This window comes from Palaemon carinicauda, chromosome 21, assembly GCF_036898095.1.
Source record: "Palaemon carinicauda isolate YSFRI2023 chromosome 21, ASM3689809v2, whole genome shotgun sequence".
Taxonomy (NCBI): Eukaryota; Metazoa; Arthropoda; class Malacostraca; order Decapoda; family Palaemonidae; genus Palaemon; species Palaemon carinicauda.
The window spans coordinates 103,066,711-103,131,710 of record NC_090745.1 but is presented as its reverse complement, the minus strand read 5'-3'; the positions used below and the strand labels follow the sequence as shown (position 1 = coordinate 103,131,710).

Sequence of the window (65,000 nt, the reverse complement as noted above, 5' to 3'; positions counted from 1 at the left end):
GATTTATCCTTGCATTATTAAATATTGCATTGCATTTATATCATACATACATACAAACATATATATATATATATATATATATATATATATATATATGTTTGTATATATTACACTCATACATGGCTGATGCTAGGAGTAAAAGAAAATATAATAGTATTGGCGTAGCTCTGCGTCGTGTGTAATTCATCAAATATCCAGCACCTAGGTTTTGCAGTTTTATACACGTTACTGATAGGGAAAAGAAACAGCGGATAAAAAACCAATTCTGTAGTTTTGAATGTTTGCGGATATTGCAGAGATGGGAAAAAACGTTTTATGATTGATACGTTCCCGGAGAGAAAACAGGATAATCTAACATTAAATGTTAGATTATCCTGGGGCAGGCCGCGCAGCCATGAAAAGGAAAAGGGAATTTTTGTCTTGGTTAACTGGAGGGTCTGGAGAAAGTTAGTGGTAGCGTTCCTATCTAGCAATCTGTTGGGCAAGAGTCTATAGCCACGCTCAAGTTTGATAGTTGCTAATAGTGTATGCTACTTCACCGTTAATGTGAGTTAGGGGTCATGGGTTTGGGAGAGCCTTAACGTCTACCGTGTGAGACAACAGCAACCATAGCCTAGCCCTCCATGGTACTAGCTTGGGTGGAGAAGGGCCTTGGGTACTAATCATATGCACATATGGTAGGCTTCTTAGGCATTGTCCTGTTCCTTGCTTATGGCATTTATTAGAGACCTCTAAAATAAACAAGGCTTTCGGTTCTCATAAGTTTCTTCTGGGAAGTTTCTTTTAATGTTCTATTTCCTGCATTGGTTTAACCCCATTACTGTTCCTCGAGACTTAACTTATATTTGGATTGGACATAAAAATAGAAGCCTCTCACAAAAGCAAATGAAAGGACAGGCAGTTTCAAACGTCAGATGAAGTGGTATCATAATCATCATCCTAATTATAATAAATGAATAAAAAGATAAACGTATTTCATCTAAACGAAGAACTTGGTGAAGAACCCGAAAGTTTTCGAGGTTATAACAAGATTACACTTTTCCTTTGAAATTTTATAACATATTCCAAGGTTCGAAAGTTTCTGAATGTTGGTCATCTCTACGGCCACATATGACATCACTTACAAGGTATAAAGGCAAATGGTGCAAAAACATATCTGTGGCAGTAAGATTTTTATATTTTTTACGAGAAACGCTACCCCAATATCATAATAATAATAATAACTCAACACCGTGAAGAGAACTAGAGAAGAGAGAAAACAAAACTTTTCAAGATTACTGCGGAATGAAACTCGTAAAGGGAAAATTTGTAATAGGATCCAAATTCCGGGGTGCCTTCCTCGAAACTTTTGGCTCAAAAAATGGCCTATGTCCGTTTACTTCTTCGTCCAGATGCTTCCAGAGTTGGAACAACAGAGTTTGGAAAGTGGACAAAAAAATTACTCTCTTTCCAAAACCATTTGTATTCCTCATAATGGAAGAGTGGCGTCCAGTTTTGCGTTTTAGAACACCTTTCTCTCAATGTAGATTTGAATCACACATAAAAATCAGAAAGTCTCCCAGAAAACATTTCCTTAATTTATGAAAGAACTAAAATGATGATTTGTAATAATAGTGAGTTATAACAATATCCAAAAGTGCAATGCACACTAATACTAGAAATAAAAATAATAATAACAATAATAATAATCATAATAATAATAAAAACTAGAAATAACAAGACCAATCAGAGATTTCTGACCACCGCCAAAGAATGACGTGGACAAATAAGAGAAATACATTCAATTTGCATCTGATCCAGACACCTGATCCTGTTCCGGATTAGGGTCCGAACATTACCAACACTATCATAAATGGTAAATTACCGAAAGTGATATATTTGTTACTAGTTTATTGTTAACTAATATATATATACATATATATATATATATATATATATATATATATATATATATATATATATATATATAAATATATATATATATATATATATAAAGAGAGAGAGAGATTGAGAGAGAGAGAGAGAGAGAGAGAGAGAGAGAGAGAGAGAGAGAGAGAGAGAGAGAGAGAGAGAGATAGATTGCATTCTTTATATTTTTTCCTATGATATTAATTTTGACAGGATACAAATCTTTAATGTGCCCTTAACCGTGTGAGCCATGTTTTTTCGGCATCATGGACATTGATATTTATGAATCGAAAATTTTGAAAAGATGAAATACAGTGAAATCGAGTAACGAAATACTGCTTTTATTTTGGTGGGAAAAGTATTCAACTATAACTCCAGTTTCTTGGCTTCAAAATATTTCAAAACGAAATTCTTTAGTCCATTTCCGGTAGTTCGAGGATTCTTGTCATTTTGTAGATAATTATTTTGAATAAATTCACATGAGGAAATTGGTCGGAAACTAAAACCATCTTTGCATGCCATTTTCGTAATATCTTCCTCGTTGGATTTATTGTGCAAAAATCGTATCAAAGTTAGTAAGTTCTTATCGAAAGAATCACTAACTTCACTTTCGGAATTAATAGTATGTATTATACTTTAATGTGCCTTCAACACAGATGTTGATCCTCCGACACAAAATCAAAACTTTATGACATTTATAACACTGAGCTTCTTTGTTTTTCTTCTAAAAGTACTGCCAAACATTTGACTTTCTTGGAGACATGTTGAGTGCAACTAGGTGAGACAAATGCTAAAGAAATTGCAGTTTAAGTTCGATGCTCCAGTATTACCAACCATTTTAAAATCAAGAAGTTCAAAAATCGTTTTCGTATATGACAGCAAGCTTTTAACAAGTAAGGATGTATCGATAATGGTAATGACCATCGAATTTTGTAAAAAGGAAATTACAGGTAATTCATTACCGGTGTTCGAACTCTAATCCGGATTACGTCCAAATTCTATTCAGCGAATTCATCCATGACCCCAAGAATTGACAAATTCATAAACACCTATTGTAAACTTTTGACATAATCTTAAAATTGAGATAAATGACTAAACGTAATCTGATCCAAAATACGAATTCGGATCATCACCGACTTATGATCTATATCTGTGGTGAAAATTTCACCAAAATCCGTCAATTTATTTTGACGTTATTTTTACAATTGTGAAAAATGCAAATCCGGATCTGGATCACCTCCAAACGTTAATGGAGCCGTCCATGGCCTAAGATCTAAATGTGGTGGAAATTGTCAAAATCTGTCAATTCATTTTGATATTTTCAAAATGGAGAAAAATGTAAATCTGGAGATCGGATTCGGATCCAGATCATCTCCAAAATTCAATGGTGTCGTCAAAATCCATCGAGTTGTTTTGACGTAATTCTGTCCACAGACAGACACACACACAAAAAAACACACACACAGACAGATAAATAAATAAACCGACTCGATTTCATAACCTCCTTGGCGCAGGTAATAACTATCTCTTTCAGAGCAAAAATGCTAATGGTCCCAAAATGAGGATGAACCCCACGAGTAAAAAATTAATAAACATCTACACAAAGCAGAAAAGTAAGATTATATACTGCTACTTTATTAGTGAAAGCTAAGATTTATATACTTCACAAATTACGTCTTTAATTTCTCTTGCATGCAATTAATTCCTCCTTAAATATGATGGAACTTCATTCGAATACATCACTAGAAGCAGCTATAATCTGAAATGTAAAAATGTTATAAAGATATCTGAATTCTCTATTTAAACGAGCCGAATAAAAAGTTTCCTGTTATGTGGAAATGAAATACACGTGCTTTTCCGGAATCAGATTTCCTCCATTCTTACAACAAAACTTAGGAGTATTCATGTTGGGAATTTCTTCAATAAAAAAAAAAAATAAGAATTAGCTAAGACGTATACCATTTAAAAGATTCATTAATGAAGAGGCAATCAAAATCAAAGTCTCGACACAGATCTGCACAATTTTCACCCAATCTCTTCAAGGCTACATAATACCTTGCACTTTTATCGTACTTTTTCTGAGAGAAAGGTATTAAATTTCGTTCCCACCGCGACGGTCAAATGCTTGAGAAAACGTAAAAGGAAAAGCTGAAGAGGAAAGATAAAAAGTAGAGAAAGAAAAAAAAAGTGTTAAATCATGAGGGACAAAGCTAAGAGCCCCTCTGAAAGCGAAGAAAGGTTGCAGCACAAAAATCTTAAAAGGACAGTCTGTGTGTAATAGAGAGAGAGAGAGAGAGAGAGAGAGAGAGAGAGAGAGAGAGAGAGAGAGAGAGAGAGAGAGAGAGAGAGAGAGAGATTTTCACTTTAGTCTAATAATCATAAATGTCTTTCTTTGGACACGTTTCGGTTATTAAGAAGGCAAAGTTTTAATCTCTTCATCACAGCAACGAGGGAGACTATGATTTTCTTCATCATCAAATATCATCAACCATAATTGAAAAAATATCCCACTTACAGGACGCACGTACTGATTAATTCCTCAATTAGACGTCAGTTTTTGGCTAAAAGTCCCCTGAATAATTAGAGATATACGATTGAATCTTCAAAAACTACTTCTCCTGACCGAATGAAAGATTAGGACAAAGATAACCTGAAATCCTTCCAATTTGGGTCCTGTGAATCCAAGTTTCATTACAACCGAGGAGTTATGATAATATACGACTTTTAACTCTCGAAAAAGATACTGTCTGACAAGATTTAAGTTATCTTTGGAGGAATACCTGGATTAAATTCCCTCTCGGCATCACTAATGGGATTTGCAGATGATCAAAAATTTTGCGCAATATTTAGAATTGCACAAAATCTTTGATCCTCTAGGTTGCTGTTAGAAAAATTTTTCTCAATATCTGCCTGACAAAATGTTACATCAAAAACGTTTGGCCGTCTAGGACTCCGTAAGCAATACTTTTCATCATACGACTACATATATTTCAAGGTTACATAAAGAACTTGCGATCTTATTTGGGTGGTACTCCACTAATGTTGATCTACTGAAGGTACCAATATTAGAGTATTTATGATCGTTACCAACATTTCCGTGTTTGTCAGCAGTACACTATTGTTGAAAAGTACCCAAAATATTCTGCATATCTATTTGCAGTATTCCGTCAATGCATCCACACAAACATTCCCTAATCCTTATTCCTCTCGTAAAAATAGTGTGCACGTAATTATTGGCCGCCTTTTAAATTCACAAGAACAATCAGCTATTCCCCAAGGTCTATAGATATAATGCTAAAGCTATTTGCTAGCTGTAAAATGCATCGACTACTTACAATAAAGATCAATTCATTAGACTCTTATTCAACTAACTTGCAAAATTTCAACTAAATCGTGCAGTTTCTATATACTATCCTAATTAACGATAACATCTGAAAATAGTAATGACACCATAAATTGATGAGATAGTCTCGCCCAGGGTTGAAACAACGGCAAGCCTATACGTGGAACTTATAACAAGAAATCTATCTTTGTTACTTACAGAAAAGGTTGTAATACAACAAACCTACCACCTTTCTATCATCATTATAATTCCATTTTCTATAACTAATATTTTATTCAGATCATTTAAAAGATTTTCTTACCCCTGATTAATCTTATAATCTGACACTTTCAGTCACAACTATATTTTCATGTCAAAAGACCCCCAACATAATTCTATTTTTATCTTGCCACATGAGTTATGGTAGAAACATCTTTTTATATTTAAAAGATTTATGGTCGAAGAAATAAAATCAATCAACAAGTTTTCAAAATTAAAATACATACAGCCCCCTATAATCAATAGTGGTAGAGTCGGATAAAATTAGTAACACGCAGAACTTCACTTCTGATGGATACCAATTTAATTTACATGCTTTAATTTATTGCTAATGCTCATGGGTTGTTGACCGATCAAATCAGAATATTAAAGAAATATGAAGCTTTTTCTTTATTCATGTTTTAATCGACAAGTGTTGTTACAATGAACCTTTTGAAAAATTAGTAAGATTTTTCTTCCTTGCAGATAGAAATTTCTACACATAAAAGTTATATCACTTATAACATTTTCCACAAAATATTCATACATGAGAAATGACTAACAGAATTAAATTTTCCTTTTCCGAGCAACGTTAAAAAAGTAAAACATCTCAACACAATTATGTCCCCAATGTGACTTAACTTAATGAACAAAACGGAATAAAACCTTCCTTTGTATTTGTTTCTTCCCCGGCAAACCATAAACAAAATTACCTTTTATCCACAGCAACGAGAGAGAAGAGAAATAAGGCAGAAGGAGGAATTAATGAAAATCTAAAACTCTCACTTTTCAAGGGAAATATTTCTCAACGTTAAATTTTCGCCGATTATAAACATCTATTCCCATAAATACTAATATTCGTACAGATTTATCCTTACTGCTATAAGTATAAATGTACTTTCGAAGTTATTTATCAGACAGTAGTTCAAAATCAAGAAAATTAAAAGAAATATTTATTCACTAGGAAAATACAAAAGAAAACGCTTAAATTTTGATGGAGTACTGTACTTTTTGAATACCTGTGTATACGTAACACGATCACATCAACTCTAGAATAAAATATTTCTTTATCTAAGACTGCTTCAAATAAAGATCAAAATATTACATCAATAGTAAAAACTAAAAACCTAAAAACAAACGAACATGGAAGGGAAAAAGAATATATTGACCTGCAACATTTTCTAAAGAATAAACAAAATATGTTTGCTTTTAATTTCGAAAATGTATCCTTTTGTAGTTATATAAAACGGTTTCTTTCAAAACAGAATCATCCAGTTTATCTCAACTCTAACAAAAAGAAAAGAAATAAGTTATTTTCAATCGCCTTTGCTTTCAGCTTTAGTTGTTTCAAAACATTACTCCTGGCTAGTACAGTGGTAACGTGTTCGCTTAGCATTCGCATGGCGGCAGATCGATCCCCGCTAGGGATCGTGAGTTTAAGCTATTTACTGGGGAGGCCACTGCTGTGGTTAGGCACCACAAGGGTGGGTTGGGCTTGCCCGGCTGACGTTCTGGTGAGCATCTAATCTGATGAAACTGGAACTGATACCCCACACCTTTAACCTTTAACCTTTAACCCTAAAGTACCCACTTCTGACACTATTTACTTGTTTCTCAAGTTCCTTTATTTCTTAGTGACTAGTATTATTGCCAATACTATCTATAACATTTCAAGAAAATTTATTTTACAGGACATAATTCTAAAAGCACGCCAATGCTCGACGACCTGAAATGAGAGAGAAGGTACCGTACCAAGAGCTAAAAGAGGTGGCCATGAATAGGGAATTATAGAGGGCGACTAATCCATGAATGAACCTGCCTTAGGGTAGAACACTATAGTATTAGTAATAATTGTCAGGCGTGTGCTTTGGATCAATTTAATAAACAAATTAAGCCGTTTAATGAATATGTAAACTACTTGACAAATTAATACACGCGATTTCGCCTTTGTACTAAACTAAATAAATATCAACTTAAGATTTATGAACTTGGAAAACCAACTAGGTATATCAGATATTTTTACATTATGTGAGTAAATCATGTTTAATGAATTATACAAACCCCTAAAATTAGTATTCTACTGCAATGAGATTAAAAATACTTAACAAGTTTTCAGAGAACACATTTAGTATGTAAACTAATACATATAGAAGTCTGAGAATGCGTAAAGGAGGAAACTGCACATGAATAAATAAAGGTAATCAAACTAATTCAGGCATACTCGGGATAACAGCTCCATTAACCTATCCCCGTGCCATCCAATAGATAGAAATGCAATTACTACTGTTGTTCTTGCTCTTATTGCCCCAAGATGGAGGATCTGTTATTTCTACGGACGGCAATCTCGCCTTTACATGACATCAGGGCCAAGCAGGATAATGTTTTGCTTGTCCTCTACTTATATATCCAGTCCAACATTAGTAGACAATACCTAAACTAGCGCAAGATTTTAGAACATCAAATTTCATTTTGCTAATTCAGCACATCTCCCAGGTCCCAAAAGCTTACTCTTTATTTAGAAGTAGAACATTTTGACACTACTTTTTTATGAGTACTTATTCATATTAATGAAACTTCCAATAAGCTACCATACATGAAGTCTTTCCAGGGTTAGTGCTCTGTGGGTGATTTCCTCTTTTGCATGATCTTTAATATTCTTTAATAAGATAATCCCCAGAAAGCGCTGATTTTGTATTGCAATGGGTCACGCTGGTTTAAATGTCACCCATGAGTGGCAGAGGCAATACAGGGTACAGGATAAAGACCTAGCGACCGACCATATACACATGATCAACGTCCAACCCATTCTCTCTACCGAAGCTAGGATCAGGGAGGGCCAGGCAATGGCTACTGATGACTCGGCAGGTAGACCTAAGTCTCCCTTGCTTACAGGAACGGTGATGTTGTAAAAATTAGTGTCACACTTTTTCGAGCTGCCAGAAGGCTTCAGCTTCAGACCTCCGAATCGAAAGACTGGGATGCTTTTTAAACTACTGTAGTTCATTTCGTACAGCCCACAAAAGTAAAGGATCCCATGCTCCAAAGTCAATTAATGATTAATTATTGTTCTCGGACTCGAGGTCCAAAGACATATAATTAAGATTGTCATTAATGATTTTGCTTGTGGGTCCTCTGTTCATCTCCTCTCATGGGAGAAACGTGCGTTGGTTGGATGCGTCCTTTTATCCTTTCAGAGGCATTGTAAGAGGAAGGGACTAACTGGCAACCTCTTAAGAATAAAAGGTCTCGAAGGTATTTAAGATGGGGATAACAGGGAAAGGGTGACAGGTTAAAAGCCCTTTCGAGTTGCCGCTCAACGACGGAAAAAAAATAGTTCCTTTTAAATTCTCATAGGATTGTAAAGAATATACAGTATATAAGATAATAAGCTCTTGGTGACTATTTTTATGTACCTTGTGTGTTTCAAGATCTCTCTATCTCTTATTTCTTTTATGTATTTTTATACATAAAATAATTATAATAAATACCTTAAGGAAATTAATAAGTAAAAGATGGCACACAATAAAACATTTAGATTCTACTCAAAATTTGAATGACGAAGGGAGATTAACTAATTGATTTATGGTATGTGGTATAGAAATGTCCGTGGTGAGGTTGAAAATAACCTGCAATAAGACAATAAATAAGTAAACAAATAAACAAATAAATGAATATATATATATATATATATATATATATATATATATATATATATATATATATATATATATATATATAAAATTTAGGAGAAAACTGCCTAATGTTTCCTCATTATTGATTGAAATGAAAAGTAAACTTCAAGATATTTAAACATTATACTAAATGTGTCAATTCCTCTTCAGCAAACAATAAAGTTAAGGTAATCAGTTATGTAATCTCGACTTCGCAAGTCTCTAAGACTGGAACACTTGACTAGAGATTGCCAGTCAAGCGGATCAAACGGTCATAGCAGAATAGCAATTATAAAATACCTAATTCTTTGATAATGCCAGGAACTATTTTTAGCATAATATAGCACCCAATTGTAATTCCAGTCATTTTCTAACTTTGAAAAAAGGGACTTTCTTGCATTGAAACAGTTTGCATGTTATAAAGTTTCCTATCTATTCAAGGAGCTCAATAAAAACCTACAAGCTATATCTTCCCTATATAATAAAGAGCAAGTGTCTGGCCATATGTATATATATATATATATATATATATATATATATATATATATATATATATATATATATGTATGTATTATATATATATATATGAGCAGAATATAATTTCTTTCCTGCCACGCTCACAAAGAATAGGGAGTAGTCAAACACAGGTGAGAAGGGGTACCCGAGTACCCGAGAGGTATCTGATTTATAAAACACCTTTTGTTTTCTCGCTTCGAATGGACAAGGAATTCCAATGATGTTTCAAGTTTACAAGTTCAATACCAAGTTGTCGATCCTATCATTCCCTTGCACACTGCTGTGTACTTGAACACAACAAAAATTTACTTTCCTATGTTGAAAGCTTTAAATTATATCAATTAAAGGAATTTTATTACTGATGTGTCATGATTAATTAATAACAGTTTGAACTTCCGGCGATAAATTAGTGCATGAAATCACTGTATAAAAATGGGAACAACGTCATTTTATTATTAAAACGTTAGAATTTGTCGGAGGGCATTATCAGATTTAAATAGATCTAGCGAACAGATATTCTATGATACTGAATTGTTGTATTAGTAACAGGTAAAACTAAAACAGCAGATTGCGGTTATGAAAATCAACAACCCTTGGTTACATATACTGTTAAAAAGAGCAGTATGAGCTACAATGCTTAACTGTGTTTACAAGGATACTGTTTATGATATATGCCACATTTAAAAGTTGCCATCATGTTGTAACAACCATTTTCATATATATATATATATATATATATATATATATATATATATATATATATATATATATATATATATATATATACATATATATATATATATATATATACCATTTTATCTAAAAATGTTATAAGATAATGAAAAATAACTCACGAATCACATACTGAAAATGTTTTGACTCTAAGCTGGACCGTTATTAATCATGCCTTTCCATGAAACAGGCTTCAGGTCACAGAATCTTACAAAATTGCGTTTTCTCTCTTCATGATTAAGTTACCGGAGCGTGTAAACAAAATAATGTCGTCACTCTTGTGAAATTCAATAAACACGACCGTATAAAACTTGGTTTTGGGATCTATTCGTTTTTTTTCTTTTATCTGGGGATGAGAGATGGCGCTCTATGCGGGCAACTGCACCCACAGGAATACAATGAAGCAAAAGAAAAGATTAATATAAAAGCAAACTCATTTTTGGTGCAAACGTTTATCCCTGGCATGTTTACAATTTACGAAAACGGCAAATCTAACTTGTAATTACGATTTCATAATAGTGAAAAATACTGCAATTTATCTACTTCTAATACCCAATGTTATAATAACGCATCTAAGATGTAATTATCATTTAATGAATGATGAATAACTAAATTTACAGTACTTTAGTTTCTTTAAATTGTACTCCACTGACTGTATAAAGAAATTGTTTGATAACAAACACACTCTCTCTCTCTCTCTCTCTCTCTCTCTCTCTCTCTCTCTCTCTCTCTCTCTCTCTCTCTCTCTCTCTCTCTCTCTCTCTCAATTTTGGAATTTTGATAAATCACAATTTTCAATGTAAATCTGAAAATTTGAGCTATCAAATGAATTTTCACAATATTTAGTAAATTAAGAGGGAGCGCAGTTGAATCTGACGATGATGCCAAGGTACTTTTAAAAATTAAAATTATCAGATTGGATAAATATGGAAACAGAAATATATTTAGAGCATATAGTAGCCAAATAATGAACGGTTGAGTTTCAATTTAATAAAAAAAAAAAAAAAAAAAAGTATTAAACTGGTTTTCAATATTATCATACGTATTCAAATTTACAAAATGAAAATAGGGGTTAAAAAGTAATAATCAATAGTATATATTAACAACGTATAACTTGAAAAAAAAAAATCTTACAGGAAACAGCAATTTTTATAACCACATTTCTTTAGTATATAACTTAGTGTGAGCGTGGAAAATGTTTAAACAAACATAGTAGTAGTAGTAGTAGTGGTGGTGGTGGTGGTGGTGGTGGTGGTAGTAGTAGTAGTAGAAGGAAAAACAACATTAAGCATAAGCAACCCCAACATCGAAAGCAGCAATGTTACAAAAAAACTGGGGAAATAAAGAATAAACTATAAAAAATATAAAAACAAACACTAAGATAATTAACGTTACTAAGCAGATAAGCATCACATAAACCATGAACCGAGTCTCATATTAGCCCTTTGAGCAGAAAAGTATTTCAACTTAGTTTAAACTTTATGTTCCACCGAATCAACAATGTGTTAGGAAAATATATTCTACAACCGGAATAAGAACTCAAGAATAATATTCAGTATTGAGCCTTATCAGAGAATAAGGAATTCTGTTAGAATTAAATGCATACCTAGAACTGCAAAGTGCATGGTATAGTATTTGAAGATGTGAATGTAAAGGATGGTCAGAATTATGAAAATGCATAAATAGTATGAACAAAGAACTAATTAAAAAACAAACAAAAGGGACCTCATAGAACACTAAGCTTTTGTGCAGCAAAGCGAGATGAAAGTCCGTCGTTGAAAACCAGACTGAACAATATTCAAGACAAGGGAGAATAAAAGAATTAGAAGATCTCATTAGGAGAAGCGTCTTAAAAATCTTGACAAAATGAATTTACCATTATTGTGTAATGTAAGGAAATACCGACCGGAAGTTTCTCAACAGAAAATTTCCACTCTGTAATCACAAGAATTTTTAATAACATGCGTGCATTTGCAAGAGACATTTTATATGAAAAGATCTGGATTTAAAGGTTTAAAGGTCGTTCATGAATGGCAGAGGCAGGGGACAGTGACAATGTCCTGTCACGCAGGACAATGCCCTAGAGACTGAGCATATATACATATGCTCAGCGCCCAAGGCCCCTCTCAAACCAAGCTAGGACCAAGGAGGGCCATGCAAAGGCTGCCGATAACTCAGCAGATAGACCTGTACGCTCCCCCAAAACCCTCATCCTTAGTTCACAATGATGGTGAGGTTGCAGCGACCAAAGGAACTAACAAGTTTGACCGGGACTCGAACGCCATCACCAGACAGGGACGTTACAACATCGGCCACCACAACCCTCAACCAACATTCTAACCTACTTACAATCATATCTTGGGTTTTGATAGGGATTAACTTCATTCCCCATAATTTGTAAAACTAAAAAATATTTAGCTATTTCACTAAGGACCTCATGATTAGCACATTGGAAAACAACAAAAACTCAGGATCAATCCTGACCACGACAACAGAAATCGTAAGAAGAGCATCATAAGCTACAGGATCCTTGCGATAGCCAAACTACAAACTATTAAACAGATGAGTTCCTTCATCATATCTAATCTGACATAAAAACAAATTTATATAATAAGAAATTTACGGAATTGAACGGTAATCAGCACAAACTTTTAATATACATATTAACAATTTATGCATACATACATACATATATGTGTGTGTTATATTAACATGTGTATGTACGTATGTGTATATATCTACACGTCTGCATTTACTAAGTATACAAACCCATTTCAATCATTCTCTTTATACAAAGCCAGTATATTTATAGGTGTAAAAACCACAAACGAAAATTAAACAAAAGCACACCAGGAAATGTCCCTCTCACCCCCACCCCCCTTCCATATTATGGAATGGGGGAAGGAAAACCGAAATAAAACCCTCGAAATGCAGCAGTACAAAATCTGGACACGTCTGCTGGGCAATTTAGCCGAGAACAAGCTGCAGCCTCTGCCAACAGGATTGCATTGTTATTCAAGTCGTGAACCTCCCTGTTGCATTATGAGGACTCACTGTTACTTAATGGCTCTGTTGGAGTCGACAGGTTGACGTTAATAGAAAGGGGAACTTTTTCATAACCTCAATAAAGGTATTAAATATTTCGGGGGACTGATTTTACTCATGTGTGATTATGCCATACTAGTAGTGTTTGTTTAACAGACAATTTTAACGTTATTTTTTTTTCATATATATCGTGTAATTATTTTTTTAGATTTAATCTCTCTCTCTCTCTCTCTCTCTCTCTCTCTCTCTCTCTCTCTCTCTCTCTCTCTCTCTCTCTCTCTCTCTCTCTCTCTCTCTACCAGCTACATCATCTGCTATGATCAACTTTTCATTAAATTCCAAAACTAACAGCTTCAATGTTCCCTTTGATGGCGGTAATTCAGTTACCCTCGAATGGGAAAGTTTGGAAAGTTCAAAGGGAAACTTCACGTGTCAAGAAAAAATAGCCATAACAACTTAAATTGAATGCAGAGATTTTTGCGAACAATTCTTATAATTTCCGGAAGGAGGTAATGCACCTCTGCTCACGTTCTCAAGAGTACATTATGCTTTTACTGACGGAGGCATCTGTGGATGCTCGGCCATCACCTCGGGTGTCTCCCGGTAGGTGACAGCACTGTATCATCACAGTTCTCAAACCTTGGACTGGCAGAGGCTTTGAGGCTCTCCGTATTCATTACCTTTGACATGTAAGAAATGTTTTTAAATAGGTTTGTTTGTTTGTTTGTCTATATGTACACTCCAGCACACTCTTCTATCTTCTTTCTCTTCCTCTTGTTTTGTTAAAGTTTTTATAGTTTATGCGGGGAAATTTTTATTTTAATGTTAATGCAGTTCTTAAATTATTTTAAATTTCCTAGTTTCTTTTTCTCAATGGGCTATTTTCCCTGTTGGAGCCCCTCTGCTTATAGCATCCTGCATTTCCAATTAGGGTTGTAGCTTAGTAAGTAAGTAAGTAAGTGGGCTATTTTCCCTGTTGGAGCCCCTCTGCTTATAGCATCCTGCATTTCCAATTAGGGTTTTAGCTTAGTAAGTAAGTAAGTAAGTAAGTAAGTAATAATAATAATAATAATAAAAAATAATATTAACAACAACAATATATGTGGAAGATAAATTTTACACATTTAGATGTGTTTTTCATATTCAAATACGCCATATATTTTAATACCTTAATGTCTGTATTCTCTTATCGACCTCGAGATCAGAGTTCCAAGGCGGAACCACTCAAAGACAATAGCTTCTGACGTGCCGGGAATCGAACCCTGCTCCATGAAGCTGCCATGAACAGTGGCTAAAGGGTAAATCACTGCTCATGTCAGCTTCCTGGACCAGGGTTCGATTCCCGGCCGGTCAGAAGCTATTGTCTTTGAGGAGTGGTTCCTCCTTGAGACTCGGATCTCGAGGTCGATAATAGAATCCAGACATCAAGTTATTAAAATATATGGCTTATTTGAAAATATATGTATGTATGAGTATATATATATACATATATATATGATATATATACATTACTTGCTAAACTACAACCCTAGTTGGAAGAGCAGGATGCTATAGGCCCAAGGGCCTCAAGAGGGAAAATAGCCCAGTGAGGAAAGGAAACAAGGAAAAATAAAATATTCTAAGAACAGTAACAGCATCAATATATATATATATATATATATATATATATATATATATATAAAAGGATAGAAATATGTATACAACTCCCTTCTGTATGCTCTACAACCTTCTGTAAAATTCATGGAAATAATAATAATAATAATAATAATAATAATAATAATAACCAATATCTTCGAAACCATTTAGTTGCATTAACTTCAGATTATAATTATTTTATATGTTAGTTTTGTAAGATGCAAGAATTATATACACGCAATTAAATCCATTTCTTTCAATCTACTCGCACTACCAAAGAAGTAATAAAGAAAAAATCTTGAATTATCATGGAAAACCTTAAATGTTTTGCTTTGGAAACTTGCATTTCAATGGAAATAATATAAAAGATAAAAACATTTCAAATCTAAGATTTCGTCAACACTTTTAGCATGATATCCGAGTCCAAAATTGCTCTATGAATTTCCAATGGGAAATCTGCAACTTCTATTCGCAGAGCCAATTCCATAAGGACAGAGACAAGTGGCCTATGTAGTTTTCATGCTGACGCGGAGGTCGAGACCTTTCTCTTCTATAAGATTTAGTGGGCTTCATTCTTGAAGTAACTTCGCCCGACCTAAGAATTATTTCCTTTAATTTCTCTAAGATTCGGAGTAAAGGCAAAATGTCACAAAATGTAAAAACACTGCTTTTAATATAAATATGCATTGACATTCAATGCAGATACCAGAGATACCAATTAATTTAACTCAATGCATAGATTGTGCTTGCGATCTTTAGTTGTTAACAAAATTTATAAATTCATCTACCTATCCATGCATCAACGCCCACACACACACACCCATACATAACAATATACAGCAAACATCTTATGCAATCATATATATGATCAATCCCACATATAATTCAAATAAAGTGAGTAGGATGTAACTATCAATAGTGTATATATTTAAAAGATGTTTAATCTAAAATATAAATCCTTATCCTTATATAATGGTAGTGCATTTATACAAACTAAAATTAGAAATTTAAAAAGAACTAAAAAAATTTGAAGCTATTTAGCAAATATATTCATGAAAACCAATGAAGACATCTGCATCTTCAATAAAGTTAAAAATTCCAGTAGCATATAATGAGGAGCTTACAATGGTAACAAAACGACTACCCTCAGGAGCAAACATCACGATCATTGCAATAATAGGGTTATACATCAGCATTTCATTGATGCACATGACAAGAAAGAAACCTACATTCAATTACCTTATCAGGGACACATAATATGTTAACAAGCAGGATGACAATGTGCGGCTGATGAATAATGAAGCATTGTGCATAGAAAATCAGTACTCTGTGTTGAATGTTCAACTTTCATCAGTCTTGTCCTACCATCCAGCAAAAAAAAAAAAAGGCATTCCACGACATGCTTCTAGCGCTTAACTTAAAGCCTGTGGAACTGGTGTTGTGGGAATTTTCTCCAATGCGAGACTTTGGGACTTCAAGTGAAATTTTTTCTCAGTAGTACTTCATCAAATTTCTGTGCATTGTTTATTCAAATTTTCATCTTTTGTTTTTAGATATTTTCTCGTTTTCATTTATATGGATGCAATGCCATTATGTAAGGATAATGATTTTTGTTTTTCAGTATCCTTTGATGAAAGCCAATAATTATTGGCAGGAACAGCTGCCAGAAAAGTTAAATAAATTAAGCAGTACAGTAGTAAATTCCATTTTCCCTTCAAAATTCCAGCACCAAAGACTAGAAAAGATAAAGAAATCTACAAGTGTTAGTTTAAAATAATCGATATCACACAAGTGCATTAATACCAATGGATGGAATATGAATATAGATATATAGATAAATATAGTCTCATACACACTAAATATATATATATATATATATATATATATATATATATATATATATATATATATATATATATGTATGTATGTATAAAATCAGGTGTCAGTTTTCGTGATTTCTACACACACACACACACACATACATATATATATATGCATATATATTTATACATTATATATATATATATATATATATATATATATATATATATATATATATATATATATATCTTTATATCTTAAATCATTTGGGGGGGGATTAACTATTGTATGGAAACACTTCTAGTTTTCTCGATCTTTTCATGTCACTAGGGGCAGAATTTTTAAGTTAAAGAGATTTGTTACCTGCTGCTCCCAACAGCCGTTCCAACTACAATAGCAACTAATGGCTTTCGTCAGGGCATATTTAAAGAGAAATCCTTATCCTCATATAATAGCAGACATTCATACAAAAAAAATTAAAAGAAATCTAAAAACATCAAAAGCAAGAATACTATAAGCCAAAGGGCTCCAACAGAGAAAAATATCCGATTGAGGAAAGGAAGCAAGGAAATAAACGATATGAGAAATAATGAACAATTAAAATAAAATATGTTAAACACAGTATCGTATATTGAGGGGTTCATGCTCCCTTTCCGAACATGATTTTTAAACTACATTGGTCTTAAGACTCCTTAGGTACTCTGGAGCATGACAGTTTTCATCAAAAGACTGTTATCAAGTTTGGCTTGCTGTATATTCTCAGCAATACTTTTTTCAATTGGTGCCTTTGGTTTTATTGTACATACTTCTAGTATGGACATCGTTTCAAAGTCCACCTTGTGGTAGAGAACTATATCTTTGTTATAGGGTACTGGGCCTGAGTGCAGAATTCAATCATTTTCTTCCTTATCATTTTCTTTATGAAGTTACTGGTCACTCTCCCTGTGTACTGAGCCACCAGCCAATATCCATAGCTTTCGTGAAGACTCATGGGCATACTGGGTTTGTTGATTCTCAACAATAACATCAAGGAAAGAAAGTATTTTTTTTACTAGCTTTAATTGCGAAGTTTAGTATTGAATTAGATTTTAAGTCACTGACATGCTCCTCTGGATCTTCTGGCGTTCTAACATACTTGTCGGCAAAGAGAACTCCAAATGAAGATCCCATTATTACATACATACATACCCACGTACTTATAGAATTTTATCACTATTTTATAAGTGTCTTTTTAAACTTTAAATACAGTTAATATAGAATAGTTAACTTATTATCAAAGAAAATTATGTACTCATAACATAACGAAGACTTTATTCTTACTTTATTGGGAATGGAACTAAGAAGGGATTTAATCTTCGAGCAGTGCACGATAGAGGTTCAACAACTGAAGCAACTATTGTCGTGGAAGTTTTCTGGAAAGGGGGATCATCCAAAATTCTTACACATACCTCTAGCGGAGATTGTTGTGTTCTATCTTGTAGCCACTCTTGTTAAAGGAAAGAGATTAAAATTGAAAAATATGTATGTTGTATGTACAGTTAGATATGCCGAGAGAAAAAGGATAAAATACAATGTGGCGGAGATTGTTGTGTTCTATCTTGTAGACACTCTTGTTAAAGGAAAGAGATTAAAATTGAAAAATATGTATGTTGTATGTACAGTTAGATATGCCGAGAGAAAAAGGATAAAATACAATGTGGCGGAGATTGTTGTGTTCTATCTTGTAGACACTCTTGTTAAAGGAAAGAGATTAAAATTGAAAAATATGTATGTTTTATGTACAGTTAGATATGCCGAGAGAAAAAGGATAAAATACAACGTGGCGGAGATTGTTGTGTTCTATCTTGTAGACACTCTTGTTAAAGGAAAGAGATTAAAATTGAAAAATATGTATGTTGTATGTACAGTTAGATATGCCGAGAGAAAAAGGATAAAATACAATGTGGCGGAGATTGTTGTGTTCTATCTTGTAGACACTCTTGTTAAAGGAAAGAGATTAAAATTGAAAAATATGTATGTTGTATGTACAGTTAGATATGCCGAGAGAAAAAGGATAAAATACAATGTGGCGGAGATTGTTGTGTTCTATCTTGTAGACACTCTTGTTAAAGGAAAGAGATTAAAATTGAAAAATATGTATGTTGTATGTACAGTTAGATATGCCGAGAGAAAAAGGATAAAATACAACGTGGCGGAGATTGTTGTGTTCTATCTTGTAGACACTCTTGTTAAAGGAAAGAGATTAAAATTGAAAAATATGTAAGTTGTATGTACAGTTAGATATGCCGAGAGAAAAAGGATAAAATACAACGTGGCGGAGATTGTTGTGTTCTATCTTGTAGACACTCTTGTTAAAGGAAACAGATTAAAATTGAAAAATATGTATGTTGTATGTACAGTTAGATATGCCGAGAGAAAAAGGATAAAATACAATGTGGCGGAGATTGTTGTGTTCTATCTTGTAGACACTCTTGTTAAAGGAAAGAGATTAAAATTGAAAAATATGTATGTTGTATGTACAGTTAGATATGCCGAGAGAAAAAGGATAAAATACAATGTGGCGGAGATTGTTGTGTTCTATCTTGTAGACACTCTTGTTAAAGGAAAGAGATTAAAATTGAAAAATATGTATGTTGTATGTACAGTTAGATATGCCGAGAGAAAAAGGATAAAATACAATGTGGCGGAGATTGTTGTGTTCTATCTTGTAGACACTCTTGTTAAAGGAAAGAGATTAAAATTGAAAAATATGTATGTTGTATGTACAGTTAGATATGCCGAGAGAAAAAGGATAAAATACAACGTGGCGGAGATTGTTGTGTTCTATCTTGTAGACACTCTTGTTAAAGGAAAGAGATTAAAATTGAAAAATATGTATGTTGTATGTACAGTTAGATATGCCGAGAGAAAAAGGATAAAATACAACGTGGCGGAGATTGTTGTGTTCTATCTTGTAGACACTCTTGTTAAAGGAAAGAGATTAAAATTGAAAAATATGTAAGTTGTATGTACAGTTAGATATGCCGAGAGAAAAAGGATAAAATACAACGTGGCGGAGATTGTTGTGTTCTATCTTGTAGACACTCTTGTTAAAGGAAAGAGATTAAAATTGAAAAATATGTATGTTGTATGTACAGTTAGATATGCCGAGAGAAAAAGGATAAAATACAATGTGGCGGAGATTGTTGTGTTCTATCTTGTAGACACTCTTGTTAAAGGAAAGAGATTAAAATTGAAAAATATGTATGTTGTATGTACAGTTAGATATGCCGAGAGAAAAAGGATAAAATACAATATGGCGGAGATTGTTGTGTTCTATCTTGTAGACACTCTTGTTAAAGGAAAGAGATTAAAATTGAAAAATATGTAAGTTGTATGTACAGTTAGATATGCCGAGAGAAAAAGGATAAAATACAACGTGGCGGAGATTGTTGTGTTCTATCTTGTAGACACTCTTGTTAAAGGAAAGAGATTAAAATTGAAAAATATGTAAGTTGTATGTACAGTTAGATATGCCGAGAGAAAAAGGATAAAATACAACGTGGCGGAGATTGTTGTGTTCTATCTTGTAGACACTCTTGTTAAAGGAAAGAGATTAAAATTGAAAAATATGTAAGTTGTATGTATAGTTAGATATGCCGAGAGAAAAAGGATAAAATACAACGTGGCGGAGATTGTTGTGTTCTATCTTGTAGACACTCTTGTTAAAGGAAAGAGATTAAAATTGAAAAATATGTATGTTGTATGTATAGTTAGATATGCCGAGAGAAAAAGGATAAAATACAACGTGGCGGAGATTGTTGTGTTCTATCTTGTAGACACTCTTGTTAAAGGAAAGAGATTAAAATTGAAAAATATGTATGTTGTATGTACAGTTAGATATGCCGAGAGAAAAAGGATAAAATACAATGTGGCGGAGATTGTTGTGTTCTATCTTGTAGACACTCTTGTTAAAGGAAACAGATTAAAATTGAAAAATATGTATGTTGTATGTACAGTTAGATATGCCGAGAGAAAAAGGATAAAATACAATGTGGCGGAGATTGTTGTGTTCTATCTTGTAGACACTCTTGTTAAAGGAAAGAGATTAAAATTGAAAAATATGTATGTTGTATGTACAGTTAGATATGCCGAGAGAAAAAGGATAAAATACAATGCGGCGGAGATTGTTGTGTTCTATCTTGTAGACACTCTTGTTAAAGGAAAGAGATTAAAATTGAAAAATATGTATGTTGTATGTACAGATAGATATGCCGAGAGAAAAAGGATAAAATACAATGGGGCGGAGATTGTTGTGTTCTATCTTGTAGACACTCTTGTTAAAGGAAAGAGATTAAAATTGAAAAATATGTATGTTGTATGTACAGTTAGATATGCCGAGAGAAAAAGGATAAAATACAATGTGGCGGAGATTGTTGTGTTCTATCTTGTAGACACTCTTGTTAAAGGAAAGAGATTAAAATTGAAAAATATGTAAGTTGTATGTACAGTTAGATATGCCGAGAGAAAAAGGATAAAATACAACGTGGCGGAGATTGTTGTGTTCTATCTTGTAGACACTTGTTAAAGGAAAGAGATTAAAATTGAAAAATATGTATGTTGTATGTACAGTTAGATATGCCGAGAGAAAAAGGATAAAATACAATGTGGCGGAGATTGTTGTGTTCTATCTTGTAGACACTCTTGTTAAAGGAAAGAGATTAAAATTGAAAAATATGTATGTTGTATGTACAGTTAGATATGCCGAGAGAAAAAGGATAAAATACAATGTGGCGGAGATTGTTGTGTTCTATCTTGTAGACACTCTTGTTAAAGGAAAGAGATTAAAATTGAAAAATATGTATGTGGTATGTACAGTTAGATATGCCGAGAGAAAAAGGATAAAATACAATGTGGCGGAGATTGTTGTGTTCTATCTTGTAGACACTCTTGTTAAAGGAAAGAGATTAAAATTGAAAAATATGTATGTGGTATGTACAGTTAGATATGCCGAGAGAAAAAGGATAAAATACAATGTGGCGGAGATTGTTGTGTTCTATCTTGTAGACACTCTTGTTGAAGGAAAGAGATTAAAATTGAAAAATATGTATGTGGTATGTACAGTTAGATATGCCGAGAGAAAAAGGATAAAATACAATGTGGCGGAGATTGTTGTGTTCTATCTTGTAGACACTCTTGTAAAAGGAAAGAGATTAAAATTGAAAAATATGTATGTGGTATGTACAGTTAGATATGCCGAGAGAAAAAGGATAAAATACAATGTGGCGGAGATTGTTGTGTTCTATCTTGTAGACACTCTTGTTAAAGGAAAGAGATTAAAATTGAAAAATATGTATGTGGTATGTACAGTTAGATATGCCGAGAGAAAAAGGATAAAATACAACGTGGCGGAGATTGTTGTGTTCTATCTTGTAGACACTCTTGTTAAAGGAAAGATTAAAATTGAAAAATATGTAAGTTGTATGTACAGTTTTTTTTTTTAACTTTTATTAAGAAAATATACAGTTTACAAGTTCATTTTTACAAATACATATTTATATAAACATATAATTTATATTTTGATATTGGTTTTTCTGATGTTTATAATTCATCATTAGCATATACTAACATTAGTCATATTAATATTTACATAACAAAGACAAGCTGATAATGCAATAAATCAAGATTACTTTATTTTATATACTTTAAACTTCAATTATCATTAAGGAATTTCTCACACTAATTTACTCATTTTTATCCAAATTAACATATTCTTTTGTAAAATGTGAAAGACATTTATCCTCTAGTGACTTGAACAATATAAATCTTGTCTTGAATATTCTACTTTTAATAAAGGAGATCATACTTAACTCATCTGCTGAGGGCATTACCTTATGAAGGTACCAGATCCCAATTATAAATTCACTTATTAATAACATCGCTGTGTTTCTGTCTCTTTTAGAATAGGCCTGAAAATCCAGTTTTAAAACCTTTAGAAAGCTTTGTGTGTGTATTTTACAAACCTTGTTCAAAAATGTTTTAATCCAATTCACAACTGTTCCTCTAAATCTACAAAAATAAACTAAGTGCATAATTGTTTCAGGCTCTCCACAATTACCACACAAACAACTGTCCGTAATTTTCATCATAAATAACCTATCCTTTGTAGCTAAGACTTCGTGGCTGTATTTAAACAATATTTCTCTATTTACTGGATCAATCCACTTGTTATTCAAATTTTCCCATATTATATTCCAGTTAAACAACGGATAACTTTCTTCAATACTTGGAAGAACTGATTCACCTCTCAGCATGTGAGAGTAAATGTGTTTTAATTTCAGCAAAGGATAGGTCTTTACCTTTATTACAGAGTGAAATATCGTCATTATTTTGTCATAATATGGAGTGCTAAAAATGGTAGATTCATTAAATCTGTTAAAATCAAACAAGATAAGAAAGCCTCAGCTTACAATAATATGCAGCTATTTCACATCCCATTAATCTATTGATAATACTTTTGTAAAAGCTGTTGAAAAGCATACAATTGGCTTTCACAGTTAGATTTACAATACCACATCCACCTTGACTCTTTAGAAGATACATAGTTTTCCTTTTAATAGGTTGATAATTCCCATTCCAGAGATATTTGAAGGTACACTTTTCTATGTACTTTCCAATATCAGCTGGAATGGGAAATACCTGAGACACATACCATGCCTTTGATAATACAGTTACATTAATTATTACACTCTTTTGAAATAAAGTTAGTCTTCGTTTATAAAGTGGCCCTATCATTTTTGAAATATTATCCTTGATATTTTCCCAGTTCACCCTTACAGATAGTTCATAATCGTTATTATGGATTATACCTAGGATTTTAAAACTGCCTTGTTTCACTTCTATCCCCGTTTCTGGCCATTCGAGTTTGTCTTTCCACGAGCCAATTCCCACAATGTAAGTTTTCTTTTTATTAAGTTTCGCTCCACTTGCCTTTTCGTACTCATTAATAACCCGTGAAGTTTCCTCAATACCTTCCAACTTATTGACAATAATAGTGCTATCATCTGCAAAGCCAACCACTACAATTTTTAACCCATTCGGAAGATCTGGAGAAAAAGTTCCCAACCTAACTTTCAGCATTCTATACAATGGTTCTTGAGCTATAACAAATAAAATCATCGATAATGGACAACCCTGTCGAACAGACTTGCCTATTAGAAAAGGGTCAGATATATGGCCATTTGTAGATATACAGCTTTTGGCATCCTTATAAAGCATCCTAATCAAGTTTACAAATTCTAAAGAAAATCCAAGTTTGTATAACGTTCCGAATAGAAAGTCCAGATTTACCATATCGAAAGCTTTATACCAATCAAGATTAATCAGGGCAGCTTTCTTGTTTTCATTTTTTTGGAAGTATATTACATCTCTTAGCAAGGTGTTACAGTTAATAATTGACCTTCCTGGGACAGCACAAAACTGTTCCTCTGATACGAAAAGAGATATCACTGATTTTAACCTGTTTGCTAAAACCTTCGCTATAATCTTATAATCTACATTTAACATAGTTATGGGCCTCCAGTTATTAAGATTACACTTATCTCCATTTTTTGGTAAAAGTTTAATGACACCTTTATTTGAGTCTTTCCACATTTTAAAATTAGTAAATGAGAATTTCAGTACTTTCATAAGTTCGTTTTTTACAATGCTCCACATAGTTTTGTAGAATTCGACGGCTAATCCATCAACACCAGGACATTTCCCATTTTTCATTCCTGATATAGCTTCCCAAACTTCTTTCTCTGTTAATTCAGCCTTCAGGTTTAAGTTCATATCATCATCTATGACACTGTTCATATTTTCAAGAAATTTATATTTCAAATCAAAATCTATAGATTCTTCTTTATACAAATTTTCATAAAATTCTAATACATACCTTTGTATAGACTTTGTGTCTGTTACATATGCACCCTCTTTTACACACAATTTATCGATACTTGTTTTTACATTCTTTTCTTTCCCAAGTAAATATGCAGATATTTTTTCCCCATACATTCTTTCATCAATTCTAGCTCTTACATTGACCCCTTCACATATCTCATTTTCAATTACATTTATTCTGTCTTTAAGTTCCTCTATTTTGTAAAAGTTATTACAGTTTTCAGAATGGATCCAAAAATTCCGCCTTAATTCTGCTTTCAGCAGATTCAGTAAGCCAAATCTCTCCTGATTTATTGTCTTTGAAACTTTAACAAAAAAGAGTCTAAGCTGAACTTTTGCATAAATCCACCAGTCTAAAATAGAATGAAACTGTACATCACCCATCTTTCTTTTCAAATAGCTCCAAAATTGAACAAAGTTTTCTATCACTACTGTATTTTTCAGAATACTTGTATTTAATTTCCAGTATCCCTTGCCAAAGCTAATATCATTGTCCAACTTAATCTTAACCGTAACAGAATTATGATCAGACCAGCTTAATGGAATATTTTCAGATTCACTTACATTATTCTTCAGATCTCTAACGTATATGCGATCAATCCTAGAACCATACTTATGCCTAACATACGTATATTCAATCAAATGGTTTTTCAAGAGCCACACATCTTTAAGTTGTAAATAATTTTTTAATCTTTGAAGAGCTGTTGAAATTATATGATTATCAGGATTAGAGCAATCTCTTTTGCTCGTTACGCTGTTCCAATCCCCACCTATGATCAAGTTTCGTAAATTGTGTCTCATGTAATATAACAAAACATTTAAAAACAGTTCCTCTCTTTCCTTTTTCTTATTTGTCCCTGAAGGGGCATACACATTTATTAATAGAAAATCTGTTCCTTGATATGTACATTTTACACTGATTATTTGGCCCTTTACATCCATCTCCTGATTCAGAACCTTCACTCTCGACTTTTTATTGAAGAGGATAGCAGTACCTCCCTTCAACAAGACAGTTGGATTCAATATTATATCGCAATGCTTTTCAACATACTCAAGTTGCGAAATATCTTTGACATTGTGTTCTTGCACAAATATTACATCCAAATGATAAAAGTACTTAAAATCAATCAATTTACTTTGCTTATAAGACATACATAATCCATTAACATTAACAGTTGCTAAATTTAAGTAAGTGAAGGTTACAAATATAAGAAAGAAAATCTAAATCATTCATCCAATTTGAAACGTTCATTCACTGGCAATCGATTCATCTCGTCTTCAGAACTACTTTTAGGTTCATCAAACACTGATGTATCTTCGCCCATGTTCGACTCGGAAAGCACACTATTATCCTTTGTTAGCCTCAGACGAATGCCTTTGCTTGGTTCGTCACTAATTGTAGCTTGCCACATTTCGGCGTCACTTTTGTTACCAAGGTTGAAAACACTGTCTATTGTAGTTTCCCCACCACAGTCCACATTATTCTCTTCATTATCTTCACATTCCTGAATTTCACTTATCACCTCTTCAATGGAATCCTCCTTATTTTGTACTACACATAATTGAACGTCCATTTCCTTTCTAATGTCTGTCTCGTCTGCGTGGATTTCTGCTTCAACTGTCGAAATAACGAGTCCTTCGTCAGGTGATGAGGGAATTTCCACGAGCCTTCCAGCTCCTTCCTCATCTTGTCTTTCGTTGTCCGTTTCCACTTCGTCCATTCGTCCATCGCCAGTCCTCGTCGCGGTGGTCGTTCTGATGCTTTCATGGCCCAAGCCCGAATTATCGTCGCTTACTTCTGGTCCCTTTCTCTCTTTTCCATTCGCCGATTTGGCTCCACCTCCATGCTCATCTTCCCTTCCATTATTGTTCGCGCTGGATGAACTACTCTTTCCATTCTTAGGTATTTCAGGGAAATCTCCCTCATTAATAATGTAATTACTCTCACTAATATTCAAAATGCAGTCCTTTACTAGATGACCCTCTTTCCCACATTTGTAACATGTTCTACTCTGTCCACTATATAAGAAGGTTAAATTATAGCCACCAATATAAATTGATGAAGGGATGTTTTCTTTAACTTTCATCTTTGCTGTGCGAACGCCATTGAATAAACCCTCAAAGGGCCCAACTGCAAATTTGTTATGCCTTAAGTGCTCTACCTTTCCATACCTATTCAAAATATCTATTATCACTTTATCATCCATCTCGAACGGTGCGTTCCTTATCGATACATACGAAACTTGTGAACTTTAATTTATAACCTTCACAGAGTCTGTTTCACTTAACTTTATAACTTTATCCTCGAAATTCTTCAAAACATCGGCAAATACATTTGCAGAGATTAGCTTTACCACAATCTTACTTCTATTTATATTCTGAACACCTTTCATGTCACTAATTCCTAATTTCATATGATTAAACAACACATTACTAACACTTTCCATGGTCACATAAGGCGCTGTAAAATGCAGGCCAAAGGAGTCTTTCCTCCTGAGAGCATGTTGTGTAGTATAAGCCATCTTAACTAACCTGTTTTTATGTTTTGATTAACTGCCAGTTCTGTGTTTCTTGGAAACGGAGGGAGAGCGGGAGGGAGACACTACGAGCCCCTAACCCCCGAGGCAAGTCGCCTCAGGGCATACTCGTTCACCGGCCAAGAAGCTGGTTCGCCAGGTGTGTAATCAAAAGTAAATTTGCCTAAATTACAACACTGTCTTGGCACATATAACACTAAAAACACACCGCTAGTATCACATCACTTTTATACACTGCTGGAACAGTAGAGAAACGAGAAAGAGCCCATGGTATAATCTCAAAGTTGAAAAAGACAGGAGCACTTGAAAACACGTCTTCCTTCTTTGCCCGACCAAAGTGAAGTCCCTCGATTGTTGTGTAACTTGTGTTCTATCTTGTAGACACTCTTGTTAAAGGAAAGAGATTAAAATTGAAAAATATGTATGTTGTATGTACAGTTAGATATGCCGAGAGAAAAAGGATAAAATACAATGTGGCGGAGATTGTTGTGTTCTATCTTGTAGACACTCTTGTTAAAGGAAAGAGATTAAAATTGAAAAATATGTAAGTTGTATGTACAGTTAGATATGCCGAGAGAAAAAGGATAAAATACAACGTGGCGGATATTGTTGTGTTCTATCTTGTAGACACTCTTGTTAAAGGAAAGAGATTAAAATTGAAAAATATGTAAGTTGTATGTACAGTTAGCTATGCCGAGAGAAAAAGGATAAAATACAACGTGGCGGAGATTGTTGTGTTCTATCTTGTAGACACTCTTGTTAAAGGAAAGAGATTAAAATTGAAAAATATGTATGTTGTATGTACAGTTAGATATGCCGAGAGAAAAAGGATAAAATACAATGTGGCGGAGATTGTTGTGTTCTATCTTGTAGACACTCTTGTTAAAGGAAAGAGATTAAAATTGAAAAATATGTATGTTGTATGTACAGTTAGATATGCCGAGAGAAAAAGGATAAAATACAATGTCACAGAGTAACTACCGTTGGGTGCGATTTATTACCAAAGTAAACTGAAATCGAGATATATGGTTTATTTGCACCTTGAATTTTGAAAATATAAAAATTCCATGCAAGAAATTGAAGAGTTACCATTTACCTAGTATCTTCCCTGCTGTTAATGATGATAAAATGAAATAGAATACGCGAGGAAGACTTTCCCAAAATATAAAAACAAATACAAGCAAAGGAAAGCGTACTCGGGCATATTTGCAAGAAAATAAATTTTCAGAAATGGCTGTACTGAGAAAACAATCCCCCATATGGTTGTTTGAGCTTGTTCGTATATGCCAGTGTCAATGAAATAAGTTAAGAGATATGGTGAAATCGAGAATAAGCTTTTTTTCTGCCTGTTTATTCAATTTTAGCAAACAGACCACATCCAACTAAAACTTTTCCCTAATTTGTCTTTTCCAAAAATACAGAAATAAAATGGTTCAGATAAAACACCGAAAGGGCAAACCATTCCCAAGCAAAACAAGTACAGAAAAATGAAAATAGTCGTTTGCATCAGCAAATAAAACATTTTCCGCATACAAGCGAATATTCTACAAATCACATCTCTCTACCGTAAAAAGAATAAAAAAAAATAAAAAAATAAAACCATTTGGTCAGGCACTGAGCTGTAAAATAACTGGGGAAAATGTTGCCGGATACAGCCATTTCTAGCGTGTATTGACGTGTCAGTCGAGATCAGGGTATCATGTCAATCCTGCCATTTACAATGCCAATCAGAAAGGAAAACTAATTGAAGGATGCTGGCAGGATAATCGAAGTATGCTGTTTAGCAAGAATTTGATGGATCTCTAGCACTCTCTCATACAAGACCACAATACATATACACACACACCCACACGTGTATCACGAGTAATATATATATATATATATATATATATATATATATATATCGTTAAAAAGACTAACAATATCACTCCCAAAAATAAATAAATTTTGACATTTTCAGAGCCTTTTGTGAACATCTGTAATGTCAAAATGAAGAGCAATGTTATCAATAATATACATATACCAGGCGGATTATGTTATTAACTGATGAGTCAATACCCCAAAAAGAAGATATATATATATACTGTATATATATACTATATATATATATATATATATATACACACATATATATACATATATACATATATATATACATATATATATACATATATATATACATATATATATATATATATATATATATATATATATATATATATATATATATATACCATAAGCAAAAACTAAAGCTCTAAGTTTACTCTATTTTCGGCAATTTTTTATTAGAAATAAAATCATATTCCTCAGCAAGAGCAAGCAACGTTGCTATGTCACAGACAGAACGTCTTTTTCCACAGCGAGATAACTTAACTAGCTATATCAACTTACCCCTTTGCCAAGAAAGAACGTGGAGCGGTATCCGATCACGATTCAAATTCGCGAAATTGAAGATTGAAAGCCATGAAACTTGAAACTCACTCTCACAGCCTTAGACGACTTTCGTCTTTATTTTTGGATAAATCTCACGAAAACTCCTTCAAGGACAGTTAAAGAAGACGGAGACGTCCTGACATGGATATCATCTCGAAAAATGTTATCTGTGATATCTGAAATACATATTTTGTTACCGAATTTATCATTAATTATTAAAGCTTCTTTTGAGAACATGCTGTTTACAAAACATTACACTGTCAAATAGAATAAGTTTAATGCACGAACGCACTACAACATAAGAAAAGCGAGTATCTGACAGAGTTGTGGAGCCCTAGGAAGAGGAAGTCTCAATTACATTAAAGACAAAAAGTCACTTCATCTTGCAATGATTAATATACAATTGTGACCACAATTATTATTCTGTGAAACAATCTTCCTTACAGCCGATAGCTTTAGAAAAAAAAATTGAAAAATCAAAGAAAATAATATTCCACCAAGTCTGGGCAATCGACTGTGCCCCCCCCCCCCCCCCCCAAAAAAAAAGTTCCTCTATCCACATCCGGATCTCTTACAAATCTTGTCACTTCTTGCTAGTCACGAGGACCCGCCCCCTTGGGGAAATTTTTCTGAAACGAGACCTATCATTGAGTCATTCTACAAAGAACCAAAATTACAAACCAGAATGACAAACAACGGTTAGGAAATAGGGAAATAGAGCTACCAATACCTACAATGGGTATCGCACGTATAGTACGCAGGCTCGTACGCTACAACGGTATTTGTTTGTGTGTGTGTATATATTATATAATTTATATATATATAAATATATATATATATATATATATATATATATATATATATATATCGATATCACTCTCCCCTTGGGGTCACCAATGTGAGGAGACAACAGTTAGGTGATAACAGAGGCACGAGGTAAATACAACTAACTTTATTTCAACAGATCATGAGTTTATATATAGACAATTCCATGCATGAACGGCAAAAAAATTCAAACAATGAATCATGAATATACAGGCTTAAACAGGTTATTAGTGCAAGGGGAGAGCGATATATATATATATATATATATATATATATATATATATATATATATATATGTATATAAACAGAAATAGCATTGGTGTGTGTGCTACACCGGCGGTACAAATGCAACCTACACGAAAGTCCGTCAGTATTAACAGATGTGGTAAAATGAACCATATGTCTAGAACTGTGCACAGTGGCAATGTTACATCAAAACAGAATACTGATGCAGACACTTCAAATTAATGCTATGGCATGTTATTAATGATCCATTTATCGTTTTATGTTAAAGAATTTTATGGAATAGAACAAAATTTCCATTATTTCTAGATTAAAGATATACGAGTAATTTTTGGTTCCTTGCCAATCTGAAAATCTCATACAAAGCATTTCTGAGAGACGCAATGAAAACCCTTCCACCATAAAAAAAAAGAAAAAAAAAGAAAATCCTCATTCACCAGCTGCCACTGTCTGGATTACAGTTTTCCTTTATCAACAGACCAATAAATAACGAAATTAAAAGTCAAATGGAAATTAGTTCACATACCAACCAAAAACTTCATTTCCTACTCGCGATCATTACTTTTTATTTCATATTAGGTTAAGTTCTTTAGTAAAGGTATGGTACCAATTAAGAGATGTACCAGATATCTCATCAAGATGATTCCTTAATAGTTAATAAGAGGTGGATTTTGTTGTCGTTAAAAAGATCATTTCACGAGTACACACTGATTTAAAAAATTCTTTTCCAAAGTTTCTTTAGAAATAATTAGATACAATTTTATTTACATTGTCTGATAATCCTGGTGAATATCAAGATTTTCCTTTTCTCCTATATCTCCAGTTTCATTTTCTTCCATGTGTAGGTGTAAACATATCAATGTAATGGCAGAGTTAATGATAGGGTATTTCAGTGATATCATTGCATAACGTTGCATGCTTTGCTGATGAGACTGACAGTAGTTGGGAATGTCATTACGCCATTAAAGTTTATGACTTTCGTCTGGTGATTAGGTTTGATATTTCTTAATTGATATTTCTCTCGGATTCTGTGTTCAAACTATTTATTATATGAAATTCTGTGACCAGCAGTATGTGATTTATTAACTAAATTATTTACCAGTGATATATTATATTATATATAATATATATATATATTATACAATATATATAATTATAATATATATATATATATATATATATATATATATAGTGTGGCCGAGTGTATACTCAAGCAAGAGAACTCTACCCCAATTCAGTGGAAGACCATGGTACTGAGGTTATGGCACTACCCAAGACTAGAGAATAATGGTTTGATTTTGGAGTGTCCTTCTCCTAGAAGAGCTACTTACAATAGCTAAAAGAGTCTCTTCTGTCCTAACCAAGAGGATAATAGCCACTGAATAGTTACAGTGCAGTAATTGACCTCCTCGGAGATGAATTCTATGATAATCTCAAGAGTATGAGGACAGACGAGAATGTGGATACAATAGACCAGACTATTCAGTGTATGAGTAGGCAAAGGAAAAATAAGTCGTAACCAGAGAGAGGGATCCAATGTAGTACTGCCTGACCAGTCAAAGGACCCAATAACTCTCTAGCAATAGTATTTCAACGGGTGGTTGGTGCCCCAACCCACTTAAAACATACCGTGCCCCAGCCCACGTAAAACATACCAAAGTCCCAGAACTCCATCCTCCCTTAGCCTTGAAGACCCCTGCCCTGTAATCTGTATATTCACATTTCTAATTAACAAAACCGTAAAACATACAAAAGAGCCCCGAGTATATCATTCTTATTCTGAGAAATAAATCATATTCTCATTATATTTTTGCTCCCACTTCCCAACAGTGCACTGGTATGAAACATGGTACTAAAAATGTGCATTAAAAAAAAAAAATTTTCAATTGCATACAACTCTGGATTTTAGATCCCCCAAGTTATATTTACATTGCGCCTTCTGTTTATGCCTCTTCTATCTTTTCATAATTAATCTTAAACAAATAAACTAAAGTTACCTCTATAAAAATCCTATTGTAATAAATATGTTTCAATGTTTTTATAAAGAATACATTAACTCGAAAAAAATCACCGGTAGGAAGCTGTCACATTTTAACTCCATGTGAACGAAAATTTCTCAATATCTGCACTAGCAAATCAAGCACTAGCATTTTATTTTATGTACATGTCAATCACGCCCTATTTTCCCCGGAATCCAGACAATAAATCGGCATTCATTGCGTAAATCACCGTGACGAATATCGAGCCCAGAATTCTTCTTGCCCATGAAACGAGTTTACAGTCATAAAAAAAATAACACTCATGGAGATTTATAGCCATCTCTTTGGGGCCATTACAGAGGGAGGGTAAAATATATGTACTTCCAATATGTTCAAATTTACACGAGGGGAAACTCAAACATACAAGGTTATAGGCTATTTTTGGACGAGGGTCTTCATTGCTGTAAGTTCTCACACAACCCTTTATCTTAATGGGAAACTAATGGTGGTCGTGCGATGGTTGGGAAATCTTTCTCAGATGTAAATCTCGAAGAGTAAACTGTTTAATTGAAAGATTTGGATGGTTCAAACATGGTGCTAATACTTCTTTTGCAGTGTTAATGAGTCCCTTAATTTAATGTTTATCTGTTATTTATTTGATCTGTTTAACTTTGTTTTTGTTATTCGCTTTTCCTTGTCATTTCTCTTTTTAGTTTTATTCTACGGCCTACTGTCATTGTTGGATTTCCCTGGAATTTGTAGCATTTTGCCTTTCTAAGTAGGGTTGCACTTTGACATGAATAATAATAATAATAATAATAATAATAATAATAATAATAATAATCACTTCATTATTGAAGAGCTCCTTCTCGATGATAACGGTATGAATGCCAAAACTCATCAATTTTACAATCGCTTTGAAAGACAATACAGCAATACTTTTAAAGCTAGTGATATTGAGCTTCAGTTTCTCTATCATCCTAAATACATTTTCCACTTAATGGGCCAATCCCCCTACATCGATGAATGAATGCAATTTCACGGAACGAAACATCGTAATTCTCATTATAAAAAGGACGAGAACAAAGCTTTCAAAAGTTCTATGTTTTAGTCATGTGAATTCCGAAATTTCATGAATATTTTTAGACGAACAGTTACATATTGTATTTGTTGTAGAAAATAAAAATCCAATTTGTAAGTTCGCGTATCCATATGTCTCTTGCAATATAAATCAGAAAAAAGGTGAGATGTTAACACTACCTCTTATAAACTAGATGAAGATAATGGAGATCTAAAACGCATTTATTACAATCCTTGTTCAGAGATAGTGTTACTTATCAAATTTGCCTACAGCTGATTCTCCTATCTTCTTTTGACCTACTTTGCCATAGAAATCACCCAATACAAATAGAAATAGAGTCTTACACCCAAATACCTGTAACAATTGATGGAAATGTGTTGATATATAATTTTCTGGGGGTGAGATGAGCCTGTCTTCGGAAAAAAATGTAAAAAAGCTAAGTCCTCTTCGTCAGCATCTTATGGCTTATTCTTAATCCTGCAATTTAAATGGATCTAACTTTACCAAGACACCAGCCACCCGTTGAAATACTACCATCAGAGAGATATGGGGTCTTTTGACTGGCCAGACAGTACTATATTGGATCCTTCTCTCTAGTTACGGTTCATTTTTCTTTTGCCTACACACCCACCGAATAGTTTGGCCTATTCTTTACATATTCTCCTCTGTCTTAATACACCTGACAACACTGATTACCAAACAATTCTTTTTCACCCAAGGGGTTTCTGCACTCTAATTGCTCAGTAGCCACTTTCCTCTTGTTAAGGGTAGAAGAGACTCTTTAGCTATGGTAAGCAGCTCGTCTAGGAGACGGACACTCCAAAATCAAACAATTGTTCTCTAGTCTTGGGTAGTGCCATAGCCTCTGTACCATGGTCTTCCACTTTCTAAGGGTAAGAGTTCTCTTGCTTGAGGGTACACTCAGGCACACTATTCTATCTTATTTCTATTCATCTTGTTTAGTTGAAGTTTTTATAGTTTATATAGGAAATATTCATTTTTACGTTACTCTTCTTGAAATACTTTATTATTCCTTGTTTCCTTTCCTCACTGGGCTATTTTCCCTTATGGAGCCCCTGGGCTTATAGCATCTTGCTTTTTCAACTAGGGTTGTAGCTTGGGAAGTTATAATAATAATAATATCAATATAAAACCTATACAGTTATTGAGATATCGTGTGAGCATATCAAGAAAGAAAGAATCCGTCGAAAGACATCTAAATCCCAAAAAATGGCATCAAAGAACTAACAAAAATCAAATTGGTGATAACGTCAAAATTCTTAGGCATTGAAGCAACAGGCGCAGATTGCACTAACGTTCTTATGGAAGACTTATGGTAATTCACTTAGAATATCTAGTTTGAAGGTTTAAAGATCACTCATCAATGGCAGAGACAAGGGACAGTGACACTGCCCTATCAAGCAGGAGAATGCCCTAGTGACTGGCCATATATACATATGATCAGCGACCAAGCCCCTCTTCACCCAAGCTAAAACCAAGGAGGGCCAGGCAATGGCTCCTGATTACTCAGCAGATAGACCTATAGGCTCCCCCAAACACCCCGTCTTAGGCTCAAAAGGATGGTGAGGTGGTGGCGACCAAAGTAACTAACGAGTTTGAGCGAGAGACTAACCCCAGTCTGGCGTTCACCAGTCAGGGACGTTGCCACATCGTCCACCACAACCCATATATATTGATAATATATCAAAGGGATTAAAATAAGCTTTTGCTGATTTTATTATTAACAGTTAAGGTAGTTTGGGATTTGTTTCCCATGTGGCGAATTGTTCTAAATTATGAAAAGTAATAGAGGAAGACAATAGTTTTGCATAATTTGGCAGTATATGGAGAGCATGGTCTTGTAAACAAATATCAAATATGTAAATCTAAATTACATTGACATTGAAAAAAGGGCAAGATAAAATCTATGGATAGTAATTGCCATTATCCAATGTACCAACCTAATAATAAATATTTTAATCATACTTAACCAAATAACTTCTCAATTAGATTAAAGGTAATATTGACATAATAGCGACGAATGCTTCGAATCGCTTATTCAGTTTGTGAATAATTCCCAGGTCAGATGGGATTAAAGGAAGATATAACATGAAATTGTCCATGTGGTTTCGTTCCCAATGATATCTAGCTATCTGTTGCCATGTTTCTTATCACCAAATTCAAGATTATTTGTATAAGAAATAGTTTATCTTATCTCAAGACAAATAATCATACAAGCGTAAATGATACAAAATTTGACAGTTAAATCAAGACCTTCATTCTTACCAAGATATCACTTAGTGCTCAACTCGCGTCCCTTTTGGAAGGCTTAAGGATCGTAAGTTATCATTTGATATTCATCTAGGCAAACCTTACACTAAAAATATCACTTAACATTTCTAGGAATTTTTATCCTTAGTTCTTTCTCTGAAATTAATATACTTTATACCTTACTTTTATTGGCCCTCAAACAGATCTGAAAGATATTAAATGTTTAAGGTTTAACACCTTATAACTTCGAGTAGTTGTAAAATCATTGAACGTTAAAGTGAATTTTTTTCCATCATCCTCCTTTGAAATATGAAAAAAATTAGATAATCCCGAAAGATGGTAAATATTTAGGCTTCAAATGCTGTAAAAAAATAATTAGGTCTCTTCAAATGTTGCAGGTTTCAAAGAACCCTCCACTTATCGAGACAAAATGTATCGAAAGCTAATAGCCTTGCTGTGGCTGATCACATTAGCAAGTGAACTTATTGCGGGACAAAATGCCAGCAGTACCCTTACCTCCAGCACAATTCCTTCAACAACAACAGAACCAGTCTATGATTGCCCTGCTGCCGAGGAAATATCGCCCTGTTTATGTCATCTCCTCGGGAAAAATCAAATGGAGATGGACTGTTCCAATGTTGAAAGTGGAGACGAACTCGGGAGAGTTTTCAGCACAGAATTCGAACTATCCGATTTTGTTCGACTGATAATAGCCGGAAACTACAACCTAACTACCCTGAGAGAGGGTGATCTAGGAGTCTCTTCATTCAAAGAAATATATATAATGAATGGAAACCTCGTTGAAATAGAAGACCTGGCTCTGGTAGGTAGTACAGATACACTAGAATACTTAGATCTGTACAACAACCACCTTCAGACAATGCCAGCAATTTCAACTTTCAGCCGTCTGTCTGGAGTTAATCTATGTGGGAACTACATTACGGAATTTCCTGCACTAAATTCTATGACATTGAAGAATCTTGATTTCATTGAAAATCCACTGGTATCTCTTCCATCTGATGCATTCCAGGGTCTTCCAGCGGTAGAATATGTCTTTCTTGACCGTTGCAACCTGGAAGAAATAGCTTCAGGCGAGTGTAGACATGGTTTCCTTCTTTTGGAGAGTTGACTGACTTTCAAGTTAATTCAAGGGAATATGCAAAAGAGATGCTAATATCTCCTTTCCATATGAATGTTGGTTGAAAATTCGTCTCCAAGCGTATCCATTATCTGCTCCCCTTGTTTGGAGTAACTTTCATGTGAAATGAAAAGGGATTTTAAGTAGAATAGTCCACTTATTTATCTTAACTTGAGCACTGCTTGTAACAAAACACTTTAGCTCATCATATATTCCTTATTAAATTCAGGTATATATCTCAAACAAATTTCTAAATAAATTCAAGTTTAATAACAAAAAATAATGACGAAAGTAACGAAAGTTTTAGTTTTCAAATATTGAAAAAGCAGCATTATTTACCAATATAATTTACGACTTTTTCTTCCAGGAACGTTTGCAAATAATCAAAAGCTTTCTTACTTGAGTTTGGATGGGAACAATTTGAAGTCTCTTCCACTTGATGCCATTCAACTTAGTGGAATGACAAGCTACTTATTTCTTCAAAACAATCAACTCGGCCAGTTAGCTTCTGGTTCGATTTCAGGTTAGTGAGACATTTCAAAATAAGTTACATTTCCGTTTACTTTGTCAGAGTAGCTTGAAGCTCGTGACTGACGTTTCAGTATCATATTTTAGGGACCACATATTCTAGGCTACTCTCACATTATTTCACTGACTATAACTAACTTTCACATATTTGACTGACTATAACTAACTTTCACATATTTGACTAACTATAACTCTCACATACTATAACTCATATATTATTTGACTCACAATAACTAACTCACATATTATTTGACTCACAATAACTAACTCACATATTATTTGACTCACTATAACTCCCATATTATTTGACTAACGGTAACCAACCCTCACATATTATTTGACTGACTATAACTCTCACATATTATTTGACTGACTATAACTCTCACATATTATTTGACTGACTATAACTCTCACATATTATTTGACTGACTATAACTCTCACATATTATTTGACTGACTATAACTCTCATACATTATTTGACTGACTATAACTCTAAACATGTCATTTGATTGACTATAATTAACTGACATATTATTTGTCTGACTATAACTAAGTCTCACATATGATTGACTGACTACAACTTTCACATATCATTTGACTGACTATAAGTCTCACATATCATTTGACTGACTATAACTAAGTCTCACATATCATTTGACTGACTATAACTCTCATATATTATTTTACTATCTTTAACTAACTCTCACATATTATTTGACTGACTACATCTAACTCTCACATATAATTTGATTGACTATAACTCTCACTTATGATTTAACTGACAGTAACTAACTCTCACATATTATTTGACAGACTATACCTCTCACATATTATTTGACTGACAGTAACTAACTCTCACATATTATTTGACGGACTATAACTCTCACACATTATCTGACTGACTATAACTCTCACATATTATCTGACTGACTATAACTAACTCACATAATATTTGACTGACTATAACTCTCACATATTGTTTGACTAACTATAACTCTCACATATTATTTGACTGTCTACTAACTATCACATATTATTTGACTGACTATAACTCTAACATATTATTTGACTGACTATAACTCTAACATATTATTTGACTGACTATAACTCTAACATATCATTTCACTGACTACAACTAACTCTTAACATATTATTTGACTGACTATAACTAAGATTAATCTTTCTTGGATTTTACAAAACTAACAAATAAAAAAGTAATGTAAATATCCAAACCACAAATAGCATTTGAAATATAATTACTAACCAAACTCAATTTCCTCGTACAAATGTTACTGCTCTGTACTAAAAAGAAAGAAAGAAAAAAAAAGTATTTATGTCCACTTGTCCCGGATCATCAGCATAATCATTTTCATGCAATTAAACCCAACTCTTACTTTTACATATCCAATAATCACTTTTTTAATGTCAGGTGTCACAGGCAGTATTTACATGAACGGAAACTCACTGACGGAATTAAACGAACATGTATTTCGGCCAATGCTCGAAAACAACGCCGATGTTTACCTAGCAGGTGAGAACTTACCTGTATTATGATTAAAATTTTGTCAACGAATTGTTCAGCTGATGCTCTCAGATTTGTACTGAAATACTTTATATATCAAATCAATTAACTTTGAAATATATACACAATTTACGTGGGTGTCGTTGGAGTTTAAAAAAGAAAAGATTTGTCTTGCATGTGTAATTTCATAGTCTAACCACTTTTCTCACATTTTGATTTTATTCATTTTTTTTTTTTGGCTCACATTTATCTGTCATCTGGTGCAAAGAAAAAAACCTACGATCAAAACAAAATCAAGTGATGATATGTTGGAGATATAAGATGAACCAAAATCAGACTTCTCGATATGATTAGGTTTAATTCAAAATTTAAGGCCATCTAAGACGTCGGTTATCAAATTAGCAATTTTAATTTATCAGTTTCTAATTTAACTTTATTTCAATAAACTTTAACACAGTCAACATTATTGAAAGGATCTGTTAACTTCAATAACATGCATTAAAAGTAATTACCACCCTTTATAATCTATATTTTTAATTATAATCTAGAGTTTCACTCAGTTCTCAGGTACTGTATTTCAATGTGCATATCAGGATGCCTGAAAACTATAAATCAATCAATCAATGTGCATAAATTCAAATAAACAAAGTGTTCGTATCCCTAGAAAGATTAGATGACTGATATTTGTCCAATTGTTTAAAACAGCACTAAGCCAAAAAAAGCAGGGAATAACAAAATAAACTTTCACTGAACTTGGATGATTAACATTTGCCTTATTGTTTAAGAGCACCAATCCCCCAAAAAAAGCAGGGATCGTATCCTTAGAAAGATTAGATGATTGCCATTTGTCCAATTGTGTTTAAAAGAGCACCAATCCAAAAAACAAGGAATAACAAAATAGTCTTTTACTGAACTTAGATGATTAACATTTGTCCAATTGTTTATATATATATATATATATATATATATATATATATATATATATATATATATATATATATATATATATATATATATAAAAGCAGGGATCGTATCCTTAGAAAGATTAGAAGACTGACATTTGTCCAATTGTGTTTAAAGGAGCACCAATTAACCAAATAAACTTTCACTGAACTTAAAGATAATCCCTTTGGGTGTGGGTGCGACATCGCTTGGCTGATCCTCAACCAAACGCTGCTTGACGGCCTGGCTGATTCGCCGAGTTGTGAGGATGGAACATTCTTCGTTGATTTGGATCCAGCTTATTACGAAGCCATGTGTTGACGTACGAATCCAGGAATAACATACGATGAGTAGCTCTCTCTCTCTCTCTCTCTCTCTCTCTCTCTCTCTCTCTCTCTCTCTCTCTCTCTCTCTGTAATAACATAGAATACAAATTCCGGTATTTATTCTAATGCAGTTATTGAATCCATAATTTGATAACTTGTTGAGGCACTGGATGTTAAGCTTTGAAACCAATCTCGTCGACATATTGCAAGAAATAAATATATTTTCTAAAAAGTATAAACCATTTAGGAAAAATAAATATACTGCTGTGTACAAGATGATTTTTTGTCCTTAATCAAAATACCTTAGAAAATATATCAGAGAGAGAGAGAGAGAGAGAGAGAGAGAGAGAGAGAGAGAGAGAGAGAGAGAGAGAGAGAGAGAGAGAGAGAGAGTCACTAGAAGAGGTGAGCCATGTGATGTTTAGATCTCTTAAAAAGGATAAGAAACATTTTTTTTGTAATAATGAAGTGAGAATGTTGAATGCAATGGAAAAAATAGGAAGTTGTAGAAATTAACTGTATTTGTATCCCAGGTAGCATCTAATAACAAGGTAAGTTGAAAAATTGTAGATATGCATAAGTGACAACTGGGTTAAAGAACGGTGTAGTCAGAATGGGGAAATCAATGGAAATATATCGAGTAAGAGAACTGCTGAAAAAATGAATAAAATCATGGATAAAGACATACATGAAAACTTGGGGTAGAGATTTCGGCCAGAAAGAGTGCAAGACAGAAGAGAGCTTGGATAACTTATTTCAAATCAACCCCAATTGCAACAACCCTCTTTGAAATATTAATCCAGTTAAGATTGACTAAATGGCTTAGTGGTGCGTTAGGCCACCGTTTGCTAAGCCTGTGAATCGCTGTAAGCTTACCAGTCTATTTAACTGTACCTGGGTACCGTCTCCTAAATTTGAGAAACCGGAAAACTGCACCAATCTCCACCAGTTGGAAAAAAGGGGTTATTGTCTGAAAAACTGCTTTCAAACATCGACTAAAATTTCCCGAATTTTATCCACATTTTATATCAAATTCTTTACACAAAAACGATGAATGTCTATATCAAGTAATAATAATAATAATAATAATAATAATAATAATAATCTTACTCTTTCAATATATTAACTCAAAAGCCGAATATTTCTTGGCTAATAAATAATTTCAAAAAACTTCAAAACCATCTCATCTGAGTCTGATGATACTGTAGACTAGAAGAACAATCTTAAAAATAGAAGGTATATACAGTGTAAGTTTACACTCAAAAAGCAACCTTAACAGAGGCAGAGATAAATCATGGGTTTGAAGGCGGAACTGAAGATGCCTTTAATTTAGCGGGACGTATTTATCATATCTATCTTGGCTAAAAACAAAACAAGACTGTCACTGTTTATCAGACCATTCGTTTCGCATTTCATCCAACACGCAAAACATCCTTATCACCGTTATCACCGAGCCGGTGATAAACGACCCAACTACAATTCAACAGATGCAGTATTTTACACGTTTATCAAACGGCATTTATCTCCAAATTGCTCACATGTCCGTTTGAATTCGTTAATTTCTATTACTTTATCAGTTGGTTTATCACATATATTTTCCCATACTTTTTTATTACGGCTTATAATTTGTCTTAGACTACTGTGTGCTTCCAAAACAGGTTGGACTGGTAAAATAAATCTAAGATTATTTTCTATAATTGTGTTTCATTCATTTCACGTTCAAATGTAGTTTCGTATATTTACCTCCCTATCAGTAATCTCACATTTAGCATAAATTGCACATACATTTTAGACTTACCTAATCAAATTTGTCGAAACACGTAATAAGGGGAAATATACAATTCGCAGGTGCCTAATTTATTTTTTATCTCTCTAACCATAAAGTATTAAAAATAAAAATGTATATCTTAAGAATCTAACGGAAATATTCCACGTCATATGACAACTATTGCACTTGATTCTCTATAGTCCATTTCTTTTAGCGAGACAGATTCGCACAGACTCGCAACAGTGCCCTTTTAGCTCGGAAAAGTTCCCTGATCGCTGATTGGTTAGAATTATCTTGTCCAACCAATGAGCGATCAGGAAACTTTTCCGAGCTAATAGGGCACCATTGCGAGTCGGTGCAAATATGCCTCGCTAAAAGAAATGGACTATAGTCTTAAGGCTTCATAATAACAAACAATATTTTGGGTATCCAGAGTTCTCTAAGTTCCCTTTTTTTTCTTAGGTAGAGATTCATTGCCTTTTTTAGAAACTAAATCTCTCTCTCTCTCTCTCTCTCTCTCTCTCTCTCTCTCTCTCTCTCTCTCTCTCTCTCTCTCTCTCTCAGTAAAACATTAACCAAAATATCCAATTTCTGATTTGTTTAATCAAAGCAGTATTTTCCAATGTATTTCCCAATGAAAACCATAAAATAAACAATACTTTTACCACTAAAATTATTTTGGTCAATGACATCTATCAAATATTCATTTCATGAGGACACATTGTTTAAGCAATATTGGAACATTTGATTTTTTTGGCATCGCAGCAACAATGATTTTCAACAGTAAAAATAAAATCACTCGATTTTTGAAAACTTGTTCCAACAATGCAGAGAGAGAGAGAGAGAGAGAGAGAGAGAGAGAGAGAGAGAGAGAGAGAGAGAGAGAGAGAACGAACTTTAACTATGGGAATAATAGCATATTGGTTTGGCGGTTTTTCACAACTGTAGCGTTCTTGCTCTTCTTGTTGAGTGCGGCAGAGCTTTTGTTGCTGATATTTCCAAAAGGATAAATATCTTCAAATGAATAAAAAATTTCTGGTGTTGAAATTGCTTCGGCCCTCAACTTCCTTTTTTGATGAGGTAAGGAATGTAGTTTAATGTAAAACAGAGGGATACTATGAAATGGAATAACACCGTAGTTGAGACAACTAAGCTTCCAGAAGATAATACAGAGAAACATTTGCAATGAAATGTAGGAATCAATTTGCTGTCTTGGAGACTTTCAGAGACGAAGAATTAATGAAGAATGATGTGGAATTAAGAAAATATGTCAGTTGGTATCGAAATTTTGGGACATGCAGCTACATGGAGAAAACCACAAATATCAAATGATACTATAAAAAAAGGAGACAAAGACAGAAATTGACTGTTGAAAGTTTCCAAAGTAGTAATGAAAACTACAAGTTAGAGTATGCCAAGTATTCCAGTATCGATAGTGAAGTCAAAATCAAAGCCAGGAATGACTGCAGAGAATATTTAGACAGGAAAGCAGATGAAGCTGACAAAGCCATGAATTCAGGGAGTGGCTATATTGTAAGACCCGCTCATAGAATTATTAATGAAATATATACGGGGCAAAGATGAAGAAGCATATACCAATACAAAAGAGAGAAGGGTCTGTTACAACAACAGAAGTTAAAGAAAGACAAAGACGGATGGAACACTTTAGTGAGGTTATGAATAGAAGATATTAGGGGAATAACTTCATGGATATACCTGAAGCTGATGAAGACCTTGATGTGCCCATGAATGAATTCAGTGTGTTTGAAGTCAAAAGCTATCATTAAAAAACGTAGTGGATGGAAAGCTCCTGTTACTATGGAATAACAGCCGAGATGATACTGGGTGAAAATGAAGTGTCTCCCATAATGCTTACAAGATTATTTTGTACAATGTGGCACGGAGAAGCAAAACCTGTTGGTGAAAATGGCAAAAAAGAGACCTGACTGATTGAAATAATTACAGAGGTATCACACTTACGTCAGTTGTCATGAAAATATATAGTATGCTCATTCTAAAGAGGCTAGAGAGAAAGATTGATAAAAAGCTGAAAGATGAACAAGCAGGATTTAGAAGGTAGAAGTTGTACAGACCAAATTTAATTTTGAGACATGTACAGTAATCCGTAGAATATAGAAATCCACTTTTGATGGCATTTGTGGACTATGAAAAAGCCTTTGATTGTGTGCACCGTCGATTTTGTGGAGAGTCCAGCTTTATTATGGAATTCCTCCTAAATATGTAAATTTGATTAGGTCTGTTCATGAGCATAGTTAGTGGAGTCCTATCAAATGAATTTCCAGTGAACAGCAGAGTACTCCTAGGGAATGTATTGTTACCCATGTTGTTCATCCTCCTCATGGATTCTGTAATGTCTAAAACAGTTGGAGATGGTGGAGAAGAAGTGGACTGGACTGGTAATAGGAAATTACTTGACTTAGAGTATGCTGATGATGCTGTTCTCATTAGTAGAACACCACAAGATTGTCAATGCTTGGTAACCAGAATGCATGAAATATCACACGAGGTTGGGCTGAAGATAAATAGAAGAAGACAGATGGTGGAAACAGATTATGCAATGCATGATAAAATATCATTGGAAGGAGAAAGGATTATTGAGGTAAAATCATTTCAGTATATAGGAACTGATCCCAATACAGGGTCTTTAAATTTAGAGTTTAGTGAAAGATTAAAAAAAATAAAACCAGACAATGGCTAGGTTGAGTAAAATTTGGAAATCAAATCGCCTGAAATTACATATAAAAATCAGGCAATATATCAGTTTAGTGAAAACTGTGATACTTTATGGACATAGAGTCGTGGTATGACAATGAAACCATCTCCAACAGATTCAGTAGATTTGAGAACAAAGCCCTCGGAAGAATATTGGGAGGTAAATGGAAGACAGAATTGGGAACAAAACTATAAGAGAGAAGGAAATGGTTTGGGTATGCTCTTTGTACTCCCCAAGAGAGATTAGTTAACCAAACGTTTGACCAGGCTACACAAGGCACTAGAAGAGTTGGAAGATCCAGGCTTACTTGCTTGAGGGCTATCAAGCGTGAAGTAAATGATGATGAATGGAGAAGTATTGAATTTAAAGCGGCGATATTTGTTTACAAGACCATGCTCTTCATTTACTCACAGATTATGCAGTCCAGCAGGTCTCCTCTTCTTGTACAGTAATTAGGAGGATCTTTAAATGTTGAGAAGGCAAGAAATATGTCAAGATATGTTGAGCAAGGGGTTATAAAAAAAACTAGCACGGTTTCCTCACTAAACGTTTAGACCTAGAACTGACAACATTAACAAGTCAACCTAACTGATGTTTGTGATGCCAGCGTACATAAACAGAAGTTCGTGATGCCAGCATACATTTGATATACTGTATATGCAAAATATATACTAAATAAAAAATGGAGTAATTACTCAAATGTGTCACTATTTGTGAATTGTATTTTTTATGAACACTTTTGAGTAATTAATCTATTTTCAATTTAGTATATATTTTGAATATATATCAAATGTACGTGCGCATCACGAACTTCTGTTAGGTTGACACGTTGACAATGTCAGTTCCAGGTCGTTTAGTGAAGAAACCAAGATAGTTTTTTTATAACCTCTCCCCCGTAGGTCAACATATCTTGCCTTTTTTTTTTTTTTTTGCTTTACCACCATTTAAAGAACCTCTTAATTACTGTAAAAGAAGAGGAGAGCTGCAGGACTGCATAATTTGGTAGTAAATGGAGATCGTGGTCTTGTAAACAAATACCAAAGACATTTTCGTCAATAGGCATAGGAGATGATGATGATGATGACACATCCACACTTCTGATCACCACCATAAATAACTGGTCTTACAATTATTCGCATATAACATGAAAACAGGCCTAATCTATTTTCCTCTCTTATACTACTGATGTTTACTCATTTTTATCCTTGATTTCCTATTATCACGCACTTTTACCTACTGTTTCTAATGTCTATTTCTGATGACACTTTAGACAGATATAATTTAATTTGAAATCTCAACACTCATGCAAACAACTTAAATACTTCCGTTAAGTATTTATTTCAAAGACAGTTTGATAAACACATTCATGCAAACTTTACAAAGTATCTCCTAACAAAAACATTCTTACAGTGAGATCATTTTGAACTGCAATGGAAAATCCGGCATTCATAACTGGTGTTTTTGCAGAAGAGCGCTTATTATTCTTTCTGCTCCGTCTCACGAGAGATTAAGGTCATAAATATTCTGAATGACAAAAGAACCTCTTTTCAAAAATATTGATGTGTGGGATTTTCTTTCACGTTTCATCTGTCACTTAATATAATTCTTGACCATTAGCCTTAAATCTACTACCTTTGCATATGCAATCGTGCACTTTTCAGTTTTAATTACCATAGGTGTTATTGCATATTTATATAGTTCACAAAGTCAAACAGGAGGTCAAAATGTCACTAACCCAGAATACTTTTCGAGCAGCAGAATCCCAGTGAAAAAAATATCATGGGTAGTAAGTTGGTCAAAGCACCAGCCACCCATTGAGATACTACCGCTAGAGAGTTATTGGTCCTTTGACTGGCCAGACAGTACTACATTGGATTTTTCTCTCCGATTATGGCTTGTTTTTCTTTTGCCTATACACAAAAAATATTCTAACCTATTCTTTACATATTCTCCTGTCCTCATACACCTGACAACATTAAGATTATCAAACAATTCTTCTTCGCTCAAGGTGTTAACTACAGCATTGCAATTGTTCAGTGGCTACTTTCCTCTAGGTGAGGGTAGAAGAGATTCTTTAGCTATGGGAAGACGCTCTTCTAGGAGAAGGACATTCCAAAAGCAAACCAATGTCCTCTTGGAGTAGTGTTCTCTTGCTTGAGGATACACTCGGGCACACTATTCTATCTTATTTCCCTTCCTCCTTTTTTTAAAGTTTTTATAACTTATATTTTTGGGCTCAAGCCATGTCGTCCTGATGGAAGTTCCTATTGGGTAGCTTCCTAGGGTATATTACAACTACGGCGATATTCCCAGAGAATTTACCTTAAGGTACCAGAATTCTAACTCCTAGAGCGAATATCCCTCGTGAAAGGGATATCGCGACATATCAGAGGACGTATTCTTGACACGCCACATGGCAATCTGCACCCCGAACAGAGATTACGTATACTATCTTGGAAATATTCAACATAATCTTAAATGTATAAAAAACAGCCTAAAGCTTCAATAAAATTTTGATACACTCGGAAAACCAAAATCATGCAGAAAGTACTAGGACCAAACGACTAGGCTACATGGCCTAGCGTAGGCCAGAGTTGGCGAATACTTCGCCAAAATAATACTAAAGCACGAAAGGAAATCCTATGTAACGCTAAATAGCTAAAATTTATTAAAGCAAAACAACCGGGAATGTCGCTCTGGCTAACTAAACTTATACCTAGCGAGCGACAGCATCCATGACGCCTCCGGTAGGCTACGGCTCTTGTAACAAAGATTAATCCTATTAATCACTTAAAAATTTACCAAGAGCCTACATTTATACATAAAAGAAATGGTACTCAACTTATCAGAGGCCGACGAAGTTGGAGAAGCCATGAAAAGCTGAATAAATCCAAGATTTGCGAGAAACACAGGAAAAAACACCGAGTTGTTAAGCTACGCAAAAAGGAATACAGATGGCGCCAGGCACGCTTACGAAACGGGAGATAGGGAGCCTTGGGAGCGGCTCCCCCTTTTTCTTTCCCGATTTCGTTTCTTGCCAATTGACCCCTGCGATACGTAATCTCTTTTCGGGGTGCAGATTGCCATGTGGCGTGTCAAGAATACGTCCTCTGATATGTCGCGATATCCCTTTCACGAGGGATATTCGCTCCAGGAGTTAGAATTCTGGTACCTTAAGGTAAATTCTCTGGGAATATCGGCGTAGTTGTAATATACCCTAGGAAGCTACCCAATAGGAACTTCCATCAGGACGACATGGCCATCTCACCCAAAAATAGATTTTTCGCTTCGCTCAAAATCCGTTATATGAAAGATTTATTATAATGTTGTTACTGTTCTTAAAATACTTTATCTTAATTGTTAATTACTTCTCCTGTTGTTTCCTTATTTCCTTTCTTCAGTGGGCTATTTTCCCTGTTGGAGCCCCTGCTCATGCTTTTCCTACTGGGGTTGTAGCTTAGCAAGTAATAATAATAATAATAATAATAATAATAATAATAATAAACTCAAGGAAAAGCCGTATTACGAACAGGTAGAGAATCATATGAATAGAAACCAGTGAGGATATCTAATACTCTCAGCGAACTGCGTTGCACAATTGTACTGTATAAAGGCAGTCCCAGTTTCAGATTAGCCAAACTAAATACTATCAAAATAGAGTGGAAATGTTTACACAAAATGAATAAATAATGCTAAATAATTATGCACTAAAATTCTTATGTACAGTACACCGAATAAAGCAATAAATTATTTTTTCAATTGCTCGATTAAGGCTTTTCCGACGCCACGCAAATTCATTAATGAACGTATTTCATTCTTCTATACATCCTTAAGAATTCATCATCATTTTATATTTTATATTCTCACTATTCGTAATCATATTTTTTAAAATTTATTGCCTTTCATGTTTTTCATTTTCTTATATTTCCATTATTAAAAGCAGTAATTTAAAATAGCCTCAACGTTTACACACTGGTGATATATTCTACTTTAACAAATATTTCAATGAATTTTGAAAATGAAGATATAGTATGAATATAATTCCCAATAAGTTAACAATTTTCGGAAAACTTATATCGTAGGATTCGAATAACAATAATAATAATAATAATAATAATAATAATAATAATAATGATAATTAGTCACCATTAGATAAATGTCATTATTAGTTTGTTACGCATACAGTGAAATAACTAAGACCCTCAGTAAATCAATAGAACCTATATAGCTTTTAAAAAAGCATTCATGATAAAAATGTTAAGTGAATTAATTTTATTTTCTATAATAAATATATATATATATATATATATATATATATATATATATATATATATATACATATATATATATGTGTGTGTGTGTGTTTGCGAATATATATATATATATATATATATATATATATATATATATATATATATATATATATATATATAGTATATATGCCGTTTCTGAGTGGGAAAACTTAACGTGGTGAAAGGGTTTGTGTATCGCCATAATCAGCAAAGATGTATATACTAGTCAAGGCCACCTATACCAGGTTGATCTGACTAAAGCCTCCAACCATCACCAATACGCAGTGGCCAGCGTGATGACGAAGATGGCCAAAAGACATGTCTGAGACTTTTGTCGTGCAGTAGACAAGACACAGCAGCATTTATTGCTGTTGATGTGTGTATATATATATATATATATATATATATATATATATATATATATATATATATATATAAATATATATATATATGTGTATATATATATATATATATATATATATATATATATATATATATATATATATATAAATATATATATATATGTGTATATATATATATATAGCAGCATTTATTGCTGTTGATGTGTATATATATATATATATATATATATATATATATATATATATATATATATAATTTGAAGGGGAAGTTGAATGTTTGTAAATATTTCATTGACAGTGATGTGATCTTACTATTTAAATAAAAAACTGAAAATTAATAAAATTCAAAAGTAGTATACAAACATTTGAGAAATGACAGAGACACTAAAATATCGATAATTATAAGCGGCCAGTCAGTAGCAGACACCCTCCCTGTCCCCATGAAATCAGTCTCTTCGGCAATGTTGCCAAAAGCATGTTATATTTGTCATACTAAACCAAAGATTGGTAAAACTGAAAGAGTAAATGGAGAATGTTACTAAGGTTTAGTTGGGCTTCACAAGAGAGATTTGATGAAACTCACTTCCGACTTAGCAAAAGAAACATCAGAGCTCGCATAAGGTGAAATCTACAACTGGATCATCGAGTGATCATATATTGAGTTTACCGAGGGAGAGACGATTCCTTAAAAGTATTATAAATGAAGGTGCAATCCATATTCCAAGATAACATTCAAATGGTCATGAAACTAAACATCTCTTCCTCGGGCACACTATTCTCTTTTATTTCTCTTCCTTTTGTTTTGTTTAAGTTTTTTATAGTTTATATAGGAAATGTTTATTTTAATATTGTTACTGTCCTTAAAATACTTTATATTTCCTTGTTTCCTTTCCTCACTGGGCTATTTTCCCTGTTGGAGCCTTAGGGCTTATATTATAGCATCCTGCTTTTCCAACTAGGGTTGTAGCTTAGCATGTAATAATAATAATAATAATAATAATAATAATAATAATAATAATAATAATAATAATAATAATTGACGATATGATCATCATCTCTGTAAATATTGGAAGCATTAAAAATATACCTAGTTTTATGGTATCATCAAATAATTCATTTTTCAAATGCTAACAAAAGAAAGTTTGGGGTCAAACATAAATACATAAAATCATCAGGCAAAGTGCTTCCCAAAGAAAACAAACCCTAGATTACATTCAAGGTAAAAGATCATCTAAAGCAGTAAGATCGTCGTTCACTTCAGCTTAACCTCATTTACAACTTCCTTTACCACTTTCCACATTTATCTCGATATCTGCTAAGACTAGGTTTACTTACTACAAGTCACTTGAAGGCAAAATAAAATAAAGTCGTACCATCGGTACATGTATTTGATTATAAAGGCCAGCATACCATCCTACAAAACAATAATACGACCATGTACAGAAAAAATATTCCCCAATAAAAGATTATGATTTGGTTAATCCATAGCCATTGCTCATGTTAGGTTAACTTTAAAATGTTCAAGATAACATATGTACACCAAGAATCAACGAAATTTAATACTGTAATATCTTTTAGTAGACCAAAAGGACGCTCTTTTCCTATATGCAACAAAGCATACATGACAAAACATTCTTGAAATATGACATTAAAAAAGGTTTAAAGAACACCTTTCAAAGAGTATCCTTTCACCTAGAGATTTTACAAAACATTATAATTCTACGGTTTTTCATGTGAAAGATTGTGAAGTATATATATACTTTTTTATATATGCAAGGAAGCACAATAGATGAAAATACGTTCAAGTTAAAAGATTTTTCCCCATTAATATTGTAGTTATTTTTCCTTCCGTGCACACGAGTTTTAATATCCTTTTTCAAATCTATCTATTGGTCAGGTAAAATTGCGAACGGGAAAGGTCTTTTATGAGTAACCTAGGTTTATGCAAGTGACTATGGAGTAATCAACACTGTATACATTTCATATATATGTGTATATATATATATATATATATATATATATATATATATATATATAGAGAGAGAGAGAGAGAGAGAGAGAGAGAGAGAGAGAGAGAGAGAGAGAGAGAGAGAGAGAGAGATCTTCATACATATAAATATATGTATATATATAATTATATATATATATATACTGTATATATATATATATATATATATATATATATATATATATATATACACATACATATATGTATTTAATAAATGTGTACTGCATACTATATATACATTGTGTGTGTGTATATATATATATATATATATATATATATATATATATATATATATATATATATATATATATATATATATATATCTATATATATATACATACTGTATATATACAAATACACGCATACCTATGCAGAAATTTTCCATTAATTTCCCCGCTGCCTAAACCACCACAAAAGTGCCTTCAGATGTTCGTCGAACCTTGAAACACACATTGCGTCATTCCGCTCTCTTTTGCACGGTGTCTCCTCAATAACATTGCCCTCATCCTCCGAACACTTCAGAGTTATACACAGGTTTCCTAAAGCTATTGTTCTCCATGTTTTCACCTTCGCTAAACATGTCCCAACTTCTGTTTACAGACACATGTTCCTACCTTTTTCATCCAACTACCTTTTATTATACAATTGATAACAATGTATCCTTGCTAGTAGAGTGATAACATGTTCGCCTAGCATTCGCATGGCAGAATATCGATCCCAGCCCGGGACTGTGAGTTTAAGCGGTTTACAGGGGAGGACACTGCTGTGGTTGGACACCAAAGTGGGGGGGTTGGGCTTGCCCGACTGACGTTCTGGTTAGCATCAATTCTGATGAAGTTAGAACTAAAAGCAGATACCTTTTACCTTTACAATAATTGAGAACCTTACATCTTTCATTCTCACTCAACATCCAAACTCGACTCCATTTACTGGCTGACCCAGAACGAAACCCTTTTCAAGTACCCTAAAATCCTATAAAATGTAGCAGAAGATACAAAAGGACACACACAAAGGAAGAAACCAACAACAAATAAAAAGCTGCAATGCGGCTTTCAGGGAAACGGATCACATGGCAATTTGTCTCTATCCATTCGAGCAAGAGCCGGGACGGATCCACTTGAGTGTTGCATCCGATTGACTTTGAAAGAAGCTTCAGGAAAACCTTGACAAAGGAAAGTCATGAACATGACGGAAAACTCGCCTGGAGACGGACGCCTTGAATTTATTTTTGATGGTAATGTAATGTTTACGTTTCTCCTCTAATCTTTATTCTTACGTTCATACTTCCCAGTTTACAAACTTCACTTAAGATCTTTTTTTTAGTTTGTTTATCCACATATATACTGTATAATCTCATGTGTGTGTGTGTGTGTGTGTGTGTGTGTGTGTGTTTCTTTCGTCTGTAATCCCAAATACATGAGTCTCCTCCCTTTCATTACATTTTCTGAACATTACACAGATAAATTTTGAAACTTGAAGCAGCCGATAAATTAACAATCGAGAAATGCATGTACATAATCAATCAGTATGACACAGCTTCAATTACCCATAATTAGACGCTTGTTGAACTGATATTGTGATCATTGACAAACCCATCATTCTACACAATTAAAGCTTGAATGTCAGTAAGGAAATTATTACCACTGTGTACATAGTGGGGTCGTTGGTGCGTTCTGGATTTTCGAATCTTTAATGAATACTGGCGTCGAACATTAGATATTCAATGTAGATCTCTCACTTCTCTCTCTCTCTCTCTCTCTCTCTCTCTCTCTCTCTCTCTCTCTCTCTCTCTCTCTCTCTCTCTCTCTCTCTCTCTCAACTAACTAGAGGTCCCGGGTATAATTCCTGCCATATCGACCAAAGGAAAAAAAATACTGCCTTGGAAGGATCCTAATTTTGATATATATAGGACGTTCGTGTAGTGGGAGGAACGAACAAACGGACATATTTTATTGCAGGACAAAAAAAAACCTGTTTTTTGTTAATGGTGTTCCAGTTTCACTGATTTAAGATATATTCCATAGGAATATCATGAAAAACCATCTGGTTCATATATCAGTGTAGATCGAAATGACTCCTACCCAAATACATAATTTAGCTTTCATTGGAGCAACGTATTTACAGAAAAGATATTCTTGAACTGCTTACACATAAATTCAATATACAGTGAACATTAAATCATTGTTTTTGGAACATCTTAATTCAAGTATATTTTGAAAAATACTTTTACAAGAGAAATATTTTTCATGAAATAGAATCACTTTTATATTTAGAAATATATTTTTACAAAAGAAACATTTTTCTTATAGAATGGTTCCTATAAATCTCTGTTTTTATTCTTACCTAAGAGCCATTTTCAATCAACGCCAATGACTTCAGAAAAAAATGTCCTAGTTCTAACGGTAATATTTAACCTAACAACGTCATAATAGAATATGAAGCCACTGTAAAAATGTAATATATTCATGGGTTTGCGAACACTTCATATATCTACAGAGTAGACTCATCTGCAGCACGTCAGGTACCAAACACATTCCCATCATTCTTCCCGGATGATAAGACCCTTCCTTTCTTAGGCTTCTATATAGCACGCTATGAAAACAATGTTTAATAGGAACCATCACTAGAGAATTATTCGCTTTCTCACCAGTGTTTCTGTTGTATTTTTCCAAAAATTCAAACTTGCAGCTTATGTTTTTCATGAACAGGCTGACAGGAGTCTATTTTATAGTTAATTATATGAAAGGTGTATTTTAATTATGTTATTGCCCTTAAAACATGTTATTTGAAAAGCTCAGTCATTACTTGTAGATTTTTATTTCCTTTCCTAACTGGACTATTTTTCCCTGTTGTATCCCTTGGGCTTATAGTAATCTGCTTTTCCATCTAGGGTTGTAGCTTAACTAATAATAATAATAATAATAATAATAATAATAATAATAATAATAATAATAATAATAATAATATATGACCTAGACATACTTTTGCTCTAGCCTCTCCTTTTCACAATATTTTTTTTACAAAATCTTTTTATCTCGTTATACTGCTCCGAAGATTTACTTATACAACTTTCATCTTTATATCCGACACATCATTCATTATAAAACACTTTTCCCCACTAAATAAAGTCTGTTCAAAAAGTTTTCTTTTAATATAACATCCAATAGTGGATCCACTAAGACTCATACGCACACATGAGGCAACAGGAGCAATGTTTTTCTCAGAGGATTTATAAATCTTTAATAAGCCTCTTGGAAACGAGATGGATTCATTATTCCTCCGTAGGAGCTGCGTAACATTTCAATGATATGTAAATTATCAACAGAAATTCAATCTAATAAATTAAGCTCATGTTTTGTGAATATCTCTCGATAGCTTCTGTTCACAGAAATGGCTAAAGGTTTTATTATAAACGCATTGACGTGATAAATTAAATTAAAGAAAAAACACATATTAAGGCCAATCCATATACAGCATAAATAACGTATGATTTAACGTTATTAAATATTGAAGAACGATTACAAGTCAAGCAATAATAAAGCAAAAATTTCGACTTTCGTCAAGGTCTTTATCTGGAAAATTCGTTTTTGGAAAGAGAGAACACGTAGAAAGACCATTATAGTTACCTTATCAATTTATGGATTACATACCTTTTGGTCCATGTTACTTCCCACAAGACTTTAATTCCGAATGGTTGTCAATTTCAACTCATCGATTATGACCCTAAAAAAAATAGTTGTTAAACGCAATCAGACTATCGCTAACCATTTGAATATCGCATTCCAAAAGGTCTTTTATGTACATCGAGTCTGACGGCGCTGTAGATGTCCAAAGTTTTGACCTCTTTCATATCATATACACTAGAACGAGAGAGCCCCTCTTGCCCTGGGGGTAACAGCAGAGCAAGACGACTTACGAGCTCTCTTTCTTCTTCCAAAATGGACCGCTTCCGGCTGATAATTCTGAGGCCAGGAGCTATATTTCAGGGCTTCCCTTTCACCAGTTCGCGGGGTCCATTTCCAGAGGTTTATCAAATACCCGAGAGCATTGCTCGAATTTGTATAAACGCAAAAGATGAATCTGGTGCGAGAGGTATTTTTCATCTTGTGTTGCAGCGAAAATGAATGTAAAATATTCCGTGTCACGTACAATTTTTATTCAAAAAATAAATTTTTGGATGGTTAAGATATGTTTAATCAATGCAAGATCTTTTTACATTTCTGACTTATTAATACTTGCAACTACATGTAATAACACTATAGGCAATACACAGGACTGAAAATTATGATCAGTAATGTTAAAACAAAGGTTTCAATATCCTCCCGACAAACATATTTGTTTTACTATTTAATTCACTGGTAGTTATGAAAGAAAGGTTCTGATTTCACAAATGATACATGATTAAGTAATCAAAAATTAACTAAAATTTCTTCCAATAACGTTTAAGAAGATATTTTTCCATACTAAATCCAAAGAGAAAAATATCATATTGATCATTAATGAAGAAGTAGAGCAAAACAATTTGTTCTACAAAGAAATACATACACGATAATGGTAAAATACACCATCTAATAGATAAAAATTCTGCTACGTTCACTCAAACAAAAGAAGATGGGATGTAGAATCCGATGGTTTCCCACCAATCCCCAAGGGAACTAATCACGTCAGCTCAAGAGAATAAGGTAAAGGGAAACAAGGTATTTTAGCTATAATCTTTCCCTATCGCCTATGTATGTTTGTATGTATGTATGTACGTATGTATAAAATTTACTTATATTTCTATACATATACATAAACGATATATGTGTATAAACCTATATTTTTATAGATTTATATACATGTAAATAACTAGCGTTTATATATATATATATATATATATATATATATATATATATATATATATATATATATATATATATATATGGAGTTTATCCACAATCCCCTAACAAAACTAATAACGTCAGTCCAAAAGAATAAAGTAATAGGAAGCAAAATACTTATATTTTCTAACATATATAATATATACATACATTTATTATATATTATATGCTTATAATATATATAGATATATATATATATATATATATATATATATATATATATATATATATATATATATGTTGATGGTTCGAGCTAAAAAATCTGTTCTATATATTATATCCTATATCCTATAGGGGAAATATCACGGAAGCTCTTCCTTAACAATATCTTCATATATCTTTACAGAAGAACTACTAGCAGGACTTCGAACCACCTACACAGCCGATAGAGGCAGGATTTCACGGGCCTGGCCTACCAGTACTGACATTACATCGTAGAGACGTTCAGGATTTCCGGCAGGTTTGGTACTCGGGGTTCTATCGTTGGGCTTCTACCAAAGTTTTGTAATCCATCCCAGAAGGACGGTGGTCAGTGTGTTTTTGGAATGGACGCTAGCGACGGGATTCAGTTTACCAGGGGTGTGTTGAATAGTAAAGTGTATTAAGAAATGGCTAAGAGAAGCCAGTGTTGATGGCCAACCAGGCGTCAGACTCTCAAATGAAGGTGTGCATAAGGGGCATATGGTCGTTGCGAATGATGAAGGATGTGCCTTCTAAGAAGTGTCGGAAATAACAGGCAGCTAAATACACTGCCAGAAGTTTGAGGTCAGGAAAATTTTCTACTGGAAAGGACCAATGATCATCCGTTCGAATACTGCCCCAACAGCGACATCACTGGCACTGATGGAGATCAGGAGGGGTAAAGTTGGCAAAGGATAGTGAGAGCAGTAGCAGTTGATAAGAGTTTTCTTTCCATTAAAAATTTTGGCTTGCCCTTGATGTAGTCATAGAGGGAGGTGAGAGTGGCAGCGATGACTGGGAAGAACAAGCAATAATAATTTACCATGCCCAAGAACTTCTGCAGTGCTTTGACGGTCAAGGGAGTGGAGAACTTCTGTACAGCTAATACCTTCTAAGGGAGGGTTGAACGCCCAATAAGTAATGCGATGACCCAAGAATGCCAATTCCTTGGCACCAAAGGTGAACTTTCCGTAACTAACTACAAGGCCAGTCTGCTGCATGCAGTTGAAGATGATATGTAAGTGATGCAGATAGTCGTCTTTGGAGGGGATGAAAACTAATATATCGTCTATAACATACAAAGAAGGGAAGGTCCCATAATTGGCCACCCATGTATCACCGAAATGTGGGCCCCTGCATTACAGAAGCCAAAGCAGGACTAAGTGAAAGCATATTTGCCCAAGGAATGATATGGCAATCATGGGCATGTCTTCTGGGTTCGTGGACATCATATAATACCCCTTTAGAAAGATAAGGGTTCAAAATATATTTTACCACTATAAAGGTAGGTAGTCATGTCAGTTATGTTGGACGTTATTAGTGGTCTGGTTCTGTATGTATGTTAAAAAATTCTGTAATTCACATCGTTCTTCAGGACAATGTGAATGGGCAATGATCATGGGATTGAGATCTAACAAAGGACCATTTCAGACCATTTCTTCCATTTTGACATGTGTATTTAGCAACTGCCAACTGTCTGGGGCCCAAAGGTCTGAAGTCAATAAACACTGGTGGCCCCATCATCTAAATATGGTGAAAATACTGTGGTTGGTGAGAACCATAGGTACATGGCATAATTCTGGGAAGGAAGAAGTAGGGATATAAAGTGAGGAGGATTTTGGCACCTGTGGTCATGCTGATGTAGAGAACAAGGTTAGAGGGAGTAGGTGATAAAGGTGCTGATGAATAAGAGTTGATGTGCAACGTTAACTAAGAGTTGATGTGTGACGTTAACTAAGAGTTAACGTGTGACGTTACTAAGAGTTGATGTGTGACATCAACCAAGAGGTGGAATTGGGTTAGGAAATCTGCACTAATGAAAGGCACTATATTGTTGGCAATGATGAAATTCCATTGGTGCTGAGCTCCCCCAAATTATCGTGTTAGCATCTCAAAGATAGGAGATCCATTGGTGGGCACTAAGCCGACACCAGCGGTCTTGGAATTACACGGTTGTGTCCTAAGTAGGAATTTAGAAGATGGAAATGGCAGGCACCAGTATCTACCCGAAAGCACACATTATATTCTGAATTAGACAAAAAGGAAAGATTATAGTAGTTAATAGGTACGTCATCGCCATAAGCTATGGCCTACCTACACATTTTTTTACCACGGACATCAGGTAGTACATTTCTTGGCAACAGCCCTGAATCTGGAGTGGTAATAGCACAACTGAGGCTGAGGCCAAAGGGTGTCATACAATGGCTGTTGAGGGGTTAGGGTGGGAGACGGACACGAACATGGGGTGGCATGGGTGGATGGTGGGTAGCTTTAGTTGCTGCCCAGGCATGTCACAAGGTAGGCATCGATGTACTATAGTAGTAGCCTTAGCTTTAGTTAGCGTTGTATGTTTGTCCCCTTTGTCAGGATTGGAGTTGTTGACAAGAGTTTTTGTTGGTGAGAAAGAAGCTGTCTAAAAGTTCAAACTTGCAGTAAACGTTTTCACGTTGAACAGGCTAATATAAGTCTCTTTTTATAGTTATATATATATATGTATATATATATATATATATATATGTATATATATATGTATATATATACTGTACATACATATATATATAATATATATATACATTATATATATATACTGTATATATATATATATATATATATATATATATATATATATATATATATATATAGATCTGTTTTAGTGCTTTTACTGTTCTTAAATCATTCTGGATAAGAAACTGAACTTTGGCATGGTGAAACCAGGCAAACACACCTCCACTCGCAAACAGCTGGCATTTCCCTGTGGCAGTCTAGGTTGGTGGTGGACATCATCAGAGGATATGACATACAAAGCGGAGAACCAAGAGGTGAGCTAGGTGTTTAGACAATCCGTAAAGCCCCAATATGACAAGAGTGAAGGAGGCATAAGGATGTGACGAGCTTCTGAACAACTAACTTTATTTAGTGACAACACAGGTATCTACAACCCACAAGGGGTCTCATACGTGTGACAATTGCATGTGTACATTCAACATCTTTTGTCAGTATAATAACCATAATGAAAATGAAGTTCAAATTAGCATGCTAAATTAAAACAATTTTATAGTTTAATTTAGTTGGAGTCGGATGGCAGTTAATGCATGCACTGTGTATTAGAAAATGTAGAGGCCATTCATCTTGTTTGTCTGTGTGTTGCTTGCTGCACGTGCATTGCAAAACCTGACAGTTGCACAATGAAGTAAATGTTATAAGTTGGACAGCAAGAAGGAAGAAAAATCGTGTGAATGGGCAATGTGATACTATTTCCCCTACATGGGGTGGGACACAGGCTCTTGCGGTTGGCAGCCTGTATTTATAGTAGTAGTTTGTATGTGTGAAAGGTGAAAATTCTTCATTATTGTAGAAAAGGGGATGAAAACAATGTTGGATATGCATGGGACACAGATGATGGACAAGATGACAATGTGATGAATACAGCCACAAACACTCGAGGGATGACAGCCTGGAGGGAGTCCGGAGCTGAAGTCTAGGGGCGCTCTTCACACTTAACTACATGCTAAACCTGAACCCTCTTCGGTCCTGGAGAAATCTCCTTTTATTGAAAGAGCTCCTCTTTGGACGAGAGCCAGAGACCGAAAAGGAAAAAAGGAATTAGATCGGGTAAGGAAAAATTCTAAACTACTTCTTTCTGTTGGCATCTTCATTCCCACTGAAATGAAAACCTTGACGAATCGAATTTATAAAAAGAATGAAATCACTATGACGTCATCTTTATGACCTCAGCCAAATTGGAGTTGAATAATAACAGTCAATGAAAAGCAAATCAGAGCTATTGTAAAATTTTCTCCCTTTTGTACAAGTAATCAACGCTATTTCCATGGCTGCATTTAATCCATTGAATTGCCAAGTCATCATTTATGAGGCCTTTCGATATCTAATTTTGAATCATTTGGTTCTTGGATGTATGCCTTTAAATGTTTCAGCTAACTAAAACAAAATAACATTTTGAACTGAAAATATTACTATTTCACCAGCTATTTTCTATCATTATTATCATTTTTAATTGCTAAGCTAAAACCCAAGTTGGAAAAGCAGGAGGCTATAAGCCCAGGGGCCAGAACAGGGAAAATAGCCCAGAGAGGAAAGGAACTAGGGAAAAATTTAATTTTTAAGAGTAACAACATTAAAATAAACATGAGCTAACTTTTTTCCAAAACCTATCATTCAAATAACCTTTTATGCAGATATTAATTCGAGAATAATTCTCTTGGTAAAATCATTAACATGGATTACTACATTGACCTTTGCCCAATAAGTTCTGGAGTATAGTCATTGGATACTAATTGGATCCGAAGTATCATTTATTGGATACGAAGTATTATGTATAAGACCTTTAAAGACTATTTTTTCCAATATTTGAGTTTTTTTAGGTGTTTGAGCCAAATAATATCATGGAAAGTTAGTTGATGTAGATCAGTTTAAGTACATGGGTTCTGTTGTTGTAAATGGTGGAGTGGAAGCAGATGTACGTCAGAGAATGAATGAACGATGTAAAGTGTTGGGAGCAGTAAAGGAAGTGGTAAAGAAAAAGAGGGTTAGGAATGAATGTAAATAGTGCTGTATAAGAAAGTGATTGTACCAACTGTGATGTATGGATCAGATTTCTGAATAATAGAAAAAATAAACAGAAATTGAATGTGTTCGAGATAGTGTCTGATGATTATGGCTGATGCATCTCGATTTAATAGGGTTAGAAACGAAGTAGTAAGGGTGAGAACAGGTGTGAAATTTGAATTAGCAGCTATAATGGATATGAATGTGTTGAGCTGGCTTGGTCATGTAGAGAGGATGGAAAAATGTCATCTGCTGAGGAAGGTGGTGAATGCAAGAGTTGAAAGAAGTAGAAAAGGATGGCCAAGGTTTGGGTGGATGTACGGAGTGAAGAATGCCCTAGGTGACAGAAGCAAGCAACTCAGGTAATCTTGGTGACATCTGAGGTAGCGGCAGAAGAGGAGTCAGCTAATAAAGCTTCATTTGTGCTGAAAGACTGGGAAGGGTGGACTGTGGCACGCAAGCAGAACCGACCAAACTCGGTTGAATCGCTCGTTAGGAAAGGAAGAACGCTGATGAAAAAAATCCTTTTGTTTCTTTTTGGATATCGCCCACCTCCCAAATTGAGGGGAACTGCAATTGTCGATATAAAGGCAATTTCTATGGATATTTTCTATCGAGTAAATTCTCAAAATTTTTAACATGTCCTTATATTTAAACACTTCTTACGTTAAGTTTATACGTTACATTATCAACATACCCTTATATATTTTTTTTTATCAAAACCTCATGAAAATGCAACCATTATATTTTTAATGACTCCCTAATGAAGGCTGAAAAAAGTATTTTGACCATATTTTTACATATTTCTAATAAACAGACCAAACTAATTTATCCCAACATGATCCAGACATAGTTAAATTTACGGTAAGTCTTGCAGCTTAAATAAAGATGCAAACTGTACATTTGTTTGGTTGTCTGATGTTCCAACCTTAAATCATAAACAATTTTCTCCTTTTTCTGGCGTAATGTTTTGAGAAGTGGCCAAGGAGTTGATGGTGCAAAGATAACTCCTTAAGCCAAAATATTCGTACACGATCCCGAGAATATTGTCCACATTCTTCTGCCTAACCAGTCCAGATTAAGAAATTTAATAGATCAATATTATCTACAAAATTTAATGTGTATATATGTGTGTATGTATATAAATTATAATATATAGCCATTTAGTCATATATATATATATATATATATATATATATATATATATATATATATATATATACACATATATATATATATATGTGTGTGTGTATATATAAATGTATGCATATATATAAATATCTATATATATACATATATATATATATATATATATATATATATATATATATATATATATATATATGTGTGTGTGTGTGTGTGTGTGTGTATAAAAGAAACATGGCGAGATTAGAATTTTTTTATATGTACAGACCGGAAAAGTAATTCTAGACATTTTGAAAATTCAGATCCTTTTGCTTTGGTAACTGATCTTAGGGGATTTTTATGTTTGATCGTTCAGTGAACAAAACAAAGTTACGGTCGATGAATATGTTAAAGATCTGAAGTCCTCTACCCACTTGAGTTGAGAGAAAGAGAGAGAGAGAGAGAGAGAGAGAGAGAGAGAGAGAGAGAGAGAGAGAGAGAGAGAGAGAGAGAGAGAGAGAGAGAGAGTGAGTAAATTTTCTAGTTTGTTGCTATCATATCAATCCTTTCTTTAGGGAATACTCTATATTCAATACGCATAAAAATTCAGTCCATTTTTGCAACAAATAAAAAAGTATGAATTTATAGCTACATTAGTTGACTTTGATTCTACCCCAGTATTCCCTAAATAACCAATAAAACTTAAGAAAAGGCTTTTCATTACAACGTAAAAAAACTCCAAAATCAGATTACCAAATACGTTAATGTTGCCAAACATTTACGTTTTTTTTTTTAATGCAAATATTTAGCAGTGTAGGCTTGTTCATATCATCGTCAGGAATATTTAGTTCCAACTGAAATACTGAAAAGCACTCATGCTTAATCTCACACTGTTAAAAAAGCGTAAAAATAATTGGAAATTCTCCGTAAAAATATACTGTTCTCAATCGTATTTCAGTAAAATACAAGCGACCGTAATTTTTACCTTACTTTGTTATTATTCTTTACAGGTTGGTGACCATAATATCACTCCTTTACGTCAAAATATCGTTTTTCAAAACGGTAAATGTCAGGCAACATTTATTCCAGGATTTTTACCGTTTTATTACGGCAGATTTTTAACAGAGTAGGTTCTATATTTACTTTCATTGTAATAATTGAACTATTGTTTTTACCTACAAGCGTTCCTTGCAGCATGGCAGTATGATACAAAATTGAAATACTGAATTTTTTCTTTCCATTCACCGAAAATACATTCAACATTAATATCTTTTAGAGATTAATAGATCTCAAATGATGATTAAAATTTAATGGACATAAGTTGGAGAGCAAAGAATGTTAAAAAGTAACTCGCTGCTCTTTAAAAAAGGGATAAAGTATAAAAATACTACATACACAATGAAGATAATGACAATAAAGATGACTGGGAACATAGACGATGATTAAAGAAATTATGAGAAAAAATAAGAAGATAATTGACCAAAACAGACGAGAGAACAAACGGAACTCAGAACTTTTCTGCAGTTCTTTGTATCTCGATAATCCAATTGTTATTTAACGCTACTGAACCAACAATATCAAAGATATGTTAAATAAAGTATATAAAAAATAATCTGAAAGAAGCGGTAAAGGTAAACACTTTTTTAAATTGCCTTTCCATTCCCCTTCATAATATTTCTTCAGACTTCAAAACTTCATATAAAAAAGGTCAATATCAACAAACATAAATCATATTAGATACTGATTTCTGGTCAGTACAAAGGAGTAAATTTGTTTTCTTCCTGTGTAATTACAATACTTCTTTTCATTAAGTTACCCTAGTCGTGTATAAAAATTCTCTCTCTCTCTCTCTCTCTCTCTCTCTCTCTCTCTCTCTCTCTCTCTCTCTCTCTCTCTCTAATAAAAACTATACCAGTAGATATCTTTTGGATTAGGCAAAACACATCACTTACTGATATCCAACTTCATGTTCCATTGATCGATTAAAAATTACTTTACATCCCATAAGACATTTTCTTTCAGTCACTTAAACTTAATATTAAATTCTTCACTTGTATCCAAGTGTATTCATTTCCAGCACAGTGATTATAAAAGCGAGACCAGAAAAAGAAAGAGCAATCTACGTCAGTTGACGTTGTTGGAAGACAGTAAAGCCGATATCACACCCACCTACCGTATATGAAGTAGCCTTATTGGGGACGACAGGAATAAATGTTAGGACCAGATGCTCACACAGCCTCTAGTAATTTTTCTTTATTTTTGGGGGGAAGGGGGACGGGGCCTGAGTCGACAGAAATTGACTTCTTCCGGCCATGTTCACTGCCGTAGGCATAAAACGTCCGAGGATGGATTCCGTGTCGTATCTAAGAAATCGGAAAGTGACCTTTATCTTCTTTACAACTTGGAAGTTTCCCACTTCTTGCGTTTTGAC

The 65,000-nt window shown here is 33.7% G+C and overlaps 1 protein-coding gene across 1 annotated transcript; it reads left to right on the top strand.

Moving 5' to 3' along the window:
* The first annotated feature begins 36,163 nt into the window (after nt 1-36,163).
* Nucleotides 36,164-40,957, top strand: LOC137614731 (oplophorus-luciferin 2-monooxygenase non-catalytic subunit-like). The gene is made up of 5 exons (XM_068344403.1): nt 36,164-36,264; nt 36,596-37,288; nt 37,703-37,858; nt 39,294-39,395; nt 40,507-40,957. Exons 2-5 carry the CDS (start codon nt 36,628-36,630, stop codon nt 40,647-40,649), a joined length of 1,062 nt encoding a protein of 353 aa, XP_068200504.1. The 5' UTR covers nt 36,164-36,264; nt 36,596-36,627; the 3' UTR covers nt 40,650-40,957.
* Nucleotides 40,958-65,000: the final 24,043 nt, after the last annotated feature.

What these genes read in the sequence shown, in the direction of transcription:
- LOC137614731 (XM_068344403.1), top strand. Translation starts at nt 36,628, where the DNA reads ATGTATCGAAAGCTAATAGCCTTGCTGTGGCTGATCACATTAGCAAGT. An exon ending in CCTGGAAGAAATAGCTTCAG is followed by an intron (nt 37,289 to 37,702) that starts GCGAGTGTAGAC and finishes TTTTTCTTCCAG; the next exon opens with GAACGTTTGCAAATAATCAA. An exon ending in CGCCGATGTTTACCTAGCAG is followed by an intron (nt 39,396 to 40,506) that starts GTGAGAACTTAC and finishes CTGAACTTAAAG; the next exon opens with ATAATCCCTTTGGGTGTGGG.